The following is a 72089-nucleotide window of genomic DNA, read 5'->3' on the forward strand; positions in this document are numbered from 1 at the left end:
TCGAGTGTAAAATGTGTTTTGCACAATGTATTTACACTCTACAGATTCTTGAGTTTACTCATCTCCTGGTGCTGTCGTTGTAAAAAATGTTCAATCCCTTATTGTTTTGTACCAGTTTACCAAACAATACCGGCCAGCAATGTAATGATTAAACTCTAAGCTCGCATAAGTTTCAAGGGTGTGATACCCCCTTTCAGCCACTAGATGGCAGCAGCAGAAGTTTCAAGGGTGTGATACCCCCTTTCAGCCACTAGATGGCAGCAGCAGAAGTTTCAAGGGTGTGATACCCCCTTTCAGCCACTAGATGGCAGCAGCAGAAGTTTAAAGGGTGTGATACCCCCTTTCAGCCACTAGATGGCAGCAGCAGAAGTTTCAAGGGTGTGATACCCCCTTTCAGCCACTAGATGGCAGCAGCAGAAGTTTCCAGACAAAGGGAAACGCTCTACCTTGGTTTAATATATAACAGACTAGGCTTTAAGCTTTTAGCATTGGTCTGTTATTTAAACCCCAGTTTTAAACGGCGACTCGATCTGATATATCGAGTTTTCAGGTTTTGCCGTGCAGGATTCAAACCTCGCATTCACACAAACTGCACCATTTCTACGCCACTCAGGAATAAACACCTGCAGATCCGCGCCAAACTGCTCTATTTTACGTCACGCAGGACTTTCGTCTACCTGTCGATCCACGTTTACGTTTTGTATATAACTTTCCTAACATAGTAAAATATGCATTGTATATTCCATTTAAACTATAAAAACACTGTGAAACGCCTACAGACAATCCTAAAGTTTTAGCGTATCCAATTACAGACAGGCGACTTTCATCGTCTGCTTACCTTATTTGCAAAGTTGCAGAGTCCTGCTGATTGTCTGAGATGTTTGAAAGCGTCTGAATTCTTCCTCAGCTTCGTTATCTCTAGACGTCGGGTCACCATTTTGTTGGAGATTTGGAGGGATAACTGGTCCGCTTTTCAAATCTCCGCGCGTTCCTATGAAGCTGGTTATAATACAGGAAGGAATCCATATCTACAAAGTAACCGTTAACAATAATCTACTTTAATGGCAATATGACAATGCAATACAATCATTACAATACAACATGATATATTACAGTTATATTGCAATGCTTAAGGAGTAATGCCGGCTTACTCCTGCTCTAGTCCGCATACTGCAGAGCTACTTTCACCCGAGGGCAGCATGTGAAGAAGAGGCCGAACGCCAGGGATCCACCGGAGATATACCAGAGTAAGAAGGAGGGGTTTGGTGTTAGGTCAGCTGGTCATCTTTTCAGGTCATCTCATTGGGAGACGCAACGCAGCAGGAAACGCAGCAGGAAACCAAACAGGCTCACTTTACAACAAAAGGTCTCAAGGCCTGCATACCTACACCTCCCCCACAGAGCCATAAAACCCTGTTTACTCCAACCAGCCCAGAATGTTTATAGCCATTTGTAGTCCTTACATTTATGAAAGGATAAAACAGAGAAATCAATATAAAACACAAACACAGGTATTGTTTGAACAGTATTCACTTAACTGCTACTATTGATAAGCACCAGAGAAACCCAAGGGACCTCTCTTAACATCACAACCACTGTAGCTCGTTCTAAGTTGAATGCAAATCAGGACATGCTCTCACCTTCCCCCATCTTCCTTTGTCCTCAAAACACATGTCAACAGGCCCCAAATGCAGCTCACAGTTTTACCCAAATTATTCCCATTTTAAGCTTATCCATAGTTTGCTAACATGAATAAATACAAATATAACTCTACAATATATACATATATCACATATCAAATCTGACTAAATGAATGTGTATAATGTTTATAATGTTATAATGTTTATAATTAAATGTTCCCAAATGATTGTTCTTATAATGTTCCTTAAATGTTTTTGTATAAATAAATGTTTTGAATTATTAGTTCTGCAATATAATATGGAGAGTCTGACAGGAGTTTCGAACCCAAGGGGTGAGTTTTATCTCCCTGAGACACCCGGTCGCCTAAAGCTGTATAGTGTATTATAAACATTCCCAACGGCACATTTACCTTTGTTGTCCACCATCAAAATGTACAAACGACACATCAAATCACATCTACAGATGAAAACGAAGCGAATGGAAGTACTTCCAGACTCATAGTGTGTGTAAATCGAGACGTGAGATCTCTCTCCCCCGCTCCCTCCGTTTCTCAACAGTGACGTCACTTTCAGCTTCACTTTAACAACGTGGTAAAAGTAACAATTTCAATGAGCAAAATAAATAAATAATTTCATTATTATAATAGAATACACTACAGATCCATCCTCCATCTCTTAATTCAACATAATGCATTCACACTGCCGAGGCTGGTTTCGAACACGAGTCGCTTGATAGGATCAAAAAGCTTGATAGCTGTATAGTCTTTTATAAACATTCCGAACGGCACATTTCCCTGTGTTTTCCACCATCAAAATGGACAAACGATGCCTCAAATGACATCTACAGATCAAGATGAAGCGAATGGAAGTACTCCCAGACTCCTAGTGTGTGTACATCGAGACGTGAGATCTCTCTCCCCCGCTCTCTCCGTTTCTCAACAGTGACGTCACTTTCAGCTTCACTTTAACAACGTGGTAAAAGTAACAATTTCAATGAGCAAAATACATTTCCCTGTGTTTTCCACCATCAAAATGGACAAACGATGCCTCAAATGACATCTACAGATTAAGACGAACCGAATGGAAGTACTCCCAGACTCCTAGCATGTAAAAAATCGAGACGAGAGATCTCTCTCCCCCGCCTGCTTGCGAGGGCGAGGGGCAATTTACACACACACAGCTGCTACATGCAGCAACACACACAGGGAGGAGATAGCAGAGATAACGCGCTCCGAGGTGTGGTTAAACTTCTCGGTGTGACGGGCGGTAACACGAGCAATTTGTCGAGACATTTAGCAAAAGTGCACCACATTCAGATGGAGAAATGCACCGTTTTCACTTTTCCCGACGTTTCAAAGTCAGGTGCTGTAGCCTGGTTCCCTCCCAGTACTGGGTACTAGTTAATGCCACTATCCCCACCATATTTAAAAAATAAGTCATATATAAATAATAAAGTCTGAGTTAACTTTTTTTGAGATCCATAGAAAAGGGGTGAAAATGGAAAAAAGTATCCGAAAATAGTGTCCCATAAGGCGGGTAGAGTCCCCTGACAACTCTCCTTACATTCCTCCAGAGTCAGAAAAAGTCTGAGTTAACTTTTTGGAGAACCAGAGAAAAGGGGTGAAAATGGAAAAAAAGTATCCGAAAATAGTGTCCCATAAGGCGGTTAGAGTCCCCTGACAACTCCCCTTACATTCCTCCAGAGTCAGAAAAAGTCTAATTAAACTTTTTGGAGAACCAGAGAAAAGGGGTGAAAATGGAAAAAAAGTATCCAAAAATAGTGTCCCATAAGGCGGGTAGAGTCCCCTGACAACTCCCCTTACATTCCTCCAGAGTCAGAAAAAGTCTAAGTAAACTTTTGGGAGAACCATAGAAAAGGGCGAAAATGGATAAATTGTATCCGAAAATAGTGTCTCTTAAGGCGGGTAGAGTCCCCTGACAACTCCCCTTACATTCCTCCAGAGACCAGTTTAAAAACTTAAAGTTTTTTAAGAACCATACTGGGGGGTCTCCAGGCAACAAATGTACAGGGGCCAGAGTGCACATGGAGCGGATATATTCCTCCATGAAGTGAGACAGCCGTTTTTTTTCTGAGTCCTTTCAAAAACCGATTTCTGGTTTCCGATTTCGTGCAGACTTTTACACCATAAAAATTGACAAACGATGTATCAAATGACATCTACAAATCAAGACGAAGCGAATGGAAGTACTCCCAGTCTTCTAGCGTGTGAGAAGCGTGCGAAAACGGCTGTGATGCGCTGCTTTCATCGCAGGAAAATGCTGTTATAGAGATTTCTCAGTATATCTCCGGGACATTTCCCTGGCTTTTCCACCATCAAAATGGACAAACGAAGCATTAAAAACATCTACAGATCAATACGAAGCGAATGGAAGTAATCTCGGACGCCTAGCGTGTGAACATTTTGGCGAAAGACGTGAAGCTGTGAAGCTTATCATTTTCATTCTATAGAAAGGGGGTGGGACCGGGGACCTGCAGGCAGTTAGCTCTGTGATCACCTATGAGAAATGTATTAATATAATAATAATAATATAATAATAATAATAATAATATAATATATATAATATATTATTAATATAATATTATATATTATATATTATATATTATATAATATAATAATATAATCACACATATTATGTGTTTTACATGTAATAGTTACAAAATGAATAAACCTATTATACTAACTACCCTAAAATACTATAACCAGGGGTGCACATAACTTTTTTGCCCTGGTTCTCAAAGGAGCACCTGGAGATGTTGCTTGGTGCTCATCCTTAAAATGAAATAAACCGTAACTTTTGAGGGGGTCTTGACTTTATTTGCCAGACACTAGGCACAGAACACACAGAGGTGAACACAGAACACACATGCAGAGGTGAACACAAGACAACATTAGCACGACCAGTCATCCTACAAGCTGTCATCACCGTTCTCCTGACTGTTCTCCTCACTGTCTTCCTCTCTGTCAGACATGGTAGCTGATGATGTAGGCCTACTACTTTCTCTCTGGTTGAGTCTGCGATTAGCTGCTTGCATCCACAAGTCAACAGCTGGGTTTGGGTCGAAAGTCTCTGTTGTCATCTTAGAAAAGTGGATGTAATCAAATAAGTATGTGAACATAACCAATAACCTACCATAGCCAATAACAAATTAATGTAACTTGTTTTATTTGTGTTGTTCATTCATATCTTATTTTACCTTAACATTAATTTATTTATGCATTTTTTTTGTATCTCTCCAGTTTTAAAGGATATCTTTGGTTACTGTCCTATAGTATACATTGGAATGATTTAAAACCTGTTTATCCCAATAATTACAAAGGAGTGCCTTGGAAATATGTGTTTACATAAATTGTGACCAAACCGTTTGAATTTAGACTAAGAGTCCTTTACCTCACTGAGCTGTAGTTAACTTATCAGCCTCTCAGTCTGACTGGAGAGGACTCTCCCTCCACATTATTGTAGAAACATCTTCTTCTTATCTCCGTTAGAGCAGCTAGCACGGCACCAGATTATAATAACAACAGCGCTGGTACCACCCTCCCTCTCTCCCTCGCTCACTCGCATTTTGTCTGTGAGCTGCGGGCGCCAGATAAGCCAACATCCCCCATTTTCATCACTTACAGCGCCCATCGTACAGGGCAAATGCGCACCTGCGCACCAGTTATGTGCAGCCCTGACTATAAAACTAACTATACAATAATCAACTTAAAATATGGAGAGTCTGAGAAGACAACTAACCACATATAATTGTCTCTTGACTAAATATAAAAAAAATTGCATGCATGCCACAGCATGGATTCAAACTCGCGACCACCCGTATCTACGGGCGAGCGTTAACGCAGTGAGCCACTGGACCTGATGTCTGCATTTGAACATAAGTTATATTACTGCAATGATGCAGGTCAGACACTCTGAATTCACATTTGTAAATGTACTACTTTTTAATATAATCACACAAATTATGTGTTTTACATTTAATAGTTACAAAATGAATAAACCTATTATACTAACTACAATAATCAACTTGAAATATGGAGAGTTTGAGAAGAGTTTCAAACTCGCAACTCCCGCACCAACATGGCTTTATAGTCTATTATAAAGATTCCGAACGGGACATGTACCTGTGTTTTCAACCATAAAAATGGACAAACGATGCATTAAATAACATCTACAGATCAATACGAAGTGAATGAAAGTACTCCCAGAGTAGCGTGTGAAAAGGTTTGGGAAAAGCGTGTGCAAAGTCTCAAAAAACGGATCAATGGCTGTGATGCTAGCTTTGCTGCTAGCGGTTAGCATTTTCAATGCAAATATAAATTGAAATAGCTCCCGTTAGCTTAGCAACTAGCAGTTAGCATAATATTAGCATTTCACACATTCACTGTTCTCCTTGACATAAATTATAATGTAACCCATTATCCCTCTCTTAATTCAACACAATTGTTTTATATTTAATAATGCCTAAATGAATAAACCTATAAACCAGTGGCGAACCGTGTCTATCACAACTGGACCTTCTGTAGACACACACGCCCCCCCCCCCCCCCCCCCCCCCCCCCCCCGGCATTATAATGTCCGTCTTTTCACTGAATTGTCGTCTTGAAAAGGGTACTCACAACGATTCCGCAACAACTTCCTCTTCACCTGTTGCACTTGTCATTTCAACGTTAAAAACAATAAAACGGCATGAATTGCTTCATCGCATTCATCTAGATCCACTGTCTCGAGCCAGTTAACTAGCGGGCCTTCTAGAATACCCTGGAACTGAGGGGAACTCTGAAAGAACACGCCCATTGGCTACAAATCAATATCTGATTGGTTGATCAAACTGTCAGTCCAAACGTACGCTCTCATTCAGTGCAACGGCCAGAGCATTCGATCAAGGATGTAGAATACCTTGTTGAAGGATATTCTACCCAGAGACCCAGAACAAGATCTGATTGGTTGCTTTCTTTTCTAACACAAAACCACTGAAATGCATAGTGCATGGTCCGAGAAGGACAAACAAATCAACGTAACACTGTAATATTACAGATCAACAACACGGATACCATTCTCATTTATTCATTTTATATACATTTTATTTATATAATTAAATCGATGTTTTGTTTGTTTGATCTGAGTGTTCCAGGGTATTCTCTGAATACCTTGAAGGCCCTGACGGTTCGCCACTGCTATAAACCTATAATACTAACTACTACTAACTATAATATAATCAACTTCAAATATGAAGAGTCTGAGAAGAGTTTCGAACCGGGGTCTCCCGCATCAAGGAGCAACGCTTATATCACTGCTACTGCACTGCTTAGAATCTGACAGGCTTGTGGTGGGGAAGGGGAAGAAAATGAAATGGCTCTTAGTTCTGTACACGGTGTGGGGTATCTATATTACTTTGTAAGGGTAAAACCCCAGCTCGGTTCAATAACCAAAATCCAGTGAACAGAGATATCAGTACTCGAGTTTCAAGTTTACTTGCTGCAAGGAGAATCGGCGAGTGACATGCAATGTCCACTCCTTAACCAACTCTACTCGCCTTCTCCCAGTGCATTCTTTTTATTTCAACAATACAGTAACATGACAATCATGTGGTGTTGACCAACGCCTTATTTGTTAGTGTGTATCTTGTGACTCTCAGTCATGTGAATCTGTGTGTGTGTGTATGTGTGCCATTTGAACAGACTGTTCTCTGTTCCTCCATTATGCTTCTTGTAACACATTTATGAGAATACATTATGAAAACACATTTATCCTTCAATAAACTCTAACATTCCCTCCTGTTTTTCATAATTACTAGCTGGTTACAATGTCTTTATTACTTTCAGAATTAATTCACTTGTTTTTTGACATTTTCGAACCATTCGTCATATGACAGACAGTAACCTAGCTTTAAGTCTTACACATTGGAGGTTAGGTGAGTATATTCGTCCTTCTGAGAGGGGTCTGTGTCAGTATAGTCACCGTTATCTGTCTGTTGCAACATCGTTGAGTAGTGACCATTTTTTCTCTCGATGGACTTCTTCTTTTGTTGAGGATTCCTCACTCAATTGTCTTATAGTCATTAGCGTCAGACCCAGCAGGGTCACTACAAACAACACCTTTCCCAACATAGTCTATTTGTGATAGTGGTTCTGTTGTTTTCTTCACCGGGGTTGAGACCAGTATTTCCTAATGAAACACCGCCCTTTGTAGCCGGACTTCCACCACTTATCCGTTGTTAAGTTGGAGAGGTATTATCTTTTTGCAGTGGCTCTGATGTATCCACGTAGTTCTTTCGCCGATTTTTAGTGCAGTCGGTGTTGTCAGCAGTACCGTGTAGGGACCGTCCCACCGTGGACAGTGCCAATGCTTCCTCTTAATCACCTTCACGAGGACCTGGTCACCAGTCTGCACTCGAGTATCCTGTAAGGGAGTAGAAATGTCTGGCAAGTTATTTGTTCGAGCTATCTCATTGCTTCTGAAGAGTCTGCTCATCCATTCAGCTAATGTAGTCTCTGCCTCAGCATCATCCTCCTCCCTCACCTCGTCTGTGATTGGTAGTCTGCATTGCCTTCCTGTTATGATCTCAAAGGGAGACAACCCTTTTGCTGTGGGCGTGATTCTCATGCATGTTTCTACTAGAGACACACATTCCACCCATGGTCTTCCTGTTTCCTCCATTGTTTTCCTTAGTCTTAACTTTACTGTTCCGTTTGTTCTTTCCACTAAGCCTGCACTCTGTGGATGATATGCACAATGGTTTTTTAATGTTATCCCCATATGTTCGGACAGTTTGGTAATAACCTGGTTTACAAAATGGGAACCATTATCACTGTACAGTTTCTCTGGAATACCTCTGTTTGGTATTATTGTCTTGCATATGGCTTTTGCTACGGCAATAGCGTCTGCATGTTTTGCTGGGAATATTTCAACCCACTTTCAAAACGGACATATCATTACCAAACAGTATTTGTACCCTTGGCATGGTGTTAGTTCGATGAAGTCCATATGCATGTGTTGAAACGGGTATGTTGGTGGAGGGGAACTTTCCTCTCTGTGGTCGCTCATTGCCTTGAGCATTGTGTCTGCAACATACTACACAGGCTCTACAAAAGTTTTTAGAAAATGTAATGTAGTTGTATGTATGGAAGTGTTCATTTATTATTGTCACCATCCCTCCTGTTGAGACATGGCACGGCCCATGACTCAAATGAGCTGCTGTTTTGTAGAGACTAACAGGGAGTACTATCTTGTTGTTTATTCTGAATGTTCCCTCAGGGTCTGTGGTTGCACCATCTGTCAACCATTTCTTCTTTTCTCTGTCGGGTGCGCTGTTCTGCATATCCTTTAATATCACAAGAGGTATCGGTTGTGAAACACTTTCCCCCTTCTGCAAGAGGATATGGAACCCATATTCGCCCACAGCTGCTCGCATTCCCCCTTTGACTGGTACTATACTAATTTTTAACATTTCCATGCCGTCTCTCCCTAGCAAATTGACAGGGCAGTTTGAGATGAACACAAATTTGAGGGATGCCTGGAGGCCTGACCTTCTATCTTCCATAAAAAGTGGCTTTGAAATCGACCTCTGATTTATGTGTCCATTTGCTGATGTTACAAACATAGTGCCAGTTGGTGGCCACATTCTTTGGACCTCTTTGTTCACTACTGATGAGTCTGCACCGCTGTCACATAAGAATTCTAATTTTTCCCCATTGATTTCGATTGTTCTGGTAGGTTTAATACTGTTGTCTGACAGATTCAGTAATACTTCAGAAAGGTCTATGTGATGTGTGTGGACGTCCTCTTCTTCCTTTTCTACGTCTAGTCAGTTGTCATAACTATGTAGGTTATGTGAAGGGGGGGGGGCATGTCTTTCGTCTTTGTACTGTCCCTTTTGTCCCCCTTCTTTGTTCTGTGGTCTCTGTTCCTCACAGTCTCTCGCCATGTGCCCCTCCTTTCCGCACCTGTAGCAGAGGAATTTGCCTTCTGCGTTTCTGCCTCCTCCTCTGCCTCTGCCTGTTCCTCTACCATTCCCTCGTCCTCTGTTAAACCCGCCTCTCCCCTGTCCTGGTCCCACAAAGAAAATCTGAGTTTCTTCCCCATCTTCTCCTATGAAGAAAGCTGATGCTGACGCTTTCTTATGTCTTTTTTCTTTGATCTGGGTTGCTGCATGTTCTGCATAATTTAGGCACTCTTGTAAGTCGCATGTCCTATGGTTAACATTATGCTTGCGGATAAAGTCAGCAATACCTGGGTGGAACCCATTCATCAGGCTTTGTTTCAGCTGCTGCACATATGGGGAGTCAACAGCATTGTTGGGTGGAATTCCGCTATGGATACGGAAACAATCTTCCATTCTGATTCTGAAATCTTGTACTGACTCTTTTTCTCCCTGTCTACACCCTGAGACTTTAGTAAAGTCTCGTCTCAGTGCAAAAACCCTCTCGATTGAGATATGTACAGGAGCGAGTGCATTGATGAGGTCCTGCTGACCTGGTTCCTGGGGTTTCCATTGGGCCAGGACCCGGTGAAATCTCCCTTTACCCTGGCCCATTCGTGGCCAAAGATTGTCATAAGGGTTCTTAAAACCTCATGTCCATTTAAACCATATGACGCTATTAATGCAGTATGGTCAAGGACAAACTGCGCCGGGTCCTGTTTGTATGGAGTCAGTCCCTCACAAGCCTTTTTACACTCATCCATTGTCCATGGGCGGAACACTCTTAACATTCTTTCTAGGTCACCGCCAACTCCATAGTGCGGGTTGGCCACTTGTACTAATGGATAAGCGTCACCCTGATATGCTGTTCCGTCAAAGGATTTTTCTGCTTCGCTTAATTCTTCAACAGGATATAACTTGGTTTCCCCTTTATTTTTTCTGGTGTGCAGTGGGCTTAATGCATCTGCCATTTCTTTGTTGATGCGTTTTTGTGTCTCTCTTTCCCTGTCTTTTCTCTCTTTCTCTTGCTTCCTTTTTATTCTTTGTTCCTGCGCTTTGTGTTCTTCCACTATCGCTCTCTCTTTCTCGCGGCGTACAGCGTCAACTGACCCTGAACGCCCTGTCTCCTCGTCTGCTTTCACTGAAACAGCCGCTGCTATCATACCTTCTTCTGCTCCACCTGTCCTTTTATGGGCTTGTTCAGCCCATAAAGCTGCAACCCGCAGTTGAGCTTCTAACTTCTTTCTTTTCTTGCCTTGTGTTGTTCCAGCTGTTGCTGCTCTCAATTTGTCGCTTAATTCTCTTACTGCTGTTTTCTCCAACTTTCCTTGGAAGCCGTACAGTTTATACCATTTGCTACAATAAATGGTGCTGCCATGACTATATATTTCCATATATCTCATGTCCCCTGTAGCGGCAGGCTTACTCCCATTGGACCCCATGATTCTAGCTTGGTGTTCCTACTGGACAACGTGCCGGTCAGAACCTAATTCCTAATTCACCACTACGTGTACTTCAACAGACGACAGAGTTTGTGTTATCACCGTTAGGTTTCCACTCTGTGCGCTGATTCCACTGGTGACACTTTTACACACCGCTTTCACTCAATCACTCATAAGTGTACCCAAAGGCACGTCGATCCTCCTTCTAGGCGGAGTAGCCTTTCTCTATCAACGTTTTATCAACCTCCTTAATGGCGGAGTAACCGTGTATATCAACATTTTATCAACCTCCTTAATGGCGGAGTAACCGTGTATATCAACGTTTTATCAACCTCCTTAATGGCGGAGTAACCGTGTATATCAACGTTTTATCAACCTCCTTAATGGCGGAGTAACCGTGTATATCAACGTTTTATCTTACCCGTTATCTGTGGTCACTGGTCCGGTTGGATTCCGTCAATCGTGCCTAGGATGAGGGAGGTTGGACATATAAGCACCGGCCCGGCCACGAATTCTGCGTCCCGGGTGTTTCTCGGGGTCGGCTGATGATCCCGGCTGTCGACAGACTGCGGCGTGTCTTTTCCCTCCTCCTTCCCGTCACGATGTATTGGAATCCGGCTCGAAGGACCAAATAATGTGGGGTATCTATATTACTTTGTAAGGGTAAAACCCCAGCTCGGTTCAATAACCAAAATCCAGTGAACAGAGATAACAGTACTCAAGTTTCAAGTTTACTTGCTGCAAGGAGAATCGGCGAGTGACATGCAATGTCCACTCCTTAACCAACTCTACTCGCCTTCTCCCAGTGCATTCTTTTTATTTCAACAATACAGTAACATGACAATCATGTGGTGTTGACCAACGCCTTATTTGTTAGTGTGAATCTTGTGACTCTCAGTCATGTGAATCTGTGTGTGTGTGTATGTGTGCCATTTGAACAGAATGTTCTCTGTTCCTCCATTATGCTTCTTGTAACACATTTATGAGAATACATTATGAAAACACATTTATCCTTCAATAAACTCTAACAACGGAACAAAGGAAGGTCCGACAGCTTTGAGCTTGGCCTCGTTGGAATCGCGTCGAAGAGGACATGCAGATTCATCTCAATGCTGTTCAATTCAGATAGGGACAAATATATTATAATATAATAGTTAAATAATTTGTTTTTTTTGCTCATTGAGTAATCAATAACTGAATTTGATATATAGAGTAAGTGGGCTGGCATATTGTCACGGTGGACAGTCATTGAGTTATCATACTTAAAATCCAACATTTAGATTTGACTAAATAAAAAGAAAAAAACAATAGTCTCTTAATTAAAAAATTGAGAGCCGAAGGGAGATTCGAAACCCGGTCTCCCGCATCAAAGAGTAGCGCTTATCTCACTGCGACATAGGGCCGCTTAGAGTTCACTGAGAAAAAAGTCCTTTATATATATATATTTCTCAGTATGTATATCAACGGGACAAATCTACAGACCAAGACGAAGCGAATGGAAGTACTCCCAGACTCCTAGCGTGTGGAAAACGTGTGCAAAGTATCCGCAAACGGAGCAGTGGCTGTGATGCTAGCTTTGCGGCTAGTGGTTAGCATTTTCAATGGAAATATACATCGAAACATCATGTTTCAGTAAAAACAAGGTCCCAGTTGGGGGACACACGACACATCAAATCACATCTACACATCAAGCCGAAGCTAATTAGAATACTCTTGACTGCCTAGCCTGCGGGGAAAGTGGTGTGCCCTATCACCATAAGAGTGAGAGTGAAAACAGCTTAAGGGAAGGTTTTGTTAAATTTTAAGCAATAACCTTTGACATTTAGTTGCACCAGAGGCATCAATCGGCATCATCTTCTTCCGAGCGGGTTCTAATGAGAGCAAGCTCTAAGCGGTCGGACCTTCCTTTGTGCCGTAAAGGGCACCGTACGGCATGAAAACGTGACCTCTGACCTCGGTTTTGACCTTCTCAAAGGTTGCAGGGTCCCCACATTTTGCAAGCGGGTTCCACACAAGTGCAACAACACACTCTCAAAGTTTTGGAGCGCCAACCACATTTTTTCAATTTTTTTCATTTTCTCCCCCTCCCCCACGACATGCCTGTCAGATGTTAAGCTCCAGTCAGCATTATGTGAGAAATTTGACATTTTATTGAAAAAAAAGTTCTGGGTGGGTTAAGGTTCCAATGTTTCAGATTCCTGATCTGGGCCCTATTTAGACGCCCCCTGTAAAAAAGTATCTCTTTAGCCCTTTTCAAAGTGCTTTAAACACTCATGCAGCACTGCAGCTTCTCAAAAGGCCTTAAGGGAAGGTTTTATTAAATTTTAAGCCATAACCTTTGACATTTAGTTGCACCAGAGGCATCAATCTGCATATTCTCTCCGAGCCGGTTCTAATGAGAGCAAGCTCAAAGCGGTCGGACCTTCCTTTGTGCCGTAAAGGGCACCGTACGGCATCCTCTGACCTCAGTTTTGACCTTGTTGAAGGTTGCAGGGTCCCCACATTTTGCAAGCGGGTTCCACAGACGTTAAACAACACACTCTCAAAGTTTCGTAGCGCCAACCACATTTTTTCAATTTTTTTCAATTTCCTCCCCTTCCCTCACCACAAGGGTGTCAGATTCTTAGCTCCAGACAGGATTTTGTGAGAAAGTTTGACATTTTATTGAAAAAAAAGTTCTGGGTGGGTTAAGGTTCCCATATATCAGATTCCTGATCTGGGCACTATTTAGAGGCCCCCTGTGAAAAAATTATCTCTTTAGCCCTTTTGAAAGTACTGGAGTCGGTGGACGCGCCGGCGCGTCCAAGTGCACATTTATTTACGTATTTAATCATAGATTTGCGTTTGTAAGGAGTAGAAATATGATTCAGATATCTGCGGAATCGCGAGAATCATAGCTTTTCAAGAGTATCTCCTGTGAGACTGTACCCAGGGCACAGCAGCCAATATTGCCGCTCAAAGCAGCTTGATTTGGCGTTACACTGTGTGTGATTGGTGGATTTGTGTGTCAGTCAAGGACATCTCGGCCGGCCGGCAGCCATGTCGGTCTGAAATGACCAATGGACACTCTAGAAATCTAAGGACCTACCCACCAATAAAAAAACATATAACAGGTGTCTCCCATCAGTTTCAGTCTTTTAGTCTGTGAAGAAGATAGAGAAAATGGCTCGAAGGAACTTTACCGTTACCGGCAGTGAAGAAGATGGCTCATCAGAACCTGAAGGCTTCGACTCTTCTTCTTCTGAAGAATACAGGGACAGCAGGGATCCATTTGAGGATGGGTAAGTGTAAATATAACTTGTAGTGCATTTGCCATTTTGTGAGGAGTACCGCGAAAATGAACAATGGATTTATCAACCTTTTTATTTTCCCCTCATTAACTTTTTCTCGGGACAAAATAGACTCTTGATTAGTAAACGTTTACTCTGTGTAAATGTTATTTATGTGTAAACGTTATTTTGGCATGTATAAGTAAGGTTACATGTGTAGATGAATAAAAATAATCCTTTATTTGTCCCACAACGGAGACATTTAATTTATTTATATGTGTGCCTGCCATTGTAATGGGTAGTACAATGTGTGTGTGTGTGTGTGTGTGTGTGTGTGTGTGTGTGTGTGTGTGTGTGTGTGTGTGTGTGTGTGTGTGTGTGTGTGTGTGTGTGTGTGTGTGTGTGTGTGTGTGTGTGTGTGTGTGTGAGTGACTTCGTAATAATTATTGTACCACCATTTTTATTTGTTTTACAGAGAGGTTTCACAGCTGCCTGGGCCTAGCGGCCCACAGATGACATTTATCCAGGAGCCTCCAGCTGTGCCTGCCACCATGTTGAGATCTACCGTGGATCAAGGGCCTTCACCACTGCCATCCCCACCAAGCACTAGTGGACCAGCATCACGACAGCTGCCTCCATCTCTGCCTGCGACGAGGTCAAGATACACCTCAGCTCCACCACAGCCACAGCCATCACCATCAACCCGGACAGCAAAGAGGTCTCGTAGAGCACACGTACCTCCCACACAGCCACCAGCTGCCCATGCACCATCACCCCCACCTGCACAGCAGCCAGCTCCACTGTCTTGGAAGACAGGTGAAGACTCTGACACTGCTCCCCCTGTCTCCAGGTTTCAAACTGCTCGCACACCCGGGCCACAGTTCAGCTCAACAGTATCAAACAAACCCCTTGACCTGTTCAAGCTGTTCTTCAGTGCACTAACAGTACAGACACTCTGTACCAACACAAACAAGCGGGCTGCACAGGAGATGGGAAAGGGTAAAACCTACAAATGGACTGACTTGACTGTAGAGGATTTCTATAAATACATGGGGCTGCTGAAACTGGACAATGTATTGGACTACTGGAGGAAGGATAATTTTGTCAGTGTATAATGAATAGTTGGTTGAAGGAAAAAAAGTTCTGATGTTCAATATTGTAAATAGTGAGATTTTGCAGTTATATTTATATACATTGTTGGTATTATAATAAATTGTTGGTTGAAAAAAAAGTTCTAATGCTCAATTCTTTTTTTTTTTTACACATCACATGAACCTTGGTATGTAATATGAAGTCATTATTCAGTCCTGATAAATCTCAGTCCCTGCTGTGGTGAAAGTAGAGTGATTGACAGCTGTTTTACTCAGAATGCGAATTTATAAAATTTCATTTTAGACATGAATAACACATTTATATACAGTGTAATTCAAATATTTCACTACTTTTGTAATCCTAGGACTTTGGTAACCTAATCTAAAACACCAAAACAATTCGATCACATGAGTAAATTTGTGTTTTCACAAGAGTTTTGAAGATTTTCCGAAAATCGGATGTCAAATTTTAAGCTTTTGAGCTACTTATCTCATCAAACAGTGCTCTAAGGTGAGTAATTTGCATATATAGCAATACTAGAGATTGTCCTGAACATTTTGATATGTAACACATGGATGCCATGGTAGAAGAAATACATTTAAAAGGTGATTTAAGAAAACATCTCAAAATCGAGAAAATACCATTAGACTCCAGAGGGTTACACACTCATGCAGCACTGCAGCTTCTCAAAAGGTCTTAAGGGAAGGTTTTGTTACATTTTAAGCCATAACCTTTGACATTTAGTTGCACCAGAGGCATCCATATGCATCTGCTCTCCGAGACGGTTAAAATGACATCAAGCTCAAAGCGGGTCGGACCTTCCTTTGTGCCGTAAAAGGCACCGTCCGGCATGAAAACGTGACCTTTGACCTTTGGAGCTTTGTTACATTTCAAGCCGTAACCTTTGACATTAGGAGCAGAAGAGGCATCAATCTGCATGTACTTTTCAAGCCGGTTCTAATGAGAGCAAGCTCAAAGCGGTCAGACCTTCCTTTGTGCCGTAAAGGCCACCGTACGGCATGAAAACGTGACCTCTGACCTCGGTTTTGACCTTCTCGAAGGTCGCAGGGTCCCCACATTTTGCAAGCGGGTTCCACACAAGTTAAACAACACACTCTCAAAGGCTCGGAGCGCCAAGCACATGTTTTGAATTGTTTTCAATTTGACCTCTTTTCTTCAGCACTAGCCTCTCACACTCTTCGCGTCAGTCAGGATTATGTAAGTAACTTGACATTTTATTGATAAAAAATTCTGGGTGGATTTAAGTTTCCATACTTCAGATTCCTGATCTGGGCCCTATTTAGAGGCCTCTTGTTAAAAATCATCTCTTTAGCCCTTTCCAAAGACCTTTAAGTGGGATGCCATATTGATGTATAGACACCCCCCCCCACGGGAAGTGGGACACCATATTGATGTATGGACACCCCTACATGGGAAGTGGGATGCCATATTGATCTGTGGACACCCCTACATGGGAAGTGGTATGCCATATTGATGTATGGACACCCCCCCCCCCCACGGGAAGTGGGATCCCATATTGACCTGTGGACACCCCTACATGGGAAGTGGGATGCCATATTGATGTATGGACACCCCCCCACGGGAAGTGGGACACCATATTGATCTGTGGACACCCCCTTGCCCCCCCCCCCATGACTGTGGACACCCCTACATGGGAAGTGGGACACCATATTGATGTATAGACACCCCCCCACGGGAAGTGGGACACCATATTGATCTGTGGACACCCCCTTGCCCCCCCCCATGACTGTGGACACCCCTACATGGGAAGTGGGACACCATATTGATCTGTGGACACCCCCTTGCCCCCCCCCCCATGACTGTGGACAACCCCTACATGGGAAGTGGGACACCATATTGATCTGTGGACACCCCCTTTCCCCCCCCCCCCCCCCCCCCATGACTATGGTGCCACCTAGGGTCCGATACACGCACTCACCATGGCAGCAGGAAAACGTCTGCCTCTTTACAATGGTCAATAACAGTGAACGGATGGTTATTAAAGTAAGGTAAACAAAAAACAGAATCACACTAGCCTGGTTAGTGTTGCCTGACTTTATATAAGTGTTTTTTATAAGTGTGTGGTCGCATTCTACTCACTTTGCTCAGCGCTACTGCTTGTTACAACTTGTATTCGCTGTACTCGCCATAAACTGTTATTGCTCAGGTTAATCTCGCCCCCTCCAATGTAAGCGTGAAATTTTGATCTTGCCGGGTTGTCGAGTGGGGCCAGACTCCAAAGGTCAATTGTGTCTAGAGTGCGCCATCTAGTGGGATCAACTGAAATGCCGGGTATTGAAAAAGAAAAAGGCAAAATGAATGCGGTCTTTACTATAATTTGGACAATTTTGTACCAATATTCGGCGGGCCGGATTCAAAAGCCCAACGGGCCATATATGGCCTGCGGGCCTTAGTTTGCCCATGCGTGATGTAGTGTCTTCGGAAACTCTGTAGTGTCTAAACTCCGAAAAAGCTATTTGTTTCTCCGAATCGAAGGTTAAAAACACAAAAGCATTGTACACAATTTAAACCAATCAATATTGTGTAATTAACAAGGATAAACTGATGTTTTTTAGTGGATGAGTAATGCAGATATCACTATGTAATCATTTGACAGTGAGGGGAATACTTCCGGTTTTATTATGAAAACTTAGAGACCGGAAATACTGTTTTCACCCTGTGACGCTAACTTTACATGGAAGCTGCCGCATATACACGTTCTCCTGGCGAGACCTCAAATCATCTTCGTAATATCTATCACACCATAGATCCTACACATCCACTGGACGTGGATTATAAAAGTACAATATACACTTCTCGCTAGAAATCTAATCAAAAAGCATTTTAATGGCCAAACTATTGCACAATTTAGGATTTTACAGGGAGGGTTATTTGTGAATAAAATAATCTACGAAGCGTTTGGAATCAACGGGAGCATGTTGTTTCTTACACGACCACTAGAGGTGCTACACTTTAAAACGTGACGCTGGGTCGTAATATGCGGCTGAACAATCGACCTATATGGCCGTTTTTTGTAGGAGGACAGGCTGCCACCAACATGAATATAAAAATGGCACGACATAAACCAGTCACACGTCTAATTTATTCTCTAATATTCCCTATACTTAAAACCCATTTACTAACATTTGCCCATTTGTCATCATTTTGTGCGCTGGCGTTAACATGGACGTCATAATGTGGCTTCTTTCAGGTTCTGGTCTGTCGAGAACAAATTCTGTTCTTAGTGTGAACCAACACTACAAACTGAAATATCCCCAGGACAGAACTGGAACAAATCTCAGTGAAAAAGACATTGGCCTCGACTTGAACCCCCCCTGTGGCCCCCCTTCGAAAGAAGAATCTACGATCAAATTTCTGATATTGTTGACTCAAAGGCTGATAAAAACAACTATATAAAACAAGACACAAGGAGACAGACATTGGAGGCAATGGTGGTTGCGATGCTATCTCTGTGAAAAAAACGTGTTTGCCATGCCAAAGTCTCGTCCTGACACGATACCAGCGTCGCTGCTTGGTAAATAAAACAGGAAATGTTATTTTTTGCGGGTTCATATAAATATACAGATGAAGAACTTTGATCATTGTCAGTTGAAGCAAGCTGCACATCAGAGATGGAGAGCCTCATGAGAAGAATTGCCATTAGGAAGATGAGCACCTACGCTGTGATCATATTTATGTTTACCTACAATATTTAGCTCGACAGGGATTTTTCCTGCTCCTGCGAACCACAAGTACCGACCTGCGACCTGTACATGTATCTGCCACCCTTTATAATACTTTTCTTAATACTGTTGGCGGACAGTTCGTTCCAAAGCGTCTGTAAATACCATTCCTCACATTGTAAATGCCCCTGCGGTCTTTGCTGGTTTTATGTCCAACACATTTTTAGGGCATTTTTAGTCGGCTTGCTGTGGGTTGCTTTTTTGTTCCTCGATGGAGACTGGTATGTTTGCTGTCAGAATTACGGCTCTGAACAACAGGCAAAGTTAGCCTGCTTAGATAAGAGGAATATCACAGTCAACGACAAAGTTCTCAAATCTGAACTGAAGAACACCGGGTGAGTGCTTCCACTCTGGATCTACTTTATCAGCATCAGTTCTATCTGAAGTAATGCTGTTGTATTATAACCATCATTCTTTCTTTCTTTCTTTCTTTAGGCTATCGGTGGCGGTATTCTATTTGGAATTGTTTTAGTGGCTTTCGTCTTGCCATTGTGTGTAAGGTGGAAATGCTGGGGAAAAAAAACAGAATTTTTTTTCAACAAAACATTTCTGTATAAAAAACTGATCATAATAGAGGAGGGCAATGTTCTGAAAGAGATTCTGAGGAATTCAGCAAAAGAGAAGGTGACTAAAGGAATCCAGAGCAAAATCCATGCAAAACAATGGGAAGGGTGTTTCAAAGTTGCCAGTGAGCTGATTGAAGAAGGCAAACCTTGAGTTTCCATTAGGTCAAAGATATAAAAATAACACATTTGAATAGGACCGGACATCTGATAAAGGAATACTACCTTCCCCCAAATGATCATTTGTTTAGAAATGACTCACCAAGAAAATTCTCAAAGAAAACTTTTTCTTGCATGACTTGAAGTTGAACAAAGAATCCCAACGTGTACATTTATTAATGTCAATATATATAACAGCACAACTAAATCAAAACATCAGTAAGACAACCCATGCACTATGATCCTCAAAGTGTTTTAAATAAGAATGTAAGGTAGTCACACAGGATAATACATTTATTAAGAAATGGTGATTTTGTGCTGCTTATGAAGCTGAATACAAATGAATTGGGTGTAAGGACTAATGTGATTGGATGCTCCCCATGCTGTAATCAGTGTTCTAGCTGCTGCAGCTGGGACTGTTGACAGGCACCAGGTGAAAGACGTTATCTTGATGAATGCCTCTCAGGAACAAGGTATAAGAACATGCACTGTGTCAGTAGCAAGCATTCGGTCATGATGGTTTCATTTTGTCAAGGTGCACTGCTTCTGAGCCTGGCAGCTGCCATGGCGGTATATGCAGGTAAGACTGGAAACAATTAAAGCCATGTTATTATCCTTGACTCAAATAGTTGAGTCTAAACGTAATGTATTTGTGTTGCAGACATGAAAGTGGACTGTGGGCCAGATTTTGTGACGCTGATGTGGAGAGAAAGCCGACCCCAGGCCGACACGTCGCTTCTCCGTCTGGGTAACTGTTTCCCAACTAGCTTCTCAGCAGGAGAGGCCTACTTCTATGTGGATCTCACTGACTGTAACTTTAGGAGATTGGTATATATATATATATATATATATATATTTTAAACCTGCAAGCTGTGAGTCTGCTATATTTCCTACAGCTCTCTCAGGAGGATCTTTGTCTCTCTAACAGGTCACTGGGGATAAACTGGTGTACAGCAATGATCTGACCTACGTTGCTTCTGTGGATTCTTACAATTTGGCCTTCACCCACCCAGTTGTATGTGCATATGAGAGGTTAGTGTTCATACCAACATAAGGTGCTAAAGGGGGTCACCACCCTTGACTAACAATTCCAATTTGGCATTTTCATGGCCTGGGAAAGTTCAATTTGATAATAAGCTTCTCCCTCTCAAAGCCACCAACCATCGAAGTCCGTCTCAAACTTGTGATGTCATCAGGTATAAAGTCTGAAGCTGCTATATAGACAATGAATGGGAGACTGATTTAGGGAATCTACAGCCTGTTTCTGTTCTATTCCCAAATTAGCTTTATCTATTGAAGTATTCTCAACAAAAAATGTACCCATTTACTGAGAACAATCCCTAAGGTACACTGTGTTGTTCCCAATTCATTGTCAATTGAGTTTTTCCCATAGTTTTAATTGAACATCACAAATTTAAGTTCACTCTAGTTTTTTGCATTTTGGAGTAACATTTCATAACTAGAGAATGCAATTCCTGAAGAAATTGCTAGTGGGAATACTTTATGCTGATGTTGAATTGCTATGCTGAAATGTAATTTGTAAGAAGAAAGTGAAGAATCTTTAGATTGAAATGATACATGAACACTGGGGGCTTGAATTTGTGATAAGAGAAGAAACGAAAGTAATAAAGCTTGGAAAAGTAGCAGAATATTTGAACTGCAAACTATTGAACTAAGTTGATGGCGAATGATCTGTCGCCATGGCAACGGTATTTGACACCCCATAATACGCTTCGATATGTGGATGGCTTCATCGTTACAAAACCTGTGAAGTTTGGAGCATTTTCACTGAAGTTATGAGAACCATGTTTCATGGTGAGCATTGTGTTGCCATGGCAACGGCATTTGAATAAATCTCAAAACTGTCCCGTACAGTATGATGTCTTCATGGCTGGACTGTTGGCACAAATGTGAAGTTCAGTCAGACAACTCACGTGTTTCTTTAACATGTTTATTAGAAGCAGCATATAGTTAAGTTTGGCGACTAGGCTCGGGCATCATCACTCCATAGATATACATAGCACGATGAGTGATGATCAAATAACTAACCCCCGAGCCTACAGGTTGAAGCTGGGGTGGTGGTGGGGCAGGCAAGCAGCAGCGACGTAGAGGTAGCTGCAGCAATAGCAGCAGCAAGCAATGCATGGAGAGAGATCTGGCAGGTTAAATGGAGCGGCATATTAAGGAGACTGAATAAGTGCTCGAGTTGACTGCCTGAACTAGCTCGCAGGCTTCGCCCCATTTTTCCAAACTATTTTCATAGGAGTTATAGCAATATTGTGTTTTATTGCAAGGGATGCGTTGCCATGGCAACAGCTTTTGAGGAAAATGCACTAATGGCACAGACATGTTGAGGGCCGGACAATTAACAATTATCTGCAGTCTGGTGCTGTTTTAGACCATTTGCTTAGGTGTCACGACAACATCGTGTTTTAAGGCGAGGGATGCGTTTCCATGGAAACGGCATATGGTGAGATCTCAGATTTGGCATAGAGCTGTTGAGGCATGGACCGGTGATATACAAGTGAATATTGGGGGACGATTAGACCGTGTCCATTGGAGTTACAGCGACATCGTGTTTTATGGTAAGGGATGTGTTGCCATAGTAACACCACATTAAGTAAAATCAGATTTGATGTAGAGCTTTTCAGGGCCACAGTGTTAACCATCATGTGATGTTTGGTGGCGTTCTGAGCATGTCAGTTGGAGTTATGACATCATCATGTTCCATCACACATATGTTTATGTTTGAGCTAATGACGTTATGAAACACCTGTGCTGCTGATGTGCAGTAATCAGTGAGAGGAGAGCCTTTCCATTGTTCTGAATGAGAGATAAACCTCTTGCATGGGAACGTTTTGTTGAATAACCGTAACAGATATCGGTGAAATGTCAACGTGTGAAGCATCTCAAGAACCCTTGGCATCTCAAGTGTACTTTTTGTGTACTTTCGGGTCAGTAATGTGCCATTTTTGGCAAACTAACTGAAGGTGTGAGGAAAGATGAGCCTGAATGTACAATGGGCTTTAATGGAGCTACGAGATGTTTTCTCATGAAAAATTATGTCTCAGGAGTGTAGGGTTTGGCAGGTTTAAAAAATATATATATGAAGGCGAATTTCAAGCTGTCCTCAACTCTAGCTGTGAAATCACGCGCTCTAGCCTTAACGAGCTGCGCAATACACACTAATGTTAAAATCTGAAGAAGGCCTCTTTACCAGGTTCTTCTGAGCAATGTTTAATATTTCTAAAAGTATGAATCTGATTTTAAAAGTTGTTAAATATGAATAATGTCAGAAAGATGTGTAACATTTTAAAGTTGGAATGAGGTTTCTGAGTGAAAGTATGAAGGGGCAGTTGAAGTCACATGAAGATGTTTCAAGTCTGAAGAGTTTCTCTTGACTTCCATGTTAAAAATGTGATGAATTATGAATGACAAAAGTAATAGCAATCGATTCCTGAACGGAGTTTCTGCGAAGTGGGAGAAGAAGCCGAACAAAATAACCCGGCGTAATAAAAATAAAGAATTTGTCCGTAGGAGTAAACAAGCTTGCACTAATAAGTTCAATTGTTTCACTTTGCAGCATTTTCTGTACCCTTCTGCTTTATTTTTTGCAGGCCCAAAGACTGGTATGCTACAATCTATGACCCGGTGTTTAAAACCTACAGTCTAGGAGATCTGCAGTTTAACATTGGCCTCATGAATGGTGGGTAAACAACATGAGAAACACTCTACGAACGGCAGCTCTCCCTGACTTTTGTAACTTAATGACTCTTCTCCTGTTTACTGCCCTAGACGACTTCTCAGGCCCTGCTGAATCTACACGCTTTCCTCTGGGCTCCATCATCCCCATCATGGCTAGTGTGGTGCAGGAGACCCATCAGCCCTTGCTGCTGCTTCTTGAGGAATGTGTAGCTGCTACCACACCAGAGCTGTACCCTGAAAGCACCATGTACCCTATAATCTCCAATAAAGGGTACTCATGGCAATGAGCATTGATTTCAAAAATATATTTTGGTCGTAATGCTAATACATTTTCTTTAACCCAACAGATGTCTTTTGGAAAGTGTGTCGTCACGATCAAAATTCGAACCAAGGCAAAAGTCATCGGAGATCCGCCTATCACTTCAGACCTTTACGTTTGCTATGGGAGAAGAGGTAACTTGGCCTTTACATTTTTTTTTTTCAGAGTCAAGATTTTATTGTGGAAACTGAGATTAATTGATGCCATGACGCCTATATTTCCCCTCTACTCAACAGGTCTTTATCCACTGCAAACTTTTGGCTTGGGATCCCAATGGTCTTGACAGCACTAAGAAAGCCTGCCACTTTGTCAAAGGGCATGGGTAAAGATATGACTTTAATGTATCAGAATTTGAATTGTAAGTTCATTATTTTACATGAGATGACTTATTCAGCTTAAGCCCAGTCTACTGAAGATACAGATGAATCCAATTCATAACTATTCAAACTTTGTGGAATCTTTATTTGGAAGAGTTGAGATGCATTTGAATTATCTTTTCATCCAATCTTCATGAACTCAGTTGGGAGTTGCTGGACAATTTGGCCCAGAGCAATCTTTGTGACTGCTGTGAATCGAAATGCAAGTCAAGGAGGCAGAGGAGTGTTGCGTCAGGTATGTACACAACTTCTGCTGTATTACACTTGTTTGGTTGACTTGTACTAAAATATATATTTTTGCAGAGAAACATGGAATGATACAAAAAGCAGTCGTTGGGCCATTTACCATCACAGATGTGAATTCCTGAAGGTAAGGGTTTCGTATTGCAATATACATTTATTCTGAACGGCTATATTAAACGTTGTTCTCCCAACAGGAATGGATCCATTTCGCTGACTGGTTTCTTCACTCTGAATTTGGTTTTATTATTGGTTCTCTTTGCATTGCAGATTGTATGTGGCCAATAAAAAAAAAAAAAAGGTTTACCAAACCACTTAATTGAAGTTCTCAAATTATTGAGTTTAACTTTTATTTTGTGTGAAATGGTTTAAACTAAGCTGTATTACTGAATCTTGATGACCTTGTCGTCTTTCTGGGAACATTTCCAGGTCTATTCAATGTCATGAACTTTTTTCCTGTGTCAATTTCCCAGAAATATTGATCACACTATATCTTTGAAAGCAATATGATTACATTACACTTTTTGTTCAAATTTCCAATCAATAACTGTTCACAGTTGATGCTTATCATGTAAGTATTATTATTCTGTATTCTTCAAGCAGGTCAAGGCTAAACTCAGTGATTTTCCAAAGAATATTATGGCTGAACAATGAAGAGAATGGATTCAAAGCTTTTCAGCACTATACTCAATTGGCCCTTTCTGTTTTGTGTTTGGACTTGTTCCATAAGGTTCAACATGTAATTATCAAACTCTATGTAACTTGCAGACTGATTCTTGGTACATAATACACTCTCACTCCTATTCACCTTAGCTGAAATATGTTGCTGTTTTTGTTCATGACTAAAGAGACAATGATTTAGCCCAATATGTATTGAACTAGGAGAGGAACTGTCTTTTTTACATATGCAGCATACAAAAACTGAACAGATAAAGGCCACCCACAAAAAAAAAACTCTGGGATCCCCCTTAATGCCATAGGCCTACTTTTTCCAGGCACATTTAATATCTTGAACGTTATAACTTGAATATTTCCATAGCTATATTTGCTCAAATGAAAAATCTTTTTTTTAAAAACTTGGCACTACGATACACTCGGTGGCGGCGCCAGAGTATGGCTGGGGTATACATACCAAGAAATGGCTAAGCCCCACCATGAAAAATTATGTTAAAGTAAGCAAATTAAAGTGGACCTATCATGCTATATTTGAGAAATATGTTGTAGGGCCATACCTACACAAAACATGTCTGTGATGTTTTTTTTTTCAAAATACCATACGGATCACCCATTGTAGCCATCCCTCATACTGCTCATACCCCTCTTCTGCAGCCCTGTTAGAGAAACGCGGATCTTGGATCCTTAATTGAAAAGAAAGAGGAGGCAGAGCTAATGCCTGATCAGAATTCTACCGGAGATAAAGTTAAATTCGGTTGTGATAAAACGACATCCTGTTTAAACCACGTCAAGGATTATTTCTGAAATAGTATGGAGCTCAAATGCTTTTTTCTCTTGCAGGTTTATCACAAGGTGAGTTCCTTTTTTTATTTCCTGCTTTTTTAAACATGTGCTCTCCAGTACAGGTTAGCTCTGAGTGTTAGCGAGGCTTGCTAATGTAAACGAAGACGAGATTACGGCCAAAACACGTCAGGCATTGTTTCTGATGGCAACTTTCTGTGGGTCCGCTGCCGACTTGGCAGTTCGGATATAATCTGTATCCGCTCGTTGTACACCCGTTTTTAAAAGATTTGGGTATGGAGGAAAAGAGAGGGTTTTATTTTCTGACGCTGCGTGAGTTCCCCGACGCACCGGGCACACATGTTTATGTATAAAATACATCACAAAGTGCATTTTGCTTGATGGGTCCCCTTTAAATAAGCTACATGTTGAACACGGCTTGAGAAAATATATACCGGTCGTATCCCCAACACACAACTGATCCTGCTGTAACAAGTACACGTTACTGATGCAATATGGTTGAGACCATTCGGGCTTATGCTAGAAGAGGGGTGCAAGGAATAGTCTAAGTAGTGAGTAGTTATACACATACCACTTCAATCACATTAGTATGCATAGAAAGTGACAGGTCACACCTATAAGCCCCGCCCCCTTCCGCCGGAAGTCCCGCCCCATCAAGCGGAAGTCCCGCCCATCCATAAGCCCCGCCCCTTCCGTTGGAAGTCCCGCCCCACTTCCGGTTTTCAAAATAAAATTAAAAAATATTTTTTAAATGATAAAAATAAAAATGCTGCCCCTACCGGTCGCCCCCGCTTCCGGTTTTCAAAATAAAATAACATGACATTTAACAACCATGAGAAAAATAAAATGCTGCCCCTGCCGGTTTTCCAAATAAAATTTGAAAATAATTTGAAAATGATAAAAATAAAAAATGCTGCCCCCTACCGGTCGCCCCCCCGCTTCCGGCAAAATAACATGAAATGTAACAACCAGGAGAAAATAAAATGCTGCCCCCCTACGGTTTTACAAAATAATAATTTTATAATGAATCACATATGCATAGGATCAATGTCCCTGCCACCTAGTCACTTCCTGTGCGCCTGTATACAGCAGTATTGACTGCAACTTACAAATACTTGCAAATAACATGAAATATACAACCATATATTTTAAAAGTAATGTCTCAGCTCTAAAGAGAAAGGTCCCGCCACCTAACCACTTCCTGTGCCCCTGTATACAGCAGTATTGACTGTAACTTACAAATACTTGCAAATAACAAGAAATATACAACCATATATTTGTAAAAGTACTGTCAATCTCACTAACTCTCTCTCTCTCTCTCTCTGCTATTCTCTGCCGTGAAAAGTTTGGTGAACAGTCAAGACAGGTGTGGGGGGACGTCATAAAACCCCCAGACATCCTCTGCGGGACAAATGGTGGGGCGATGGGGAGGGGACACACAGACACACACACACACCCACACACACACACACACACACACACACACACACACACACACACACACACACACACACACACACACACACACACACACACACACACACACACACACACACCCCACCACTCACCCCCTCTTCCGTTCAGGATGTTTCTTTTCAAGTTTTTGTGAAACTGTTAAAGAAGTATTTGTTTTGCAAAAGAGGTTATTTTCAAAAGATCTTATTTATGTTTTAATAGTGATACCTAAGGGTATTCTCTTTCAGTATATGGATTTGTGAACTAATGTGTAATTACTTTTATTAACTATAACTGCACAGGATCATTCTAAGAAGAGTGAGAGGGCTAATGAGCCAGCACCATACCTCCTCTATGCATTTTCTTGACCTGTATCTGATCATGAAAAACTTGACTCTTTTTAAAAAAGTTATTTTTCATCTATCATTTTCAACCATGCAACAAGAGATCAAATTTAAGAATAAGTAATAGTTTGTCACGATTTTACGGGAAATAGTCAGTGCGCAATGTCACATCTTAAAGACAGCTTGAACTGGATAAATGGTTAGTCTTTTTTCAAAACATACCGTACGTTCTGCATGTTAGTATATTTGGTCAATCGATTTAGACCCTATACTGCCCTCAATAGGGAAGTCACGCTTTGGGAAGAGGTGTTTCATTTCACAGATCCACCTTGATTTGTTGTTGTGAGGGGTGAAGGAAGAGGGACGGGGGAGGAAAATTCAGAGGATGAAAAAGCAGAAAACATAACTTGTTTTGTAAAACGGTCAGCACGTCAGTTTCAAGAAAGACGTTTGCATACATAAAAAAGTGTATCTTACAGTTCCTTTTGTGAGAGAATTACACACAAATCTGCAGAGTGTCACTAAAAAGTTGTAACACAGGGACTGACATTCTGAATGGGGTTTCACACGGACACAAAGTCTACTTCATTATCTACTTTGTCAGCTTTTATACACAAAAGTGTATCTTTCAGTAACTTTCTCAGAGAATTTAAGCATAAATCTGTCAAAGATTCTTAACGAAATCTACTTCATTATCTACTTTTCAGCTTTTATACACAAAAGTGTATCCTTCAGTAACTTTCTCAGAGAATTTAAGCACGACAATAATTAGTAGTTAGACATTTTGGATATCGTGCGTTCTGGCAGTACTATTCCGGTCATTGGGAAACTTTTTGGGACCCCTTTAAAACCATTTAAAAGAGAAATGTTCTCTGTCGTTCTTAATGCAAAAACAAATCATCTCTACTCCCTTTGGGGTGAAGTCCAGGAATGTTCTCGGGGGGAGTGGACACTTGCTGTTACATGGCATAAAGCTTCTGCAGTGTGCCAATAAATGTATAGTTTCCCTAAAGCTCCATACATTTACACATATTGACTAATGACTCAGCACATGAGGGGTAAATACAAAACAAATCTAAATATCACCAATTATTCCAGAATGTGACTAGAATAGAGTCTAGAGAATGGACCCAGGCTTTGTCTTCAGCCATCAACTAAATAGGGGCGTGCTTTTTTTTTTGAATCACCAGTATGTTACTCACCATTGAAGACAGTGTTGAGGGGGAAAGCAAAGTGTACTCAGCGGCAGATTGCATGGAAGCAGAAAGGCCTGGCTCAGACACCATGTCTCCAAAGGTTGACTGGGAACTTCCAACCAGTTCCATCACCTGTTTAGCTTGAGGCACAAAGGGAATTTAAACACCATTAAAAATATGGATTACAGAAAAACAATATATGTAGTAAATCGGGTAATCATTAATAAGGGGAAAATGTGCACGTCTAACCTGAGTCAGGCATGAGCACTTGATCAATAAGGTGGATGATAATGTCCTTCTTGAGCACCAGCTTGATGCCATTGACTGTTAAACTCTCGCCATCACAGCCTTGAAATCAAAGTAACGCTTCTAAAAACATGTATTTTAGAAAAGTAATGTTAGTCATGTCAAGTTATCAAGACTGCTGTGTTCCATCGAAATAGTGTTAAGAGTCACAGTCTTAAAGAAAATCTGGTCAGAAAAAGTACTTAACTTTCTACCAGTTGTAAGCTGCCATACATATATAAAAAGTAAGAGACTTACTGTTTCCTTAGTGAGAGAATTACACATAAATCTGTAGAGTGTCTGTAAAAAGTCTCAAAATCTCCATTGAAATAGCTTTAAAATCAAAAAGTGCCTCTAAAGAAAATGTATTCAGATAAAAGTATTTTATTTTCAGAAATGTTTAAGGTTTTGCATACATAACAAGTGTATCTTACAGTTCCTTTTGTGAGAGAATTACACACAAATCTGCAGAGTGTCACTAAAAAGTTTTACACAGGGACTGACATTCTGTATGAGGGTTTCACACCTGAGCTGCTGGGGGGAGGGCGTTGAAAAGGGGTGAGTATGTTTGGCTCTCTGGTGTGTTAAGAGTCACAGTCTTAAAGAAAAATCTGGTCAGAAAAAGTACTTAACTTTCTACCAGTTGTAAATTGTCATACATATAAAAAAAGTAAGAGACTTACTGTTTCCTTTGTGAGAGAATTACACATAAATCTGCAGAGTGTCTGTAAAAAGTCTCAAAATCACAAACTGCAGACGCCTCAAGGAGAGACTTGAAAAGATCCATGCCGAGTGGGGGGAGAAGAAGAAGACTAATAACCAGCAGTTGACTGAAGCCAGGGACTTTTTTCTTTAAAGTAAAATAAAAATGGGAAACTACTATGCAAAACGCTCTGTATATATTGATCAGAATGTAGTCAATACCCTTTTAATAAGTGTGGTGATGAGGACGATTGAAAACAGAACGAGTAGTGACCCCTGTGTAAACAGAATGGCTGAAGTTTGTAAACTAGAAGACATTTTGGCTATCGTGCGTTCTGGCAGTACTATTTCTGGTCATTGGGAAACGATTGTAAACGAAACATTTAAAGTGGTCCTGGAATCTTCATTTTCCGAAACATTCTGTAACATTATCTCAGAAATGAAACAAACATCAAAAGTGTATCATGTGCTCTCAGTGTATGCTCTGTTTGTAGATGTAATGCATCTCTGTGCAGAAAGCAGCATACACATGAATATTCTGACTGAAGTGAAAAAACTCCATCACGATATCTCCAGTCATATGGGGAACTCTAAGCTGGAGACGGTCCTGCGGATGTTGCAATCAGTATAACTATTTGATTTTTGGGTGTGAAAAATAAAAAAGTGTTTTTTTACATTTAAAAACTGTTGTCTTCATTATAGCAAGGGGGAGCGTGTCTCATACATGTGTATTACAGTCCTTCTTTTTGTGTTTTTCAGTGTTTTTCTGTGGGTCTGTACACACAAAGCACAAATCATTTCAAACAAACCCTGAATCAAATTTAGAGAGGACCATTAAGAGTCAGATTCTTAACAAAATCTACGGACACAAAGTACTTCATTATCTACTTTTCAGCTTTTATACACAAAAGTGTATCCTTCAGTAACTTTCTCAGAGAATTTAAGCATAAATCTGCCAAATGTTTCAAAACTGCCTTGTTTCACTGAAATAGCCTCAAAATCACAAACTGCCATTAAGAGTCAGATGCTTTTACGGAATCTAATAAAACAGAGTATTTTCTACAGATGACTCCTCCCACTCAACGCAATAAGTCCCATCCCACTCAGCAAATCATATAAAACTAAGGACCCCCACTAAGACGACCGTTGAAAGTAGCCATGAATCTGAGAAAAACCAAGTCTGATGTCGCCTCCCCTTATTATCACCAGGATAACGGATATGGGTTTAATGACTGGATGTTACAAAGTAAGGGGGAGGATGTTCCCGAAGAAGAGCCCTCCTCTATATCATATCCATGTAAGGTCTTTAGGACAAAAGAGGACCACGATAACATGACATATGAAGAATATCTTTCTTTAAAAGAGGGTATTATAGATAACCTTTATAGAAACAGTATATCTCATACAACTCGCCAAGATCGCAAACGACAATTAGCAGAAAAGAAAAGAAAAAGTAAAGAAAAACGAAGAAAAATGAAAAGCAAACGCAGAATGCGAATGAAAAGAAAAGGACGGAAAACCAAAAAGACAAAACGAAGGAAGGTGAAAAGAAAAAGGAACAAAGTGATGAAATGTAATGGTGTTGTTGAGTCATTACCGGATCATAATAATCTTATAGATCATCTACCGCTAACCGACTGCTGCGAATGTGTTGAACAAATACCAAAAGCAATGGCAGAGCTTTGCTTCAATATAATGAGAGAAAAAGCACGATACTGTGGAATTGCCCAAATTGGTGACAGTGCCAGAACATGCATTAAAAGACTGTTGGAGGATTTCTATTCTAGTGTCGGTTGTCATTACATCGAAGGATATGCCAAAACGTGTGACGACATAGACAAAGCTTTTGAAGACAATTATATGGTACCTGTCCTTACAGCTAAACAAATCCTACGCCAGGTATTCAACAGACCACAAGAAGCACAAGAAGCCCCAGAAAGGATTACATTCAGAGCTAATAACGGTGAAACCGAAGAAGAAGCAAAGCAGATTATAATCGTTGCCGGTGAAAGGATAGAGAATTTGCATGTGATGTTAATGCATTTATCTGATATAAAAAATGCATTTGTTTACTTCCAAGAGACCCCTAAACATCTACTTGGGCAATGTGAATTGAACGATAAACCGATCACTGTCAATGAAACGCGGAGAGAAGCAGCAGTGCAAATCGTTAAGTCTATTACCTTGTATGCACTACGACACTAACTTGGTAAAATGTAATGTGTTTTTATGAAAGTGTGTTGAATGTTGTGTTTTCAATTAAACAACCATTACAAAATGAAAATGTGTTTTATTTTTTCTGCTCTCATATATAGTAATAGTATTGTAAACGAAACATTTATAATAAATCTTCGACAGGCTGCCACACAGCCTACAGTCCGTCACCCCGACCCTCAGTATGTGCACTAAAGAATGGGCAAAGATTACGGCTTTTTCGGTTTTCTACTGCCATCACGTCTCCCCCTGCCACGGAGCTTATAGCAGCACTGGTTGATTATACTGTTGGACACAAGTTTCAATTCAACATACCAAGTTGTATTGACATAATGTATGCACAACAGCGTTGTTTAGGCAATGAAAATCCTAGCCCTAACCCTGGGTCCTAAGCTTCTCCAATAATGCAACATACAATATACTCAAGACATAAAAAAGATAAGTGAAAACACTTCACAGAGCTCAGGAGTTTTACAGCCTTATTGCCTGTACATCCTTCGTGCACTCAGTTTGCCCCGGGGCAAACGAGAGTGTTGCTGAAGCCCCAACCCTGCCTTTATACCTAAGGTGGTTGGCTCATGTACCCCCATTGACATTGTGGCATTTTCCTCCGCCGCTGTGTTCCTTCCTCAAGCCACACCTGCAGGAAAAAAGTGCATAATAAATAAATCACTAAAAGTCAATATCACTCTGTTATTGCCACTTCTGTTAACAAGGTTACCATTGAATGTCTTAACTTTTAAAAAATGGTTTAAAGGAGTATGTATGAGGAATTATCAGAATACCTTTATTCGTCCCACAGAGAGGAAATGCATATTTGTTACAGCAAGTGAAGAGTCAAATATAGTGGAGGAAATAAGTATTTGATCCCCTTGCAAAACATGTCTTAGTACTTGGTGGAGAAACCCTTGTTGGACAGCACAGAGGTCAGATGCTTCTTGTATTTGGTCACCAGGTTGGTGCACATCTCAGGTCCTTATGGTCAAGAAAATGACTCCATTTGTGGTGGAGCAAAAAATCAATGCAAATTAATCCTTTATTCATTTCCCTGTGATTAATTCAATTCTTTGCACTTTTGTTTGGGGTCCGTGAGCTAAACAAAATCATAAAAAAGTGGAGAATGTGAAAGTTTATTGGCCAGTGGAGGAGAGAGATGACCTCGCTCATCAATGACAAAAGACTCCTTTATGGCTTTGGTGTGAACCCCTGACGCAGGCCTATTCAACTCTGACTGACCAGCACCACAGGACATCCATTACGTGCAAAAAATGGTGCCTCAGTAAAACCAACTCTTTTTTAGACGCCTAATGGTGGTTAGAAAACCGAAAAAGCCGTAATCTTTGCCCATTCTTTAGTGCACATACTGAGGGTCGGGGTGACGGATTGCAGGCTGTGTGGCAGCCTGTCGAAGATTTATTATAAATGTTTCGTTTACAATACTATTACTATATATGAGAGCAGAAAAAATAAAACACATTTTCATTTTGTAGTGGTTGTTTAATTGAAAACACAACATTCAACACACTTTCATAAAAACACATTACATTTGACCAAGTTAATGCCGTAGTCGTAGTGCATACAAGGTAATAGACTTAACGATTTGCACTGCTGCTTCTCTCCGCGTTTCATTGACAGTGATCGGTTTATCGTTCAATTCACATTGCCCAAGTAGATGTTTAGGGGTCTCTTGGAAGTAAACAAATGCATTTTTTATATCAGATAAATGCATTAACATCACATGCAAATTCTCTATCCTTTCACCGGCAACGATTATAATCTGCTTTGCTTCTTCTTCGGTTTCACCGTTATTAGCTCTGAATGTAATCCTTTCTGGAGCTTCTTGTGCTTCTTGTGGTCTGTTGAATACCTGGCGTAGGATTTGTTTAGCTGTAAGGACAGGTACCATATAATTGTCTTCAAAAGCTTTGTCTATGTCGTCACACGTTTTGGCATATCCTTCGATGTAATGACAACCGACACTAGAATAAAAATCCTCCAACAGTCTTTTAATGCATGTTCTGGCACTGTCACCAATTTGGGCAATTCCACAGTATCGTGCTTTTTCTCTCATTATATTGAAGCAAAGCTCTGCCATTGCTTTTGGTATTTGTTCAACACATTCGCAGCAGTCGGTTAGCGGTAGATGATCTATAAGATTATTATGATCCGGTAATGACTCAACAACACCATTACATTTCTTCACTTTGTTCCTTTTTCTTTTCACCTTCCTTCGTTTTGTCTTTTTGGTTTTCCGTCCTTTTCTTTTCATTCACATTCTGCGTTTGCTTTTCATTTTTCTTCTCCTTTTCATTTTTCTTCGTTTTTCTTTACTTTTTCTTTTCTTTTCTGCTAATTGTCGTTTGCGATCTTGGCGAGTTGTATGAGATATACTGTTTCTATAAAGGTTATCTATAATACCCTCTTTTAAAGAAAGATATTCTTCATATGTCATGTTATCGTGGTCCTCTTTTGTCCTAAAGACCTTACATGGATATGATATAGAGGAGGGCTCTTCTTCGGGAACATCCTCCCCCTTACTTTGTAACATCCAGTCATTAAACCCATATCCGTTATCCTGGTGATAATAAGGGGAGGCGACATCAGACTTGGTTTTTCTCAGATTCATGTCTACTTTCAACGGTCGTCTTAGTGGGGGTCCTTAGTTTTATATGATTTGCTGAGTGGGATGGGACTTATTGCGTTGAGTGGGAGGAGTCATCTGTAGAAAATACTCTGTTTTATTAGATTCCGTAAAAGCATCTGACTCTTAATGGCAGTTTGTGATTTTGAGGCTATTTCAGTGAAACAAGGCAGTTTTGAAACATTTGGCAGATTTATGCTTAAATTCTCTGAGAAAGTTACTGAAGGATACACTTTTGTGTATAAAAGCTGAAAAGTAGATAATGAAGTACTTTGTGTCCGTAGATTTTGTTAAGAATCTGACTCTTAATGGTCCTCTCTAAATTTGATTCAGGGTTTGTTTGAAATGATTTGTGCTTTGTGTGTACAGACACACAGAAAAACACTGAAAAACACAAAAAGAAGGACTGTAATACACATGTATGAGACACGCTCCCCCTTGCTATAATGAAGACAACAGTTTTTAAATGTAAAAACACTTTTTTATTTTTCACACCCAAAAATCAAATAGTTATACTGATTGCAACATCCGCAGGACCGTCTCCAGCTTAGAGTTCCCCATATGACTGGAGATATCGTGATGGAGTTTTTTCACTTCAGTCAGAATATTCATGTGTATGCTGCTTTCTGCACAGAGATGCATTACATCTACAAACAGAGCATACACTGAGAGCACATGATACACTTTTGATGTTTGTTACAGAATGTTTCGGAAAATGAAGATTCCAGGACCACTTTAAATGTTTCGTTTACAATCGTTTCTCAATGACCAGGAATAGTACTGCCAGAACGCACGATAGCCAAAATGTCTTCTAGTTTACAAAACTTCAGCCATTCTGTTTACACAGGGGTCACTACTCGTTCTGTTTTCAATCGTCCTCATCACCACACTTATTAAAAGGGTATTGACTACATTCTGATCAATATATACAGAGCGTTTTGCATAGTAGTTTCCCATTTTTATTTTACTTTAAAGAAAAAAGTCCCTGGCTTCAGTCAACTGCTGGTTATTAGTCTTCTTCTTCTCCCCCCACTCGGCATGGATCTTTTCAAGTCTCTCCTTGAGGCGTCTGCAGTTTGTGATTTTGAGACTTTTTACAGACACTCTGCAGATTTATGTGTAATTCTCTCACAAAGGAAACAGTAAGTCTCTTACTTTTTTTATATGTATGACAATTTACAACTGGTAGAAAGTTAAGTACTTTTTCTGACCAGATTTTTCTTTAAGACTGTGACTCTTAACACACCAGAGAGCCAAACATACTCACCCCCTTTTCAACGCCCTCCCCCCAGCAGCTCAGGTGTGAAACCCTCATACAGAATGTCAGTCCCTGTGTAAAACTTTTTAGTGACACTCTGCAGATTTGTGTGTAATTCTCTCACAAAAGGAACTGTAAGATACACTTTTTATGTATGCAAAAACTGATAGAGGAGTCGGTATGTTAATGTGGCGACAAATGTTCCCTTTCTGCTCTGTACACTGTTTCGATGAAACACAGCAGTCTTGATAACTTGACATGACTAACATTACTTTTCTAAAATATATGTTTTTAGAAGCGCTACTTTGATTTCAAGGCTGTGATGGCGAGAGTTTAACAGTCAATGGCATCAAGATGGTGCTCAAGAAGGACATTGTCATCCACCTTATTGATCAAGTGCTCATGCCAGACTCAGGTTAGACTTGCACATTTTCCCCTTATTAATGATTACCCGATTTACTACATATATGTTTTTTCTGTAATCCATATTTTTAATGGTGTTTAAATTCCCTCAAGCTAAACAGGTGATGGAACTGGTTGGAAGTTCCCCGTCAACCTTTGGAGACATGGTGTCTGAGCCAGGCCTTTCTGCTTCCATGCAATCTGCCGCTGAGTACACTTTGCTTGCCCCCTCAACACTGTCTTCAATGGTGAGTAACATACTGGTGATTCAAAAAAAAAAAGCACGCCCCTATTTAGTTGATGGCTGAAGACAAAGCCTGGGTCCATTCTCTAGACTCTATTCTAGTCACATTCTGGAATAATTGGTGATATTTAGATTTGTTTTGTATTTACCCCTCATGTGCTGAGTCATTAGTCAATATGTGTAAATGTATGGAGCTTTAGGGAAACTATACATTTATTGGCACACTGCAGAAGCTTTATGCCATGTAACAGCAAGTGTCCACTCCCCCCGAGAACATTCCTGGACTTCACCCCAAAGGGAGTAGAGATGATTTGTTTTTGCATTAAGAACGACAGAGAACATTTCTCTTTTAAATGGGTCCCAAAAAGTTTCCCAATGACCGGAATAGTACTGCCAGAACGCACGATATCCAAAATGTCTAACTACTAATTATTGTCGTGCTTAAATTCTCTGAGAAAGTTACTAAAGGATACACTTTTGTGTATAAAAGCTGAAAAGTAGATAATGAAGTAGATTTCGTTAAGAATCTTTGACAGATTTATGCTTAAATTCTCTGAGAAAGTTACTGAAAGATACACTTTTGTGTATAAAAGCTGACAAAGTAGATAATGAAGTAGACTTTGTGTCCGTGTGAAACCCCATACAGAATGTCAGTCCCTGTGTTACAACTTTTTAGTGACACTCTGCAGATTTGTGTGTAATTCTCTCACAAAAGGAACTGTAAGATACACTTTTTTATGTATGCAAACGTCTTTCTTGAAACTGACGTGCTGACCGTTTTACAAAACAAGTTATGTTTTCTGCTTTTTCATCCTCTGAATTTAAATGTGTGTGTGTGTGTGTGTTCCCCCCTCCCCATCGCCCTACCATTTGCCTGCAGAGGATGTCGGGGGGTTTTATGACGTGTCCTAGCTTGTCTTCAGACTGTTTCACCAAACTTTTCACGGCAGAGAATAGCAGAGAGAGAGAGTTAGTGAGATTGACAGTACTTTTAAAAATATATGGTTGTATATTTCTTGTTATTTGCAAGTATTTGTAAGTTACAGTCAATACTGCTGTATACAGGGGCACAGGAAGTGGTTAGGTGGCGGGACCTTGCTCTTTAGAGCTGAGACATTACTTTTAAAATATATGGTTGTATATTTCATGTTATTTGCAAGTATTTGTAAGTTGCAGTCAATACTGCTGTATACAGGCGCACAGGAAGTGACTAGGTGGCAGGGACATTGATCCTATGCATATGTGATTCATTATAAAATTATTATTTTGTAAAAACCGTAGGGGGCAGCATTTTATTTTCTCCTTGTTATTTGCAAGTATTTGTAAGTTACAGTCAATACTGCTGTATACAGGGGCACAGGAAGTGGTTAGGTGGCGGGACCTTGCTCTTTAGAGCTGAGACATTACTTTTAAAATATATGGTTGTATATTTCATGTTATTTGCAAGTATTTGTAAGTTGCAGTCAATACTGCTGTATACAGGCGCACAGGAAGTGACTAGGTGGCGGTGTCTCGCAGATTACACCCATATCAAGACGTCTCTTGGCCATTTCTCTCGACTTGAGAAAATATTGAAGAGTGAGAAAGACGAATGGCTCTTATTTATCTAACCCTAACGGATGAGGGGTGAGTGGTGGGGTGTGTGTGTGTGTGTGTGTGTGTGTGTGTGTGTGTGTGTGTGTGTGTGTGTGTGTGTGTGTGTGTGTGTGTGTGTTCCCACCATTTGCCTGCAGAGGATGTCGGGGGTTTTATGACGTGTCCTAGCTTGTCTTCAGACTGTTCACCAAACTTTTCACGGCACTCTTCATAGCAGAGAGAGAGAGTTAGTGAGATTGACAGTACTTTTAAAATATATGGTTGCTATATTTCTTGTTATTTGCAAGTATTTGTAAGTTACAGTCAATACTGCTGTATACAGGGGCACAGGAAGTGGTTAGGTGGCGGGACCTTGCTCTTTAGAGCTGAGACATTACTTTTAAAATATATGGTTGTATATTTCATGTTATTTGCAAGTATTTGTAAGTTGCAGTCAATACTGCTGTATACAGGCGCACAGGGAGTGACTAGGTGGCAGGGACATTGATCCTATGCATATGTGATTCATTATAAAATTATTATTTTGTAAAACCGTAGGGGGCAGCATTTTATTTTCTCCTGGTTGTTACATTTCATGTTATTTTGCCGGAAGCGGGGCGACCGGTAGGGGCAGCATTTTTTATTTTTATCATTTTCAAATTATTTTCAAATTTTATTTTGAAAACCGGCAGGGGCAGCATTTTATTTTTCTCATGGTTGTTAAATGTCATGTTATTTTATTTTGAAAACCGGAAGCGGGGGCGACCGGTAGGGGCAGAATTTTTATTTTTATCATTTTTAAAATATTTTTTAATTTTATTTTTGAAAAACCGGAAGTGGGGGCGGGACTTCCGGTGGAAGGGGCGGGGCTTATGGGGGGCGGGACTTCCGTTGGAGGAAGCGGGACTTCCGGTGGAAGTGGGCGGGACTTATGGAGGCGGGACTTCCGGCGGAAGGGGGTGGGGCTTAGAGGTGTGACCTGTCACTTTCTATGCATACTAATGTGATTGAAGTGGTATGTGTATAACTACTGTAGTGGGGGAGTTTTATACACTAAAGTTGTGAAAATACTCTGGCGTTATAATAACTACGGTGGCCCTGAAGTGCAAGACACCACAGCATTTCAGAAAACAACAGCATTTCAGAAAACGCCGCAGCATTTCACAAAACGCCGCAGCATTTCAGAAAACGCAACAGCATTTCAGAAAACACAACAGCATTTCAGAAAACGCCGCAGCATTTCACAAAACGCCACAGGATTTCAGAAAACGCAACAGCATTTCACAAAACGCCGCAGCATTTCACAAAACGCAACAGCGTTTCAGAAAACACAACAGCATTTCACATTGGACGGAAAGGGTATTCCTTAGGGAGAACACTTTTTGTTTGTGATTGGACAGAGCCAGCCATAGAGGCACTGCTGTGATTGGTTGTTTTGCTGCCAGTCAATAAATGACGCTGCGTGATTGGCCCAACACATCAGCCGAGCCGTTAGCTGTTAGCACACACTCAGAGCTCACAGCTCCTCATATCTGTTCAGAAACTGGACAAAAGTTAAACATATACAAAACACAGACTGTCTGTCATTTTGAATACAGTCGCTGCTTTATTTATGTCTGTATGACGTTGTTGTGAGTGTGGACGGAGCAGCAACAGGTTAGTTAGTCTGATCGATCCGATTCCGATAGGATTTACATGGAGATACGGCCCGCCCCCTCTCCAGCGTCTTGTTTGAATGACAGGAGTAAACACAGAATTAATGCTTTATCAATTCATGGTTTTTAAGGGGCTTATCTCCATGTAAATACTATGGTAGACTACCCAATATTCGCATCGCTCTAATCGCTTCGAGTTTCACCGCGGCTGTCAGCTGTGTTTGCTCCGTTTGCTCCTGTCATTCAAACAAGAGGCACTGGAGAGGGGGCGGGGCGTATCTCCATGTAAATTCTATGGGAGATACCAACTACAACAAAATGAACATATTTTACCGTGATTTAATTGTAATACACGTTTCAAAGTGATGCCGAAGTAACTACATACTGATAACGGTTAGTAAAAACCATGAATTAACGCTTTGACAAGTCTGCAGATAAGACGGCAGGCAAAAAGCTTTTAAAATGCGTGTTTTCTGAATGGAATCGGACCCATCAGGCTAAACTAACCTGTTGCTGCTCCGTCCACACTCACAACAACGTCATACAGACATAAATAAAGCAGCGACTGTATTCGCCATGACACAGACAGTCTGTGGTTTGTACATGTTTAACTTGTGTCTAGTTTCTGAACAGATATGAGGAGCTCTGAGTGTGTGCTAACGGCTGATGTGTTGGGACATATTTCGCTGTCAGATGTTGACCAATCACGAAGCTTCATTTCGTGACTGGCAGCAAAAACAACCAATCACAGCAGTGCTTCTCTGGCTGGCTCTGTCCAATCACAAACAAGAAGTGTTCTCCCTAAAGAAATACCCTTTCCGTCCAATGTGAAATACTGTTGTGTTTTCTGAAATGCTGTGGCGTTTTCTGAAATACTGCAGCGTTTTCCGAAATACTGCGGCGTTTTCTGAAATGCTGTGGCGTTTTCTGAAATGCTGTGGCGTTTTGTGAAATACTGTGGTGTTTTCTGAAATGCTGTAGTGTTTTGTGAAATGCTGTGGTGTTTTCTGAAATGCTGTAGTGTTTTGTGAAATGCTGTAGTGTTTTCTGAAATGCTGTAGTGTTTTGTGAAATACTGCGGCGTTTTCTGAAATGCTGTAGTGTTTTGTGAAATGCTGTGGTGTTTTCTGAAATGCTGTAGTGTTTTGTGAAATGCTGTGGTGTTTGTGAAATGCTGTGGTGTTTGAAATGCTGTAGTGTTTGTGAAATGCTGTGGTGTTTCTGAAATGCTGTAGTGTTTTCTGAAATGCTGTAGTGTTTTGTGAAATGCTGTAGTGTTTTCTGAAATGCTGTGGTGTCTTGCACTTCAGGGCCACCGTAAATATCAGCGTGGCCGCGGTCAGATCAAAATGCCTCCGAATGTAATTTGAATAGACCTACAGCCAGGGTTGGGTTGTAATGGAATATATGTAACGGCGTTACGTAATCAGAATACAAAAATCAAGTAGCTGTATTCAGCTCGCGTTACATTTGAAAAACGAGTAATCTGATTACAGTTACTTTCGTAAACCTGAAGTGAATACATTTTGGATTACTTATTGGAATTATTGGTGGAAAGATTTCCTCACAACATTTAATATTCATTACTAAAGGTACAGCCGAATCATCAAAGCCCACAAAACCTCTTACCGCAGCAGATGGACCAAAAAAGCGTTTGAAAAAAAATCCGGCTCGCTCAGTGAAACAATAACAACGAAACATGGAGGAACAAAAGTCTGCGTTTAAATCGTGTGTGTGTGTGTGTGTGTGTGTGTGTGTGTGTGTGTGTGTGTGTGTGTGTGTGTGTGTGTGTGGTTAAAACACATCAGCCTGCGGTCGCTCTTTAGCCTTACTAATGATTCTGAAGGTAACCACAGTGAAGGCGGTGCGTGAAAGGCGGTGCGTGAAAGGCACTGCGCGCTCGTCTTCTCAGAGGCTGAGTTAACCCTCCCGCTGCCTCCTGGTGCTGCAGAGATTTCATGAAGTGAAGGAGGTTTTCCTTCTATAAAACAGCTGCGGGCAGCAGATACTGTGAGTGTCACGGACATTAATTCACAGATCAAGGCAGACTGGTGCACACACTCTCCTGTTTTGCCCTTTCCGGTGCTTAAACAAATATAGCTCTAAAACCCTGGCCGAAATGTCCTTAAAATGAAGTCCGAGTTTGACATTTTAATGTCCTGCCAACACTTGGGCCAAGCTGGTTGTGTACATCATTTTGCTTACTTGCAGTCATAAATAAACCCACCGGTAACCAATACCAATTACAAACTGGTCGTGTCGTTTCCCCTTTTTACCCCTAGCAAAGAGGGAACGTAACACGTGGGGACTCGTCCGGGATCTCTAAATAGATTCCGGGGGTTATAGGTGGTGTTATTGTGGCTGAAAACTGAGTAAAACGTGTGGGCGGTACACTCAGGTATGGCATCGTTCACTTTAGAATCGTTCTTGGTTTGGCCGTCCTATGAGGAGTTGGACCGGTGTAAAAAGGACGACTTACTGGAGATAGCGCGGCACTTCGGTCTTGAGGTGAGCCGGCAGATGTTAACAAAAGAGTTGAAAGCAGTGGTAGTGGATGAGATGGTGAAGAAGGAATTACTAGTACTGGCTGTACCTGTTGAGCTCCCAGTGTCTGATGTGTTAGCTGAAGACCCGTTAAGTCAGAGGCAGGCGGCAAAGTTTATATGTACCGAGGAAAAGAGTGATGACAGCGAGGGGGGCGAGTCGTGTGAAGCACGGTTCCTGCCGCCTCGCGGAGGTCCACCCTCTTCTGTGGGCAGCACAGATTCCCGGGAAGGGAATAAACTAAAAATGTGTCTCGCCCGGCTTCAGTTAAAGGCTAAAGACAGGGAGCAAGACAGGCAGTTCCAGTTGGAAATCCGGAAAATCGAGGCAGACAAGGAAGTCCGGATACGTCAGCTGGAGCTAGACTCCGAGCTGCGCGCCTCCGGTGCTTTTAGCCATGTCGGAGGAAGCCTTCCACTTTCTTCTCATCCACCTGCCTTCAATGTAGGAACATATTTTGCGTTAGTGCCGGTTTTCCATGAGGCTGAAGTGGACGCCTATTTTGGTGCGTTTGAACCAAGCGGCAAACTGTGGGGTAGAGCCGGGAAGCCAATACGGAAGTGCCACACACTGCAGTTCATATATTGGCCGATAGGCGATGGCTGCAGAAAGGAGCAATTTCCATAGACCCCCATGTTAAAATGCCCAATTTTACAGCAGAAAAAAACATGTTTCTACCCCTGGCTCCATACATTTTATTATCGATATAGTTAGATTCCACCTTCATGATTATGGATCTGTGAGTGAATTGTTTTCTAACGCGACCCTTTTATTTATATTAGGTCTTAAAGTTTGTGCATAAATTAGGGCGTGGTCACATTGAGTGACGGCTCTGTCAAGTGCCTGCCGCTGTTAGCTTCTTGTCTCTCTGCTAGCTGCTCCGTGAAGCTAGCTACAGGGACTCTGCCTGCTCAGCTCATCCAGGAAACACAACTTGTAGCCGGCCGTGGTTGTTTGTTCTTCATGCTTATATATCGGACTATTGTGACTCGCTCTGCGGTTAAAACAGACGGTGCATGAATGCGGTTTTGCGGTAAGTGAAATTCTAGTGCTTTATTTATGTGTTATTGATTTTAATCAGCTACGTAATGAATGGTAAGGCTTGGGTTAGCATGTAAGCTAGTGGTAGCTACATCGGCGCTAACGATTGTAATCGTAGCCTCCAAGTTAAAATCATAGACTGTATATATAAAGGTTACAACGAAATAGACAAGTGTTAAGTGGGATAATACTGTTGAACAAACGGCTTCTGTTTGAGGTTGATAAAATAAGGTTACATTCTTAGAGATATTTTATTATGTAGGTAGAACTGTATGCATCTAAGGTTAATTTAAATTGGCTATGCTCAAGTATGTAGACAAGCTAATGTCGAAGTAGTGTTTGTGAAATCAACCTCACAATAAGATGTGTGTATATTACAATTATTAATGTCATATTTCAAGATGATTACTTAGATATTACAATATGGTTGGTTGAGCTGGAGTTCATTATTGAGCTTACACGTTAATGTCACAGTCATCTGAAGAACGAACCCAAACCTTGTTGTTTTTATTAATTGTATTACCAAATGGGTATCAAATAAACAGTAAGCATTGGTAACACAACTTCCAAAGTTACAGTAAAATAAAAAGGCCCCTGACTCGGACAATACACAATCCAACATGTTCAACAGAAGAGAATCAGTTATATTGTTTGTACACATGGTACTTTACATATATATATATATATATATATATATATATATATATATATATATATCTGTTTGTTTAAGGTGTCCAGGTGATGCAGACAGGCTGGACCAGAGAGTGAGAGACAGAACTGGACTCCTCACAGCAGTGAACTTCAGCACAGGTACAAAGACTCTTTTTTCATACTGTACAAAGAATCAAGAAAGATATTGGTTTACATGAATGAAGTATTGACTTGAATACACTGATATACATTCCATTAAACAATACTAAATACTAGATCACCTACACATCAGTTAAGTTGAGGGTTTTTTCCATGCAAAAAGTTACATTTAGATATTAACAAGCAATATGACTTTGTCAGCTTTCTAATTTAATGTATTGAAGGCAAAGATATTTAACACAGTGAGAACTGCTACTATTTATCTCTCAATATTGTCTGTAAAAAACGTGGTAAAAGTGATTATTTCAGTGAGACAACAGAGCAAGCTTCTACAGTTGCACTACGTTTTGATAACAGTTAAATATTATTTTGATAATAACATATATTTCAATGTTGATGAACTGCATACTGTTCATACATAATCTGATTGTCTTTGTAGCTCATTGTTGAAATAAAAAAAAAACATTACAATTACAAAATAATTATATCTACAGCCCTTAAACACACAAACACACCGCTTTCATAAATAACACACTTGTTCTGCAATAATATGTTTTATGTTTCCTGTCATTTTTGTTAGGAAAGGACATGCTTGAAAGACAGGACATTTTCTCCTTCTCTGAGGGTCAAGAAGAACATCCAAGAGGAACATTAAAAGCTGATGTTATGAGATTTTAAGACCAGTACAGGACATTCACTAAGAAACTACTTTTATTGTAAAAACAGTCAGCTGATCGAATGCAGCTATTTCCACATCTACACTTAATCAGCTGATTATTTATATTTGCCTCACTTTATGAGCTTCACAACATGTACCTTGTTTTGCAACGTCACAAATAAATGGGGCCAATCTTCAGTCAGATGTGAATGTGTAATCTAACATTTTCAGTAAGAATAATGGACAAAAGGAGTGCAAATACAATTTATTGAAATGTGAACCAAAAGTTAATCAAATGTTTTAAATAAAAAGCACATATGGACAGAAGGTGTAAACCTATTAAATGTATTAAACACATTTAGTCAAATAAAGTGACCGACTCGGCCTGTGCAGTTGTTATCAGCTTTGCCCAGCATGGGCTCCTTCATCAGCCCTGGTCCTCCTCGCAGAGGAAAGACCCTCAGTCCTCTCCAAACCAACAGACAGAACGTCCATCACACAGAGGTTTCTCCCTGAAGTATCTGCAGCTCTCTGGACACCATGCTGTCTCAATCCGTCCACACTGAATATGAGATTGGGAAAATGAAAATAATAAATGCTTTAGACAATAAGAAATATAAAGTTGACTGTTGAGTTGCTCAGTTTTTTTAGATTGTCAATACTATTACTGTATAACTAATATCTCAGGTTAAGAGGCACATTCAAATAAAGATTGGTCTTTAAATACATGTTGTCTTTTGAATTGTTTGTCTAAAGTCAAGGATCTATAACTGGTACTTAGTTTTAATGATACAGTCTGGTTATTATGCTGTTTGGAGGAGGCCTCACAGGTAAGAGCGCTAACTAGCTACCATCACATGTACCTTAGCTTGACTTAAATGTATTAAACGTATAGTTAAGTGATATCAAAATATAAATAACTAATGTCATGCAAACATATTAATATTTGCTTGATTCCAGTGTTGAATTTAGCGCAATTGCATACAAACGTTAAGGGGTTTTAAGATTCTGAAGTATTATGCTAAAAGCTCAATAACTTAGATTATTATTTATAGTTTTGCTGAATAGTTTCATGTCCGCTTACCTTAGAAACGTAAAATGCGACGGCAGCGTGCAGATGGGGAGCATGTTAGCTTAGCTTGGTAGCTTCAGCTAGCTCTGGAACTTCCAGCTCGGTGGCAGCAGGTCCCGCCTCGGCTCCGCCTCTTTGCCCTTATTTGGAGCAGGCTGGAGAAGGCGGGAGTTGAACTCTGGCGTCACTGTCGAGCCGTTAGTGGCCGACTCCGCCTACTAAGGGCTTCACCGCAACTCTGCAGAATCCTATGGGTGACGTCACGGACCCTACGTCCATTTATATATACAGTCTATGGTTTGAACGCATGGCAGCGGCATTACAGTGGCCGGCTGAGGCCTGGGCTCTGTTAGTGCAGTGTAAACTTCACGGGAGAGCTCAGGAGGCGGTTGCTGCTCTTTCACTGGAGGACAGCCTAAGTTATGACCTGGTGAAGCGTGCCATACTTAGGGTGTATGAGTTAGTTCCCGAGGCTTATCGGCAGAAGTTCAGGAGTCACAGAAAGGGGGCTAATCAAACACATGTCGAGTATGCCAGGGACAAGGGGATGTTGTTAAATAAATGGATTGAGTCATGTGACGCTGCAGAGTACTCTGCCTTGAAGGAATTAATCCTGATGGAGGAATTTAAGAGGGGATTACCTGACCGTATTGTGGGGCACCTAAATGACCAGAAAGTGCAATCTCTCTCCGCAGCTGCTGTGCTGGCAGACGAATATGTGCTAATGCATAAAACGGTGTTTTCTCCGGCTGAGAACTCTCGCCGCATGCCGGGTGCACCTGTTGGTCAGTCAGCGAGAGTATTTACGAGGAACAAAGAGGAGAGAGAATGTCACTATTGTCATCAGCTTGGGCATCTTATTGATAATTGTATGATTCTGAAGCGGAAGGAGCAGCCACCCAACATGACTAGGCCGAAAGGCATCGGCTTAATCAATACCAACCCACTCATTACTCCCGCATCTGACAATGATGAGGAAATAGATCCCTGTTTCAGGCCTTTTGTGTTCGATGGGTTGATATCCTTAACAGGTGAGTCAGACGATCAGAGACCCGTCCACATCCTACGAGACACTGGAGGTTCACAGTCAGTGATTGTGGCCTCGGCTCTGCCATTCTCAGACCAGTCAGCGTGTGGGTACGGATCACTATTATGTGGCATTGAAATGGGTTACGTGCCCCGTCCCGTACACAATGTACACATACAGTCGAAGTTAATTACTGGATTTTTCCCTGTTGCTGTGTGCCCAGCATTACCCATACAGGGTATAGCTTTCCTAATGGGAAATGACATCGCAGGAGGTAAGGTAACTCCTGCACTTGAAATATTGGATTCTCCTCAGACTGTGTTGTCTGAGACCACAAATGCTCACATTTTCCCCATTTGTGCTGTCACTTGCGCGCAGGCGCATAAGAGTGACTCGGAGGTGTCTCTAAATGATACTATGTTTGGGACCCTGTTTACAGATGACATAATGCCGGAGGAAAAACCAGCAGTGGTGATTTCCGCGTTCCCTGCTGAAACCGCTGCGCCAGCGCAAACTGCCAGCCCAGCCGGTGACGGTTCCACACTCCCGGTAACCCGAGAGCGTTTACTCGCCGCGCAGAGGGCGGATCCGACGCTTGTGAAGTGTTTCGAGCAGGTGGTGAGTAATGACAAAGCAGGGGGTGAGAAGGTTTATGTGTTGGATAATGAGATATTAGTGCGCCAATGGTCCCTCACTGCTACTGCTGAAGCTGACTGGAGTGTAGTGCATCAAGTAGTCGTGCCGGTGCCATACCGTCAACATGTGCTATCTGTAGTGCATGAAAGTCAATGGTCGGGACACTTGGGCGTGACAAAAACCTATCACATAATTCTGAAGCATTTATTTTGGCCAGGTTTAAAGAAAGATGTCTCTAGCTTCTGCCGCTGCTGTCATGTGTGCCAGGTTGTCGGTAAGCCTAATAAAAAAATTCCGCAGGCTCCGTTACATCCCATACCGGCTATAGGTGAGCCCTTTGACCGGGTGTTGATAGACTGTGTTGGCCCTTTACCACGTACGAAAACAGGTCAACAGTATTTGCTCACAATAATGTGTACGTCGACTCGTTTTCCGGAAGCTATTCCGCTGCGTAGCATTACTTCTGCTGCTGTAGATAAGGCCTTGACGAAGTTATTTTCTACATTTGGAATTCCGCGAGTAATCCAGAGTGACCAAGGGACACATTTTAAATCTAAATTGTTCAAACAGGTCCTACAAATACTGCAGGTTAAACATGTGATATCCAGTGCGTATCATCCCGAGTCGCAGGGGGCGTTAGAAAGGTGGCATCAGACTTTAAAAAGCATGCTGCGAAAGTACTGTATGGAAATAGAGAATAATTGGGATGAGGGAATTCCTTCGTTTTGTTCGCAGCCCGTGAAGCTGTTCAGGAGTCATTAGGATTCAGTCCCGCGGAGCTCGTTTTCGGCCATACGCCCCGCGGGCCACTAAAAATCTTACATGATGAGTTCCTTTCGGCTGATATACCTTCAGATAAAAACGTATTGGATTACGTTAGCCAGTTCCGTGAGCGTTTGCACCGAGCAAATTCACTCGCTAGAGAGTCGCTCTCCGCTTCACAAGCGGTCATGAAGCGAAACTATGACCGTGCCGCTGTCCCTAGGCACTTTGAAATAGGTGACAAGGTCCTCGCACTATTACCTATCCCCGGCTCTGCGCTCTCAGCCAAATTCCTCGGTCCGTACGAAATCCGTGATTGTCTCAGTGACACGGATTTTGTTATTTGTACTCCGGAGATACGGCGTAAAACGCGCGTCTGTCATATTAATATGTTGAAGCGCTACCATTCCCGTGCCGCCGCTGATAGCCAGCCTGCCGGCTCGGAGAATCAAAGAGTTGCTGTTTCGGCGTTAATAGTTACAGATAGTTCGGGCCCTTCTGACGACGGTTTGGTGATGCGTTCACATCACCAGCCGGGTGCTCGGTTATGCAACTCGGAGATGGTAAAGACATTGCCCACTGTGTTAGGTCATCTGCAGGAGGCCCAGCAGCATGACATAACCCAGTTGGTGGATCGTTTCCCGAGCCTTTTCCATGATGTCCCGACACAAACTAATGTGATAATGCATGACATTGATGTAAAAGGCAAGGCAAGGCAAGTTTATTTATATAGCACTTTTCAACACAAGGCAATTCAAAGTGCTTTACAAAAAATGAAAGAGATTAAGAAAATGGCATTTAAAATCAGTCATTAAAAAGAAAAGCTAATAAAATAAACATTAAAAGAAAAAAAATACATGGCAGTCAATTAAACATTAAAATAAAAAAGTACATGGATAAAAGTTACAGTGCAGTCTAAGATATGAATAGTTCAATTAAAAGCAGCGACAAAAAGAAAAGTCTTCAGCCTGGATTTAAAAGTAGTCAGAGTTGTAGCGGACCTGCAGGTTTCTGGGAGTTTGTTCCAGATATTTGGAGCATAATAACTGAACGCTGCTTTACCATGTTTAGTTCTGACTCTGGGGACAGAAAGCTGACCAGTCCCTGAAGACCTGAGAGATCTGGATGGTTCATAATTTAGCAGGAGGTCAGAAATGTATTTTGGGCCTAAACCATTCAGTGCTTTATAAACCAGCAGCAGTATTTTGAAATCTATTCTTTGACACACAGGAAGCCAGTGTAAAGACTTCAGAACTGGAGTGATGTGATCCACTTTCTTAGTGTTAGTGAGGACTCGAGCAGCAGCGTTCTGAATTAGCTGCAGCTTTCTAATAGATTTTTTAGTGAGACCTGTGAAGACACCATTGCAGTAATCGAGTCTACTGAAGATAAAAGCATGGACAAGTTTTTCCAAATCCTGCTGTGACATTAGTCTTTTAATCCTAGATATATTCTTTAGGTGATAGTAGGCTGATTTAGTAACAGTTTTAATGTGACTGTTGAAACTCAGGTCAGAGTCCATGACTACACCTAGATTTCTGGCTTTATCTGTTGTTTTGAACATTGCACACTGAAGCTGCAGTGCTAACTTTTATACGTTCTGACTTGGCTCCAAAAACCATTACCTCAGTTTTATCTTTGTTTAATTGGAGAAAGTTCTGACACATCCAGTCATTGATTTGTTCAATGCACTTACTCAGTGTTTGAATTGGAGCATAGTCTCCTGGTGAAATTGTCACGTAAATTTGTGTGTCATCTGCATAGCTATGGTAACTTATTTTGTTGTTTTTAATTATCTGAGCCAGTGGTAGCATGTAGATGTTAAAGAGAAGAGGCCCCAAGATGGAGCCTTGAGGAACCCCACATGTCATATTTGTCAACTCAGATGTGTATTTACCTATAGAAACAAAGTTGTTTCTGTCCTTTAAGTAGGATTCAAACCAATTCAGAACTGTTTCCGAAAGTCCCACCCAGTTTTCCAGTCGGTCTAGTAATATGCTGTGGTCAACAGTGTCAAACGCAGCACTGAGATCTAATAATACTAACACTGAAGTTCTGCTACTGTCTGTGTTTAAGTGGATGTCATTAAAGACCTTTACAAGAGCAGTCTCAGTGCTGTGGTTTGGACGAAAGCCTGACTGGAACACATCCAAACAGTTATTTAAATGCAAGAAATTACTCAACTGTTGAAAAACAACTTTTTCAATGATTTTACCTAGAAATGGGAGGTTTGATATCGGCCTGTAATTGTTCATTACTGAAGCATCTAGATTATTCTTTTTTAAGAGCGGTTTAATGACTGCAGTTTTCAGGGCCTGTGGAAAAATACCTGAGTGAAGAGATTTGTTTACTATATGAAGTAGATCTGAGGCCATGCAAGGCAAAACATCTTTGAAAAATCCTGTTGGAATAATATCAAGGCAGCAAGAGGAGGATTTCAGAAGTTGAATAATGTCCTCTAGGTTTTTATCATTAATCTGATGAAATTGTGTCATGATGTCTGAATTGATGTTAAGTGGAGATAGGGACAACACATTTGCTGTTCCTGATGCAGTGGCACTGACTGCTTGTCTGATTTTCTGAATTTTGTCAGTGAAAAAGGAGGCAAAATCATTGCACACCCTGGTGGATAGAAATTCAGAGGCTACTGACACTGGGGGGTTAGTTAGTCTGTCGACGGTAGCAAACAAGGCACGTGCGTTGTTTTTGTTTTTGGTAATGATGTCAGAGAAGAACGATTGCCGTGCGTTTTTCAATTCCAAATTATAAAGGCCAAGTCTCTCTTTATAGATTTCAAAGTGAACCTGGAGATTTGTTTTTCGCCACCTGCGTTCAGCTTTTCGACATTCTCTTTTTTCTGTTTTCACGGTCATGGCCTTTCTCCATGGAGATATTTTCTTGACAGACACTTCCTTTAACCTAGTTGGAGCAATGGCATCTATAACATTTTTAATTTTTGAATTAAAATGATCTACTAGCTCATTTACTGAGATGTTGGCAGGGGCAAGTGTGGAAGAGAAATTCTGAGTAAACATTTCCCTAGTATTTTCAGTTAAATATCGCTTTGTGGTTACCTCTTTTTGAACATTTTTGTGAACAGAAATAGAGCTCTCAAAGAAAACACAGGAATGGTCAGAGAGTGCAACATCAGTCACCACAACCTTAGAGATATTCAGACCCTTTGAGATAATTAAGTCCAGAGTGTGCCCCTTATTGTGCGTGGGCTCCGTCACATGCTGAGTCAGTCCATAGCTATCAAGAACACAAAACAGTTCTTTAGCCCCTCTGTCCTGGGGGTTGTCAACATGGATGTTAAAATCACCAACAATGACTAGACGGTCAAAGTCAATACACACTATAGACAGCAGTTCAGTAAAGTCATCAAAAAAGCTTGCACAGTATTTGGGTGGTCTATAGATATTTAGGAACAGAGCTCGAGAGGAGCATTTCAGCCGAAGGGCCACATATTCAAAAGAATCAAAGTTTCCATACGATGTCTTCCTGCATTGAAGGGAATCATTGAACAGAATAGCAACTCCACCCCCTTTCTTATGCATTCTTTCCTGACTCATAAAACTAAAGTTGGGAGGGGTTGATTCGATAAGAACAGCTGCACTGTTATTTTGTTCAATCCAAGTTTCTGTTAAAAACATAAAATCGAGATTGTGCTCAGTGATAAAATCATTGATTACAAATGTTTTTCCTGCCAAAGACCTGACATTTAATAAAGCTAGTTTAAGTTTGTTAAACACACTATCAGTCATGTTTTTTGTAACAAGCTGTGGCTGACATGGAATCACTGCTAAATTAGATACACTCACACAAACGTTTGAGCGCTTCCTGTTTCTATGATTCACCGCTCTTAATCTATTACCTATCAACACAGATATCGGCAAAGCTACTGGCAGGCAGGGCCCCGACATGTCCTGGAAAGAGTCGAGAGTGCCATACGCCCTTGAGTCTGGACCCATCACATATCAGTAAGAGTTCGTTGTGTTTTGTACACACACATCCTTATCAGGCTTCGGAGACTGCAGATGCCCCCTCGAAGGGAGGGGAGGTGGTCGACGTAGGCACGGTGATGGAGACGGGCGAGATGGTGCGGGGGTAGAGGACATGCTGCCAGGGGGGGGAGGTGGTTGACGTAGGCACGGTGATGAGGACGGGGGAGATGGTGCGCGTCTCCGCGGTGATTTTGGTGGGCGTCGTTGAGGAGCGGGGGTAAAGGACATGGTGCCAGCCCTGCGTATCGCCTTCGTTTGGTCTTTGAACTCCAGGAAGGAATCGGTGCCAACCCTCTGTATCTCCTTTGTGTGTTCATCGATCTCCAGGAGGGTGGGCGAGGGTGAAAGGGTGAACGGAGTATCCTCAAAGGCGTTGACAGGCGGGGGGGGTGACGGGCAGTGGAGACTCCTCCATTTGTCTCATAGGTCTCCCATAATCAGAACATTCCTCAGGCGGGTGCAGTGATAATTCTTCAGGGTTTTCTGCGTGATGTGTTGTGTCTTTCTCCTGTTTTGATTCCTCTTGCCGCTTGTCCTTGGCAGAGGGAACAGATTGATGACGCAGGCAGTTGAATATGTTAGAGATAAACAATTTCACTCCTGACTTGTTCAGGCAAACTCCATTTGCCTTGAAAAGATGTCTGCGATCCCAGAAAAAGTTAAAATTGTCAATAAAATGAACAGAATGGTCAGTACAGGCCGTTGAAAGATAACGGTGCGAGGCCAATTAAACAACATCCGTACCGCGCCAATCCCGCCAAACGCGCACTTATGAAGCAGGAGGCTGAGTATCTTGTAAATAACGGCTTGGCTACCGAGAGCTCTAGCCCGTGGTGCTCCCCGTGCCTGGTAGAGGCTAAATCGGATGGGTCTCCGCGCTTCATCACTGACTACCGCAAAGTGAACGCTGTTACGGTGTCCGATTGTTATCCTTTGCCGCGAATGGAAGATTGCGTTGACAATTTAGGTTCCGCTAAATATGTCAGTAATCTGGACCTACTTAAAGGTTACTGGCAGGTACCTTTAACGGACCGTGCCTCACAAATTTCCGCGGAAATGAAGTCCGAGTTTGACATTTTAATTAATGTCCTGCCAACACTTGGGCCAAGCTGGTTGTGTACATCATTTTGCTTACTTGCAGTCATAAATAAACCCACCGGTAACCAATACCAATTACAAACTGGTCGTGTCGTTTCCCCTTTTTACCCCTAGCAAAGAGGGAATGTAACAGTTATATATATTAACATTAATATATGTATACGTTGGGATTATTTGTTCAACTTCAAGTCAAGCAAGAAAAAGTTTTCTTTGAGAATTAAAAGGTGAGTCATTTCTAAACAAACGATCATTTGGGGGAAGGTAGTATTCTTTTATCAGATGTCCTGTCCTATTCAAATGTGTTATTTTTATATCTTTCACCTAATGGAAACTCAAGGTAAGGGAAAATGGTACATTTAAGTTGTATTCAGTGTGAGAAAATATCCACACACGTGAATATTAGTTGTGTTGCTGTGATGTCATCCTTTAACTGCATAAACACGTGCCATGCAGGCCATCCCTATTGATGTTATATTCATGGCCAGAAAGTAAACTATGCTACATTCAACTGCAGGCATGAGTGGCCAGAAAATAAATTCAGATCAGAATTGTCTATTCAAATGAGGCTCAACATAAATAATTGCCATAGTTGTAATAGCAGACAGATCACCAATAGCTTTTAAATCTGGTGGTGTATGTAATGTCAGAATGTGTATCATGTGCAGAGCTCAGTGTAAAATGGAAAGTGAAAGAAAGATTCAGGGGCTATACTCCAACTCACATGGCCATTAAAGATTACATTATAATTGACAGTATCTTTCAAAGACAAAAGTCACACAAAATTAGTCAAATTCTACCGATAGGACAGATGGACACAGTTGAGGAAAAGTAGAACCTTCATATGAAGTAAATATACTCGTTTTATACTCAACAGGAGTTAACAACAGTTGTATTTATACAGAGATTATAGACAACTTTAATCTGCATATGGATGTCGTCCACCTGGGCCCTCTGTTCAGTCTCCCCAATCTTAGACTGGACTTCCTGTTGAGAAAATATTTAGCAACGTTAGTCTTATGGCAAGTTTTGAACAAAACTTCAAGACAAATACCATAAATAAATACTCATTAACCTTGGTCAGCAATGGAAACATCTGATGCATTGTGGGCATTTTGTTGCAATGGATCCATTATGATCAGGGGTCCCAACACAGAAGTGTGCATGAAGCCGTTGGATTCTGAGGTGGAAGAAAACAATAATAACTTCATAATGAAAAGACTATATTAAAAAAAAGCATACAAGTAAACATAAAAGCGATACCCCATTCGTCTCCTCTCTTGGAGCGAGTGTTGCAGGTCCTAGAACAGCAGCCACACATGGAGCTCTGCATGGGGTCATCCAGGAGTTCCCATCTGAGGAGGCAGCAATCGTTAAGGCTCAAATACATCAGCATGGCTTTACAACATTTTGTATGCACAGAAGAAAAAAGCCGTTATAAAATGGTGTGATGTTTCTATAAAAAACTAAAACTGGTAAAATTATAAATATCAAGTTAATGACCAAAATATATCTTTCCATCTACAGTGCAGAACAATGTTAGCATTTTACAAAAGCTCAGGGCTTTTTTCATTTTATAAATCTCATTAGGTTGGCTAATCATTTGAGTGCCCCTCCTTTTAAAACAAATATATTGTCATTCTCAAATATTTTACAATTATCATTCGTCACAATTGTTGTCTATACTTTGTTAGTTAGCAGGAGATCATTTTTTATAGATATATAAAAGCACAATACTGATCAAAGTACATGCATTGATCTACTTCAAGTTGGATATGTTATGCTAAAATAAGCTAGCATACTTGTTGCACATGGCATCAGTTGCATTCATCATATTAAACTGCTGGCAAGAACATTTTCACATACTTCCAACATATCAAACTCTTCCCTTACCGTTCATTTTCCTTTACATAGTGGCAAGCTTTCTTGCTCTCACTTAGAACTTCAGGATCCCATGCGAGCAGTTTGCAGTGAATGTACACCTGAGGAGCACATGAAACATACATGTTTGCTAGGAACCAAATATTCTTTAGAGCACTTTACATTTACCCCCTCACCTCCTCGCCGAGACCAAACTTGAAGGACTGCAGGTAGAGGATGATTGCAGACGAGTGGTACCGAGGGAGAAACCTGGAGTTTCCCTTCACACTGTCCAGGAGACACCTGAAGAAATTCAGATAAGCGATAAGGACTAAACTCCAGAAAACAATTAAAGAAATCCGAGACTGGATCTCACCCCTTATTTGTAATGATGGGGTACACATTGCTGTTAGCCTGCAGCTCAGGCGTAGTGGCTGCCACACATTCCTCCATGAGCAGCAGCAATGGCTGATGGGACTTCTGCTCCACTGTTGCCCTTATTGGCATGAAGGAACCCAGGGGGATGACATTTGTCTCCGCTACCGCTGTCATTTGTTCTGTAAGGGGAAAAGTAAAAACGGCTTAGTGTGCATTTTTTGAGTGTTTTGCCTTTAGGAGCATGAGCCCTCACCATTTAGGAGCAGCATGTGGAACTTCAGCCCTCCTCGGCCTCCGGCAACCCCTGACCCCGGGTTCAGGAAAGGAGGAAACCACCCCGTAGGTCTGAAATATATTAACAACATTCATCCCATATATCAGCTTTAAACTCGAATTTAAATAAGAAAGAAACTCCTACCTTGGATAAACGCACTCGATGGGATACACATAAGCTGCAGGACTCGACCTTGGTCTGGGCCTGAAAGTCAGCTCATTTTTGTAGATGAGATTCTTCCCTTTCACCTGAAGAAAAAATAAGCTCATTATGACATTGAAAAGGTTGAGAGGTATTTTGGTGAAACATGGCAGTTACATTACCAGTCTTTTAAAATTGCAGTCATCTAGTTTGTAGTTAAACTCAGCTATCCCCTCTCCCCTGGGCAGAGCCTTAAACCCAGATGGCATGCAGTTTCCGAGGAAGTGACGAGCTACATATTGTCGCAGTCTCATGGGGATCTTCCATGTGATGCTTATGGAGTCTTTTTCACACTGTACTTTGATTTCTGCAAACAAATCATTATTATATATTTCCCTACATTCCCCAACAAAAGCAGATGTTTACATACATGTGCTAAGCATACCTGCATTGGCAACAGTCGTTGCAAAAAGAGCCACGACTATCACACCTAGGTAGAGTTGAGTCCCCATGACTGAATGATCTAGATCACACAGGAAGTGGCACCATTTGTAGACTCCCTGCCAATTTAGCTGAACGAGCAACACCTGTGTGAGAGCAGGGCAGCATCTGTCTACTTATACTGGGATGTCATTTCACATTCAATTTCATTGTAGAGTTTTCATTTGGATCATTTCTAGTAAACTTATTCAAGTACATTTTTATTTATCTGCCAAATTGCTTCTTTTTTTTTGTATTCTACTGAAATTATTTTTCAACAATTACCTGATTATTTTATATACAACACTATTTATAAAACAATACAACAATTCAGATGAAACTACAACTGCACTTTTCTCAAATCAGCCCAACCATAACAAGCTTCCAAGTCAATATACCTACATGTTAGTAAGTCAGAGATGTGCAACTACATTTAACCTTTTGTTTTACTTTTGTTTATAAATGATTATGGGAAGTGCCCTTTTTCCCACTTGAGCTCCTGCCCCCCAAAATGTCTGTGCACGTCCCTGCCCACACACACATGCATGCGCCACACCCCTCTCTCTCTCTCTCTCTCTCTCTCTTAAAGTGATAGCGATCTCACTCTGCATGACCTTTAGCCCGATACTAAAGCTTCCATGGTGGCTTAACTCCCGGGGATGAGTTGGCTGACGCGCTATACTGTGTTTATAGATACCGGTTGTGCTGTTATTGTAATGGCTTGTAGGCTTGTTATCGGATGTGAAATAGACAAAGTACATTCCATTTATTAAGCAGGTTTTGAACATCGTCAAAGTGAGGTCCATACAATTATCCATTCCATAACAAACATTCTTTATGGCACTCGCTGTACAGCGGTCAAAAACCATTTGCCCTTCCAGGGTCAGATACACTCAATCAGATGACAAAACAATTACAACAACAACTATTTTTAAATAAATGTCTCTTACACTTTAATGTTGGTAATTATCTTTTTGTTTCTTTTTGGACTGACTGATCTATACAGAGGCCACCAGAGGCATCTGACTCATAATGGAAGTTTGTGATTTTGAGGCTATTTCAGTGAAACAAGGCTGTTTTTTGAAACATTTGGCAGATTTATGCTTAAATTCTCTGAGAAAGTTACTGAAGGATACACTTTTGTGTATAAAAGCTGAAAAAGTAGATAATGAAGTACTTTGTGTCTGTGTGAAACCCCCATACAGAATGTCAGTCCCTGTGTAAAACTTGTTAGTGACACTCTGCAGATTTGTGTGTAATTCTCTCACAAAGGAACTGTAAGATACACTTTTTATGTATGCAAAACATTAAACATTTCTGAAAATAAAATACTTTATCTGAATACATTTTCTTTAGAGGCACTTTTTGATTTTAACACAATTTCAAAATGGATCAATCCTGTTTTGTTGACATCAATGCTTTATTCTCTTTTCTTGTGTTACTAAGATACTTTTAGTTACACTTTAATGGATGCAAACCTTTTTAACCGGGTAAAATATTCATTAATTTGTAAGGAATTTGTTTTCTTTATGTCTCTCTAAAAGGCAAGTTTGTGATTTTAACACTGTTTCGATGAAACACAGCAGTCTTGATAACTTGACATGACTCACATTACTTTTCTAAAATATATGTTTTTTAGAAGCGTTACTTTGATTTCTTCATGTTATTTTAAACACATTACTTTTTCATATTTTTTCAACATACTGTGATATTTTGTTTTTTGTCTTTCTCTCCTTTTTCCATTATATTTTTTGAAAAACTACATAGTGATTTCTAGCAAAATACAACATGCAACTAATACATTATACAAATTACGACTTTTTGCGATATTTTCAACACAATATACTTGTACCTTTTTTTTTTTTACAGGGCTTCAAGATATTTTGCATGTCATGCATAAACACGGTGTCGTCTTTCTTGAAACTGACGTGCTGTCCGTTTTACAAAACAAGTTATGTTTTCTGCTTCTTCATCCTCTGAATTTTCCTCCCCCGTCCCTCTTCCTTCACCCCTCACAACAACAATCTAGGTGGATCTGTGAAATGAAACACCTCTTCCCAAAGCGTGACTTCCCCATTGAGGGGATGCGTCTAGGGCAGTAGGGTCTAAATCGATTGGCCAGATATACTAACATGCAGAATGTACGGTATGTTTGAAAAAGACTAACCATTTATCCAGTTCAAGCTGTCTTTAAGACGTGACATCGCGCACTGACTATTTCCCGTAAAATCGTGAGAAACTATTACTTATTCTTAAATTGGATCTCTTGCTGCATGGTTGAAAATGATAGATGAAAAATAACTTTTTTAAAAGAGTCAAGTTTTTCAAGATCAGATACAGGTCAAGAAAATGCATAGAGGAGGTATGGTGCTGGCTCATTAGCCCTCTCACTCACTCTTCTTAGATTGATCCTGTGCAATTATAGTTAATACAAGTAATTACACATTAGTTCACAAATCCATATACTAAAAGAGAATACCCTTAGGTATCACTATTAAAACCTAAATAAGATCTTTTGAAAATAACCTCTTTGCAAAACAGATAATTCTTTAACAGTTTCCCAAAACTTGAAAATAAACATCCTTAGCCAGCACACACCATTTAAAACAAACCCTGAATCAAATCTAGAGAGGACAATAACGTTTTTAGATGTCTTGGTGAGTGAAAATTAATGGCTGTTTTTATTTAATTTGAGTTTATTTCTTTTTTAAAAACTAACTTCATTTCTCTCACAGAGAGTGTCTTAATTAACATAGGCATTTACACCCAGGCTATCTCAACCCCCCACATCTGGTTGTGTGTGTGTGTGTGTGTGTGTGTGTGTGTGTGTGTGTGTGTGTGTTCCCCCTCCCCTCGGCCGCCATTTGACTGTAGAGGATGTCAGACAGCTCCAGGGGGTTTTATGGTTTCTCCCACACTTGTCCTGACTTGTCTCAAGCATGTCCAGACTGTTCACAAAACTTTTCACGGAACTCTTTAGAGCAAAGAGGGGTTAGAGAGATTTACAGAGGCTGACATTACTTTTTTTTAAATATATGGTTGTTAAATGTCATGTTATTTACAAGTATTTGTAAGTTACAGTCAATACTGTATACAGGATTAGGGGGCACAGGAAGTGGTTAGGAGGCGGGACATGGATCCTATGCATACTAATGTGATTGATTTTAAAATTATTATTTTATTTTATTTTTCTCATTTTTAAATTTATTTTTTTATTTTATTTTTGTAAAACCGGAAGTGGGGCGGGACATCCGCCGGAAGGGGGCGGGGTTTATACCGGAAGTGGAGGCGGGACATCCACCAGAAGGGGCGGAGCTTAGTCAGAAGGGGGCTGGACTTCCGCCCGAAGTGGGTGGGGCTTAAGGTGCGGGACTTCCGGTGGAAAGGGGGTGGGACTTAGAGGTGTGACCTGTCACTTTCTATGCATACTAATGAGACGAAAGTGGCATTAGTACTACTACTGGCAGAGCCGAGGCCACAATCACTGACTGTGAACCTCCAGTGTCTCGTAGGATGTGGACGGGTCTCTGATCGTCTGACTCACCTGTTAATGATATCAACCCATCGAACACAAAAGGCCTGAAACAGGGATCTATTTCCTCATCATTGTCAGATGCGGGAGTAATGAGTGGGTTGGTATTGATTAAGCCGATGCCTTTCGGCCAAGTCATGTTGGGTGGCTGCTCCTTCCGCTTCAGAATCATACAATTACCAATAAGATGCCCAAGCTGATGACAATAGTGACATTCTCTCTCCTCTTTGTTCCTCGTAAATACTCTCGCTGACTGACCAACAGGTGCACCCGGCATGCGGCGAGAGTTCTCAGCAATAGCCGGAGAAAACACCGTTTTATGCATTAGCACATATTCGTCTGCCAGCACAGCAGCTGCGGAGAGAGATTGCACTTTCTGGTCATTTAGGTGCCCCACAATACGGTCAGGTAATCCCCTCTTAAATTCCTCCATCAGGATTAATTCCTTCAAGGCAGAGTACTCTGCAGCGTCACATGACTCAATCCATTTCTTTAACAACATCCCCTTCTCCCTGGCATACTCGACATGTGTTTGATTAGCCCCCTTTCTGTGACTCCTGAACTTCTGCCGATAAGCCTCGGGAACTAACTCATACACGCTAAGTATGGCACGCTTCACCAGGTCGTAACTTAGGCTGTCCTCCAGTGAAAGAGCAGCAACCGCCTCCTGAGCTCTCCCGTGAAGTTTACACTGCACTAACAGAGCCCAGGCCTCAGCCGGCCACTGTAATGCCGCTGCCATGCGTTCAAACGCACCAAAATAGGCGTCCACTTCAGCCTCACGGAAAACTGGCACTAACGCAAAAAATGTTCCTACATTGAAGGCAGGTGGATGAGAAGAAAGTGGAAGGCTTCCTCCGACATGGCCAAAAGCACCGGAGGCGCGCAGCTCGGAGTCTAGCTCCAGCTGACGTATCCGGACTTCCTTGTCTGCCTCGATTTTCCGGATTTCCAACTGGAACTGCCTGTCTTGCTCCCTGTCTTTAGCCTTTAACTGAAGCCGGGCGAGACGGATTTTTAGTTTATTCCCTTCCCGGGAATCTGTGCTGCCCACAGAAGAGGGTGGACCTCCGCGAGGCGGCAGGAACCGTGCTTCACACGACTCGCCCCCCTCGCTGTCATCACTCTTTTCCTCGGTACATATAAACTTTGCCGCCTGCCTCTGACTTAACGGGTCTTCAGCTAACACATCAGACACTGGGAGCTCAACAGGTACAGCCAGTACTAGTAATTCCTTCTTCACCATCTCATCCACTACCACTGCTTTCAACTCTTTTGTTAACATCTGCCGGCTCACCTCAAGACCGAAGTGCCGCGCTATCTCCAGTAATTCGTCCTTTTTACACCGGTCCAACTCCTCATAGGACGGCCAAACCAAGAACGATTCTAAAGTGAACGATGCCATACCTGAGTGTACCGCCCACACGTTTTACTCAGTTTTCAGCCACAATAACACCACCTATAACCCCCGGAATCTATTTAGAGATCCCGGACGAGTCCCCACGTGTTACGTTCCCTCTTTGCTAGGGGTAAAAAGGGGAAACGACACGACCAGTTTGTAATTGGTATTGGTTACCGGTGGGTTTATTTATGACTGCAAGTAAGCAAAATGATGTACACAACCAGCTTGGCCCAAGTGTTGGCAGGACATTAAAATGTCAAACTCGGACTTCATGTTAAGGACATTTCGGCCAGGGTTTTAGAGCTATATTTGTTTAAGCACCGGAAAGGGCAAAACAGGAGAGTGTGTGCACCAGTCTGCCTTGATCTGTAAATTAATGTCCGTGACACTCACAGTATCTGCTGCCCGCAGCTGTTTTATAGAAGGAAAACCTCCTTCACTTCAAGAAATCTCTGCAGCACCAGGAGGCAGCGGGAGGGTTAACTCAGCCTCTGAGAAGACGAGCGTGCAGTGCCTTTCACGCACCGCCTTCACTGTGGTTACCTTCAGAATCATTAGTAAGGCTAAAGAGCGACCGCAGGCTGATGTGTTTTAACCACACACACACACACACACACACACACACACACACACACACACACACACACACACACACACACACACACACACACACACACACACACACACACACACACACACACACACACACACACACACACACACACACACACACACACACACACACACGCGATTTAAACGCAGACTTTTGTTCCTCCATGTTTCGTTGTTATTGTTTCACTGAGCGAGCAGACCCGCGATTTTTTTTCAAACGCTTTTTTGGTCCATCTGCGGCGGTAATAGGTTTTGTGGGCTTTGATGATTTGGCTGTACCTTTAGTAATGAATATTAAATGTTGTGAGGAAATCTTTACACCAATAATTCCAATAAGTAATCCAAAATGTATTCACTTCAGGTTTATGAAAGTAACTGTAATCAGATTACTCGTTTTTCAAATGTAACGCGAGCTGAATACAGTTACTTGATTTTTGTATTCTGATTACGTAACGCCGTTACATGTATTCCGTTACAACCCAACCCTGGCAGTAGGTCTATTCAAATTACATTCGGAGGCATTTTGATCTGACCGCGGCCACGCTGATAATTACGGTGGCCCTGAAGTGCAAGACACCACAGCATTTCAGAAAACACTACAGCATTTCACAAAACACTACAGCATTTCAGAAAACACCGCAGTATTTCAGAAAACGCCACAGCATTACAGAAAACACCACAGCATTTCACATTGGACGGAAAGGGTATTCCTTTAGGGAGAACACTTCTTGTTTGTGATTGGACAGAGCCAGCCAGAGAAGCACTGCTGTGATTGGTTGTTTTTGCTGCCAGTCACGAAATGACGCTTCGTGATTGGTCAACACCCGACAGCGAAATATGTCCCAACACATCAGCCGTTAGCACACACTCAGAGCTCACAGCTCCTCATATCTGTTCAGAAACTGGACACAAGTTAAACATGTACAAACCACAGACTGTCTGTGTCATGGCGAATACAGTCGCTGCTTTATTTATGTCTGTATGACGTTGTTGTGAGTGTGGACAGAGCAGCAACAGGTTAGTTTAGCCTGATGGGTCCGATTCCATTCAGAAAACACGCATTTTAAAAGCTTTTCGCCTGCCGTCTTATCTGCAGACTTGTCAAAGCGTTAATTCATGGTTTTTACTAACCGTTATCAATATGTAGTTACTTCGGCATCACTTTGAAACGTGTATTACAATTAAATCACGGTCAAATATGTTCATTTTGTTGTAGTTGGTATCTCCCATAGGATTTACATGGAGATACGCCCCGCCCCCTCTCCAGCGCCTCTTGTTTGAATGACAGGAGCAAACGGACCAAACACAGCTGACAGCCACGGTGAAACTCGAGCGATTAGAGCGATGCGAATATTGGGTAGTCTACCATAGTATTTACATGGAGATAAGCCCCTTAAAAACCATGAATTAATAAAGCATTAATTCTGTGTTTACTCCTGTCATTCAAACAAGACGCTGGAGAGGGGGCGGGCCGTATCTCCATGTAAATCCTATCGGAATCGGATCGATCAGACTAACTAACCTGTTGCTGCTCCGTCCACACTCACAACAACGTCATACAGACATAAATAAAGCAGCGACTGTATTCAAAATGACATAGACAGTCTGTGTTTTGTATATGTTTAACTTTTGTCCAGTTTCTGAACAGATATGAGGAGCTGTGAGCTCTGAGTGTGTGCTAACCATAGATGCTAACAGCTAACGCCTCGGCTGATGTGTTGGGCCAATCACGCAGCGTCATTTCTTGACTGGCAGCAAAAACAACCAATCACAGCAGTGCTTCTATGGCTGGCTCTGTCCAATCACAAACAAGAAGTGTTCTCCCTAAGGAATACCCTTTCCGTCCAATGTGAAATGCTGTTGTGTTTCTGAAATGCTGTTGCGTTTTGTGAAATGCTGTTGCGTTTTGTGAAATGCTGCGGCGTTTTGTGAAATGCTGTGGCGTTTTCTGAAATGCTGTGGCGTTTTGTGAAATGCTGTTTTCTGAAATGCTGTTGCGTTTTCTGAAATGCTGCGGCGTTTTGTGAAATGCTGCAGCGTTTTCTGAAATGCTGTTGCGTTTTCTGAAATGCTGTGGTGTTTTCTGAAAGCTGTTTTCTGAAATGCTGTGGTGTCTTGCACTTCAGGGCCACCGTAGTGATTATAATGCCAGATAATTTGCACACCTTTAGTGTAGAAAACTCCCCCACTACTTAGACTATTCTTTGCACCCCTCTTCTAGCATAAGCCCGAATGGTCTCAACCATATTGCATCAGTAACGTATACTTGTTACAGCAGGATCAGTTGTGTGGTGGGGATACGACCCGTATATATTTTCTCAAGCCATGTTCAACATTTAGCTTATTTAAAGGGGAACCATCAAGCAAAATGCACTTTGTGATGTCTTTTATACATAAACACGTGTGCCCGGTGCGTCGGGGAACTCACGCAGCGTCAGAAAATAAAATCCTCTCTTTTCCTCCATACCCAAATCTTTTAAAAACGGGTGTACAACGAGCGGATACAGATTATATCCGAACTGTCAAGTCGGCAGCGGACCCACAGAAAGTTGCTATCAGAAACAATGCCTGACGTGTTTTGGCCTTAATCTCGTCTTTGTTTACATTAGCAAGCCTCGCTAACACTCAGAGCTAACCTGTACTGGAGAGCACATGTTTAAAAAGCAGGAAATAAAAAAAGGAACTCACCTTGTGATAAACCTGCAAGAGAAAAAGCATTTGAGCTCCATACTATTTCAGAAATAATACTTGACGTGGTTTAAACAGGATGTTGTTTTATCGCAACCGAATTTAACTTTATCTCCAGTAGAATTCTGATCAGGCATTAGCTCCGCCTCCTCTTTTTTTTCAATTAAGGATCCAAGATCCACGTTTCTTTAACAGGGCTGCAAAAGAGGGGTATGAGCAGTATGAGGGATGGCTACAATGGGTGATCCGTTTGGCATTTTGAAAAAAAAAAATTCACAGACATGTTTTGTGCAACATATTTCTCAAATATAGCAAGATAGGTCCACTTTAATTTGCTTACTTTAACATCATTTTTCATGGTGGGGCTAAGCCATTTCTTGGTATGTATAGCCTACCCCAGCCATACCCTGGCGCCGCCACCGAGTGTATCGTAGTGCCAAGCCATGATTTTTCATTTGAGCAAATTTGGCTATGGAAATATTCAAGTTATAACGTTCAAGATATTAAATGTGCCTGGAAAAAGTAGGCCTATGGCATTAAGGGGGATCCCAGAGGTTTTTTTTTTGTGGGTGGCCTTTATCTGTTCAGTTTTTGTATGCTGCATATGTAAAAAAAGACAGTTCCTCTCCTAGTTCAATACATATTGGGCTAAATCATTGTCACTTTAGTCATGAACAAAAACATAGTTCAGCTAAGGTGAATAGGAGTGAGAGTGTATTATTTACCAAGAATCAGTCTGCAACTTACATAGAGTTTGATAATTACATGTTGAACCTTATGGAACAAGTCCATACACAAAACAGAAAGGTCCAATTGAGTATAGTGCTGAAAAGCTTTGAATCCATTCTCTTCATTGTTCAGCCATAATATTCTTTGGAAAATCACTGAGTTTAGCCTTGACCTGCTTGAAGAATACAGAATAATAATACTTACATGATAAGCATCAACTGTGAAGAGTTATTGATTGGAAATTTGAACAAAAAGTGTAATGTAATCATATTGCTTTCAAAGATATAGTGTGATCAATATTTCTGGGAAATTGACACAGGAAAAAAAAATTCATGACATTGAATAGACCTGGAAATGTTCCCAGAAAGACGACAAGGTCATCAAGATTCAGTAATACAGCTTAGTTTAAATCATTTCACACAAAATAAAAGTTAAACTCAATAATTTGAGAACTTCAATTAAGTGGTTCAGAAACTTTTTTTTTAATTTTTTTATTGGCCACATACAATCTGCAATGCAAAGAGAACCAAGAATAAAAACCAAATTCAGATTGAAGAACCAGTCAGCAAAATGGATCCATTCCTGTTGGGAGAACAACGTTTAATATAGCCGTTCAGAATAAATGTATATTGCAATACGAAACCCTTACCTTCAGGAATTCACATCTGTGATGGTAAATGGCCCAATGACTGCTTTTTGTACCATTCCATGTTTCTCTGCAAAAATATATATTTTAGTACAAGTCAACCAAACAAGTGTAATATAGCAGAAGTTGTGTACATACCTGACGCAACACTCCTCTGCCTCCTTGACGTGCATTTCGATTCACAGCAGTCACAAAGATTGCTCTGGGCCAAGTTGTCCAGCAACTCCCAACTGAGTTCATGAAGATTGGATGAAAAGATAATTCAAATGCATCTCAACTCTTCCAAATAAAGATTCCACAAAGTTTGAATAGTTATGAATGGGATCCATCTGTATCTTCAGTAGACTGGGCTTAAGCTGAATAAGTCATCTCATGTAAAATAATGAACTTACAATTCAAATTGTGATACATTAAAGTAATATTTTTACCCATGCCCTTCGACAAAGTGGCAGGCTTTCTTAGTGCTGTCAAGACCATTGGGATCCCAAGCCAAAAGTTTGCAGTGGATAAAGACCTGTTGAGTAGAGGGGAAATATAGGCGTCATGGCATCAATTAATCTCAGTTTCCACAATAAAACCTTGACTCTGAAAAAAAAAAATGTAAAGGCCAAGTTACCTCTTCTCCCATAGCAAACGTAAAGGTCTGAAGTGATAGGCGGATCTCCGATGACTTTTGCCTTGGTTCGAATTTTGATCGTGACGACACACTTTCCAAAAGACATCTGTTGGGTTAAAGAAAATGTATTAGCATTAATACCAAGGTTTCGACCAAAATACCTTTTTTAAATCAATGCTCATTGCCACGAGTACCCTTTATTGGAGATTATAGGGTACATGGTGCTTTCAGGGTACAGCTCTGGTGTGGTAGCAGCTACACATTCCTCAAGAAGCAGCAGCAAGGGCTGATGGGTCTCCTGCACCACACTAGCCATGATGGGGATGATGGAGCCCAGAGGAAAGCGTGTAGATTCAGCAGGGCCTGAGAAGTCGTCTAGGGCAGTAAACAGGAGAAGAGTCATTAAGTTACAAGTCAGGGAGAGCTGCCGTTCGTAGAGAGTTTCTCATGTTTTTTACCCACCATTCATGAGGCCAATGTTAAACTGCAGATCTCCTAGACTGTAGGTTTTAAACACCGGGTCATAGATCGTAGCATACCAGTCTTTGGGCCTGCAAAAAATAAAGCAGAAGGGTACAGAAAATGCTGCAAAGTGAAACTATTGAACTTATGACTCTGTTGCTGATACATTGTTTCATTACCTCACGCCTGGACTATTGTAACGGACTCCTGTCGGGGTTCCCAGCAAAACCCTGAACAGGCTCCAGTACATACAGAACTCAGCTGCCAGGGTTCTCACACGCACCAAGCCCTGGGAGCCCCCACTCTATTCAACCTCCACTAGCTCCCGGTCAAGTCCCGCATCACCTACAAACTCCTCCTCACCTACAAATACCTCCATGCCCTCTCCCCTCAGTACCTCACAGATCTCCTCCATCCATACATCCCGTCCCGCACTCTTCGATCCTCAGACTCCGGCCTGCTCTCCATTCCCCATTCATGCCTCCGCACCTTCGGGGACCGTGCCTTCAGTGTCGCTGCCCCCACTCTCTGGAACTCCCTCAGAAATCCGCAACGCCCCTTCTCTCAACATTTTCAAAATCAACCCTTAAAACTCATCTGTTCAACATCGCCTTCCAACAATAACTCACTCGCCATTACTTTTCTCATTCATAATTCCCGAGATACATCCCATAATTCATCACATTTTTAACATGGAAGTCAAGAGAAACTCTTCAGACTTGAAAAATCTTCATGCGACTTCAACTGTCACTTCATACTTTCACTCAGAAACCTCTTTCCAACTTTAAAATGTTACACATCTTTCTGACATTATTCATATTAAACAACTTTTAAATCAGATTCATACTTTTAGAAATATTAAACATTGCTCAGAACTTGGTAAAGAGGCCTTCTTCAGATTTTAACATTAGTGTGTATTGCGCAGCTCGTTAAGGCTAGAGCGCGTGATTTCACAGCTAGAGTGGAGGACAGCTTGAAATTCGCCTTCATATATATATTTTTTTAAACCTGCCAAACCCTACACTCCTGAGACATAATTTTTCATGAGAAAACATCTCGTAGCTCCATTAAAGCCCATTGTACATTCAGGCTCATCTTTCCTCACACCTTCAGTTAGTTTGCCAAAAATGGCACATTATTGACCCGAAAGTACACAAAAAGCGCACTTCAGATGCCAAGGGTTCTTGAGATGCTTCACACATTGACATTTCACCGATATCTGTTACGGTTATTCAACAAAACGTTCACATGCAAGAGGTTTATCTCTCATTCAGAACAATGGAAAGGCTCTCCTCACTGATTACTGCAAATCACCATGGAAACCTTTGATCTCTGGGCTCAAGCACAGGTGTTTCATAACGTCATTAGCTCAAACATAAACACCTGTGTGATGGAACATGATGATGTCATAACTCCAACTGACATGCTCAGAACGCCACCGAACATCACATGATGGTTAACACTGTGGCCCTGAAAACCTCTACATCAAATCTGATGTTACGTAATGTGGTGTTACTATGGCAGGGATGCGTATCCCTCGCCATAAAACACGATGTCGCTGTAACTCCAATGGACACGGTCTAATCGTCCCCCAATCTTCACTTTTATATCACCGGTCCATGTCTCAACAGCTCTATGCCAAATCTGAGATCTCACCATATGCCGTTTCCATCCCTCGCCTTAAAACACGATGTGATACCTAAGCAAATGGTCTAAAACAGCAGCAGACTTCAGATAATGGTCCGGCCCTCAACAGCTCTATGAGAATTATGGGGTTTTATCAGATGCCGTTTCCCTCGCCATAAAACACGATGTTGTCGTAACTGATATGAAAATGGTCAAAACACCACCAGACTTCATATGACAGTTAATGGTCCAGCCCTCAACATGTCTATGTGCCATTAGTGAATTTTCCTCAAAAGCTGTTGCCATGGCAACGCATCCCTTGCAATAAAACACAATATTGCTTTAACTCCTATGAAAATAGTCAAAAAGTGCTCAAACTTCACATTTGTGCCAACAGTCAAGCCGTGAAGACATCTACGGGACGGTTTTGAGATTTATTCAAATGCCGTTGCCATGGCAACACAATGCTCACCATAAAACATGGTTCTCATAACTTCAGTGAAAATGCGCCAAACTTCACAGGTTTTGTAACGATGAAGCCATCCACATATCGAAGCGTATTATGGGGTGTCAAATACCGTTGCCATGGCGACAGATCATTCGCCATCAACTTAGTTCAATAGTTTGCAGTTCAAATATTCTGCTGCTTTTCCACTTTCTTTTCTTATCACACATTCAAGCCCCCAGTGTTCATGTATTATTTCAATCTAAATTCTTCACTTTCTTCTTACACATTACATTTCAGCATAGCAATTCAACATCAGCATAAAGTATTCCCACTAGCAATTTCAGGAATTGCATTCTCTAGTTATGAACTGTTACTCCTATGTTAAAAGACTTCCTCCAAAATGCAAAAAACTAGAGTGAACTTATGTGTGATGTTCAATTAAAACTATGGGAAAAACTCAATTGACAATGAATTGGGAACAACACAGCGTACCTTAGGGATTGTTCTCAGTAAATGGGTACATTTTTTGTTGAGAATACTTCAATAGATAAAGCTAATTTGGGAATAGAACAGAAACAGGCTGTAGATTCCCTAAAGCAGTCTCCCATTCATTGTCTATATAGCAGCTTCAGACTTTATACCTGATGACATCACAAGTTTGAGACGGACTTCCATGGTTGGTGGCTTTGAGAGGGAGAAGCTTATTATCAAATTGAACTTTCCCAGGCCATGAAAATGCCAAATTGGAATTGTTAGTCAAGGGTAGTGTCAACCTTTAGCACCTTATGTTGGTATGAACACTAACCTCTCATATGCACATACAACTGGGTGGGTGAAGGCCAAATTGTAAGAATCCGCAGAAGCAATGTAGGTCAGATCATTGCTGTACACCAGTGCATCCCCGGTGACCTGTTAGAGAGACAAAGATCCCCCTGAGAGAGCTGTAGGAAATATAGCAGACTCACAGCTTGCAGGTTTAAAATATATATATACACATACCAGTCTCCTAAAGTTACAGTCAGTGAGATCCACATAGAAGTAGGCCTCTCCTGCTGAGAAGCTAGTTGGGAAACAGTTACCCAGACGGAGAAGCGACGTGTCGGCCTGGGGCCGGCTTTCGGTCCACATCAGCGTCACAAAATCTGGCCCACAGTCCACTTTCATGTCTGCAACACAAATAAATTAAGTTTAGACTCAACTATTTGAGTCAATGATAATAACATGGCTTTAATTGTTTCCAGTCTTACCTGCATATACCACCATGGCAGCTGCCAGGCTCAGAAGCAGTGCACCTTGACAAAATGAAACCATCATGACCGAATGCTTGCTACTGACACAGTGCATGTTCTTATACCTTGTTCCTGAGAGGCATTCATCAAGATAACGTCTTTCACCTGGTGCCTGTCAACAGTCCCAGCTGCAGCAGCTAGAACACTGATTACAGCATGGGGAGCATCCAATCACATTAGTCCTTACACCCAATTCATTTTTATTCAGCTTCATCAGCAGCACAAAATCACCATTTCTTAATAAATGTATTATCCTGTGTGACTACCTTACATTCTTATTTAAAACACTTTGAGGATCATAGTGCATGGGTTGTCTTACTTATGTTTTGATTTAGTTTTGCTGTTATATATATTGACATTAATATATGTATACGTTGGGATTCTTTGTTCAACTTCAAGTCATGCAAGAAAAAGTTTTCTTTGAGAATTAAAAGGTGAGTCATTTCTAAACAAATGATCATTTGGGGGAAGGTAGTATTCCTTTATCTGTCTCCTTGTGTCTTGTTTTACATAGTTGTTTTTATCAGCCTTTGATTCAACAATATCAGAAATATGATCGTAGATTCTTCTTTCGAAGGGGGGCCACAGGGGGGTTCAAGTCGAGGCCAATATATTTTTCACTGATATTTGTTCCAGTTCTGTCCTGGGGATATTTCAGTTTGTAGTGTTGGTTCACACTAAGAACAGAATTTGTTCTCGACAGACCAGAACCTGAAAGAAGCCACATTATGACGTCCATGTTAACGCCACCGCACAAAATGATGACAAATGGGCAAATGTGTTTTAAGTACAAGGAATATTAGAGAATAAATTACAAGTGTGACTGGTTTATGTCGTGCCATGTTTATATTCATGTTGGTGGTGCCATAGCACTTTCCAATCTCGGCACTACTAATGCTGCAACAACTTTATAGTCTCGCCATGATCTACGCAGTGAAATTGTGTAAATGATTGACATCATTGATATTTGGACTAATAATTAATAATTTTTACTTAATTAAATGATCTTAATACATTCTCAAGTCGTGGTACAATCTTGAGGTACTTGTACTTTACTTGAGTATTTCCATGTTATGCTACTTTGTACTTTTATTTATTTAAGACCTTTCGTTACAGTTTTTCTTCTGCTGCACTGCGTCTACGATCCTCAATGTTGCCCGTTTCTTTGTGGTTCTTGAAAAGAGCTTGAACAGCACATCTTGAAACGCCAATGTCTTCCACAACCTCACTTTGGTAGCAGAGTCTGTTCCTCACCCACTTTAACCCTCCTACAAAGCTCTTTCTGTTTCAGTTAATGACTG

General features: G+C 41.2%; 3 protein-coding genes across 4 annotated transcripts; 1 reads left to right on the plus strand and 2 right to left on the minus strand.

The window, feature by feature from the left end:
* Positions 1 to 20283: 20283 nt before the first annotated feature.
* On the plus strand, positions 20284 to 24808 carry LOC117545971 (zona pellucida sperm-binding protein 3-like). 2 transcript variants are annotated; one of them, XM_034216021.1, is made up of 10 exons: positions 20284 to 20341; positions 20530 to 20696; positions 20797 to 20900; positions 23486 to 23574; positions 23664 to 23844; positions 23921 to 24026; positions 24129 to 24214; positions 24413 to 24504; positions 24573 to 24639; positions 24707 to 24808. In XM_034216021.1, the coding sequence occupies exons 1-9, from the start codon at positions 20320 to 20322 to the stop codon at positions 24635 to 24637; spliced, it is 912 nt and encodes a 303-aa protein (XP_034071912.1). In that variant the 5' UTR covers positions 20284 to 20319; the 3' UTR covers positions 24638 to 24639; positions 24707 to 24808. The 2 variants fall into 2 exon arrangements, with proteins under 2 accessions (XP_034071912.1, XP_034071911.1); XM_034216020.1 differs by lacking the exon at positions 20284 to 20341 and adding an exon at positions 20352 to 20448.
* Positions 24809 to 54480: 29672 nt separating this feature from the next.
* LOC117545972 lies at positions 54481 to 56833 on the minus strand. The gene is made up of 10 exons (XM_034216023.1): positions 56704 to 56833; positions 56441 to 56625; positions 56262 to 56365; positions 56097 to 56188; positions 55842 to 56022; positions 55663 to 55768; positions 55499 to 55587; positions 54869 to 54960; positions 54681 to 54785; positions 54481 to 54592 (listed from the first exon to the last, which is right to left on the minus strand). The coding sequence occupies exons 1-10, from the start codon at positions 56768 to 56770 to the stop codon at positions 54579 to 54581; spliced, it is 1035 nt and encodes a 344-aa protein (XP_034071914.1). The 5' UTR covers positions 56771 to 56833; the 3' UTR covers positions 54481 to 54578.
* Positions 56834 to 66159: 9326 nt separating this feature from the next.
* Positions 66160 to 70843, minus strand: LOC117545969 (zona pellucida sperm-binding protein 3-like). The gene is made up of 10 exons (XM_034216018.1): positions 70747 to 70843; positions 70499 to 70665; positions 70305 to 70408; positions 67426 to 67514; positions 67158 to 67338; positions 66964 to 67069; positions 66776 to 66861; positions 66486 to 66577; positions 66351 to 66417; positions 66160 to 66283 (listed from the first exon to the last, which is right to left on the minus strand). Exons 1-9 carry the CDS (start codon positions 70841 to 70843, stop codon positions 66353 to 66355), a joined length of 987 nt encoding a protein of 328 aa, XP_034071909.1. The 3' UTR covers positions 66160 to 66283; positions 66351 to 66352.
* Between the last annotated feature and the right edge of the window lie 1246 nt (positions 70844 to 72089).

Source organism: Gymnodraco acuticeps, unplaced genomic scaffold, assembly GCF_902827175.1.
Source record: "Gymnodraco acuticeps unplaced genomic scaffold, fGymAcu1.1, whole genome shotgun sequence".
NCBI classification, from domain to species: Eukaryota; Metazoa; Chordata; class Actinopteri; order Perciformes; family Bathydraconidae; genus Gymnodraco; species Gymnodraco acuticeps.

Bases quoted from the DNA above. Each gene is read 5' to 3' on its own strand.
- LOC117545969 (XM_034216018.1), bottom strand. From the start codon at position 70,843: ATGCACTGTGTCAGTAGCAAGCATTCGGTCATGATGGTTTCATTTTGT. The intron at 70,409-70,498 runs GTATGTGTATAT...TCTCTCTAACAG, and splicing joins ACTGTAACTTTAGGAGACTG to GTCACCGGGGATGCACTGGT. The intron at 66,418-66,485 runs GTATGTACACAA...ATATTTTTGCAG, and splicing joins GCAGAGGAGTGTTGCGTCAG to AGAAACATGGAATGGTACAA.
- LOC117545972 (XM_034216023.1), bottom strand. From the start codon at position 56,770: ATGGGGACTCAACTCTACCTAGGTGTGATAGTCGTGGCTCTTTTTGCA. The intron at 56,366-56,440 runs GTAATGTAACTG...TTTTTTCTTCAG, and splicing joins ACTGCAATTTTAAAAGACTG to GTGAAAGGGAAGAATCTCAT. The intron at 56,189-56,261 runs GTAGGAGTTTCT...AATATATTTCAG, and splicing joins ATCGAGTGCGTTTATCCAAG to ACCTACGGGGTGGTTTCCTC.
- LOC117545971 (XM_034216020.1), top strand. From the start codon at position 20,352: ATGCACTGTGTCAGTAGCAAGCATTCGGTCATGATGGTTTCATTTTGT. The intron at 20,901-23,485 runs GTTAGTGTTCAT...TATTTTTTGCAG, and splicing joins GTTGTATGTGCATATGAGAG to GCCCAAAGACTGGTATGCTA. The intron at 24,215-24,412 runs GTAAAGATATGA...TCATGAACTCAG, and splicing joins CACTTTGTCAAAGGGCATGG to TTGGGAGTTGCTGGACAATT.